The 72,089-nt window shown below is 39.3% G+C and overlaps 1 protein-coding gene across 4 annotated transcripts; it reads left to right on the forward strand.

Moving 5' to 3' along the window:
- The first annotated feature begins 13,726 nt into the window (after positions 1-13,726).
- Positions 13,727-45,451, forward strand: LOC126297391 (vesicle-associated membrane protein 2). 4 transcript variants are annotated; one of them, XM_049988133.1, is made up of 7 exons: positions 13,727-13,907; positions 15,116-15,236; positions 16,748-16,826; positions 26,509-26,588; positions 26,817-26,868; positions 35,055-35,148; positions 44,108-45,451. In XM_049988133.1, coding segments are annotated over exons 1-6 (414 nt in total). In that variant the 5' UTR covers positions 13,727-13,905; the 3' UTR covers positions 35,135-35,148; positions 44,108-45,451. The 4 variants fall into 4 exon arrangements, with proteins under 4 accessions (XP_049844090.1, XP_049844089.1, XP_049844091.1 ...); XM_049988132.1 differs by having other exon boundaries at positions 13,754-13,907; positions 44,105-45,451; XM_049988134.1 differs by having other exon boundaries at positions 13,766-13,907; positions 35,073-35,148; positions 44,105-45,451.
- The last annotated feature ends 26,638 nt before the right edge of the window (positions 45,452-72,089 follow it).

Here is a 72,089-nt window from a genome sequence, read left to right on the forward strand (position 1 = left end):
TCCTGACAACCATTTGAGTTCGACCTGCCTCTAATAGCGGTCAGTCGCAGTTTGATCGGTGAATTAAGCCTTGGCATCATTTGAGTGAGGTGCCCAACCCAGCTGTCTTCGCTCACCCTCACAAAACCATCTGTTGTCTTCCCCTCAAACATATAGTTTTCCATTACACATATATGACGCAAGTGGATTGCAGTTCTGTAGGGTTTTGTGTACTACTGTGGCAAACTGTGGCAAGTAAAGCTGTGATGGCGGGTCGTGACTCGTCCTTGAATAGCTCAGTCGATAAGAGCGTTTCCGGTGAAAGGCCACGTTCCGAGATCGAGTCCCAGTGTGACACACAGTTTCACTATACCAGGAAATTACACTTCTGGCACTTACGCAAGTAGTTGTTCGGCTTAGCATTGGATGACAAAGCAGTCGGATGTCCTCCTGTGGGATATCGTACCAAATTCTGTCCAACTGGCGCGTTAGATCGTCAAAATCCTGAGATGGTTGGAGGGTTCTGCCCATAACGCTGTAACGTTCTCAATTGGAGAGATATCCAGAGACTTCGCTGGCCAAGCTAGGATTTGGCAAGCACGAAGAGAAGCTGCAGAAACTCTTGCCGTACGCGGTCAGACATTATCTTGCTGAAAAGTAAGTCCAGGATCAGATCCCATGAAGAGTAACAAAACGGGTCGTAGAATATTGTCAAAGTACCGCTGTGCTATAAGGGTGCCACAGATGAGAAACAAAGGGATTCTCCTGTGAAAAGAAATGGCACCTCTGACCATCACTCCTGGTTGTCGGGACGTATGGCGAGCGACAGTCTGGTTGGTATCCAGAGCTGCCTCGGGCGTTTCCAGACACGTCCTCGGCCTGGAATTTCACTGACTGGAGTGGAATTGTTTTCAGCAATGAGTCCTGCTTCGAACAGAGCTCCAGTAACCAGCGAAGAAGTGTCTGGAAACGCTCCGGACAATGGTGGGATATCAGCTTGATAATCGCCCGCCATGTAGGCCGCCAACCAGGAGTGATTGTCTGAGGTGTCATTTCTTTTCATAGTAGGACGCCTTTAGTTGTCATCCCCGATACCCTTACAGCACCGCGGCAGGCGAAGATATTCTATGTCCCGTTTTGCTGCTCTCGTAGTAAGCCATCCTGGGCTTACATTTCAGAAAGATAATGCCCGCTCTCACACGGCGAGAGTTTCTGCTACTTGTCTTCGTGTTTGCCAAACGCCACCTTGGCCAGTAAGGTTACCGAATCTCTCCCCAACTGAGAAAGTTTGGAGCATTATGGGCAGGGTCCTCCAACCGTTTTGACGAACTAACACACCTATTGGACAGAATTTGATAAGATAACTGTCAGGAGTACATTCAACAACTCTGTCAATCAAAGCCAAGCCGAATAACTGTTTGCGTAAGGAGCAGAGATGGATCAAAGCGTTATTGACTTGGTCAATTTGTGGAGCTCTTTCTCGAGAATAAATCAGCCTATTTTCCTGAAACTGTAATCGTCGTTTTACCTGTACATGTACATCACACCTACCGATTTTCATACCATTCGGGTAATTCCTTTGTGCCGGAACAAAGGTAGCGTGTGTAAACTAATAAGTGCAAAGAATGCAAAACAAAACAAAATAATTTTCCATAACAAGTCTAAGAACGTTGCGGAGATATTTGGTTGCGCAGATGAATAGAATTGTAAGTGTAAATATCTCCACTGGCCATAAATTCTTTTCTGTCAAGTTTACGTAACTTAAAACCTTGTACACTTTTGAGTAAACAGGATGACGTGCAAGAAACCTGAAGTTTTATAACTATTTCGCGAACAGTAGCGAAGTTTATACATAAAACAACAACTTATTTTTTATTACTACGTTTAATTGCTAGTGGGAGTGTGAGATTCAGAGGCAGAGGGTGAAAATGTTTACAGGTGACAAAAGGAGGAAAAATTGTGGTTATACTAGAGCTGTGGGTTGTTAAGATTAGATCTATTACATTTATATCGAAGTAAAGGTTAAAGTGACACACTGATTACGATTTAAAATAATATATGCAGATAGATATACTCTTAATAATATTGCCGTCAGCCCTGACACGTGGAGTGTGGTGTAGCGGTCAGTAATACTGTGGGTCGCCAGTTCAAAACTGACAACCAGAAATTATTTGTCGTGTAGTAATAATCCTTTCTGGAAGGCTCTTGAAAAATCTTGTGTTCATAATGTCTGTATATTCTGCAATAGTCTGTGTCTGTGTAAATACTGGCGTTCTGGGATTTTCAGTATCTTTACGAATAGCAACACTCTGCGTCTAGGAAGTCAGTTCTGTCCTGACTGTGCGATGGTGAGCGTAATAAACGTGCTTTCAGTCCTAAGTGTTGTGCACATCGGGCATCCTTCAGTGTTTGCTGTAGACGATGCTCAGGATCCTAAGAAATGGCTGAAAGGATTCGACCGAGTCGCCAAATACAACTGGTTGTATCACATGATGTATCTGGCGAATGTGTACTTTTACCTGGACGGCACAGCTCAGCAGTGGTTCGAAAACAGTTGGGACAAATTCCAGGACGAACTTAAGAACACGTTTGGCCACTATCAACAGTGTGTCTGCTTAGCGAAAGATCAATTGAAGAACAGGGCCGAACGACACAGGGAAACGACAGTGTCGTATATACAGAATGTTTTGATCCTATGCCACCTGGCGAATCCTAACATCACAGAAGCCGACATAATCTCACATTTGAAGAAAGGCGTCTCAGAAGACGTATACCGTGCTATTTTGGTACAGGACGTCATAACGATAGAGTAATCAATCATCAAGTGGTGCCAGCTAATCGAGGAAATGCGAAAAAAATAGAAAGAGAAAGAGAGAGAGAGAGCAAGCGAGCAAGAGATACGAAAGTGATATGACAAATTGCCAAATGTAGTCCCTACGGCAGCTGTGGGAGACCACCATGAGCTCACCTTTCTCACACGCCACGTAGTAAGAAAAGAGATACAGCAGTGTATGGCAACCAGAAATGTCTGACCGAGTACACAAGAGCATGAATGTCGACACCATATGTCAAGAGGTAATACAGAATGTCGAAGAAGAGCAGTATCAATCGCACTGCCACCATTAGTCGAACACATCATAAAGAAAGCACCTGGCCAACTCGGACTCACGCCACTGCCATCAAACGACATCCCAGCAACCGACCTCAGACATTTGGAGGAGGAGGGTGACACACTGACTGTTTACATTGTGGACATCCTGGATCTGTTGTACGCTACTGCTCTGCAAAAGGACAGGTGTTTCCTGCCTACGACTGCACACGACATCAACAGACACAACAGTTCTATTCGCAGCAGTCAACTGCGGACGATTACCGTCGACCTGTGTGCCGAAGGTCATCACTATACCGCAGACAAAGTCTCTCACCAATACGCCATAGATATTTCCTGTATCTGTACAGAAGAACCAATCGCTCGCCTTGCGTCGAGTTTAGGAAAACTAAGCGAGGTAACCATCTATGACAATAAGGCCGCCACAGATGCGAATACTCCATAGACGACATTGGCCAAGGTAACAGGAAATCTCATGAATACATAGACGTCACCACTGTCGGCCTACCTATCCAGACGCTCATACACTCAGGGGCCTCCTTTTCTAAAATGTCGGATGCTTATCTTCCTCAACCAAAGAAGAGTATGTTCTGTGATACGAAAGCGAATGTGTTGAAAGCCACAAAAGGGAAATATGCCCAGCTGCTTGGAACATATGTTGCACAGAACATAGGTCTCTGAATTTGTCGTTTTATAGAAGGTAGTCATAATGTTATTCTCGGATGGGACTTCCTGCAGGCATCACAAGCAGTCATAGGCTGTGGAAGATCAAGAGCTCCAGATCGTCGAAGTTATTCCAGCAAAGACGCATCACAAATATTTTTCTGGGCAGTTGTTTGCTATTGACGACGTTGTTATGTCGCTAACATCACCGAGCGAGGTAGCCGTGCGGTCTTAGGCGCCTTGTCACGGTCCCGCGGCTCCCCCCATCGGAGGTTCGAGTCCTCCATCAGGCATGGGTATGTGTCTTGTCCTTAGTCTAAGTTAGTTTGAGTTAGATTAACTAGCGCGTAATCTTAGGGACCGATGACCTCAGCACTTTGGTCCCATAAGAACTTACGACAGATTTCCAAATTTTCCACTATCATCAATGAGAGCAGTTCCAGTCGTGATTCGAGATGACCAGTTAAGCTGTCAATTGCAAAAGACTACTCTGGCTTATAAAAGAAATATACATGTCGGCGATGATCTTAATTATTGTAGGTGATCAAGGAGAACTGTGGATAACTAGTTATCACAAGCAATCACGACTCATCCCTAAAGGTAAAGATCTAGCACTGCTGAAAATCATAGAAGCCTTGGGGAAGGAGGAATCGACCAATGGAGAATTCAAATTAAATAACAGAGTATTGTATAAGAAAAACTATGATCCAGTGTGGTGGAAATGGCTGCTCATTATCCCAGCTCATCTATGACCAGCTATGCTGAAGTATTTACACAATCCTCCAACATCTTGTCACCTGGGATTCTTGAAGATTCTAAACAGAATCAGATGTAAGTATCACTGACAGGATTCTACCAAGAAGTTAGACATTATGTGAGCCACTGTAAGGGAGTCCAACAATGGAAACACATGCCATAATTACCTCCAGGGCAATCCCACTTGCAGCAGTGCCATTCCACCAAACAGGAATCGACCTCTTGGAGAAGTTCCTGAAATCTACAAATAAGAATCGATGGATAATATTATGCAGTGACTACCTGATTCGCTATGCTGTCACAAAAGCTATACCGACTGCTGAAGTCCCCTACATTGCAAGTTCCTTGTGAAAGACACCATTCTGAAACACAGAGTACCCTGTGTGATCATCTCTGATCGTGGATAAGTTTTGCAGTAGACACTAGTATCAGGGGTAATTTGATGTCACAGCACCACACATAGAATGACAACTAACTACCATCCACAGACAAATGACCTCATACGTAGAAAGCTTTAATAAGAAGTTGGCAGATATGCTCTTGATGTACACTGATGTCAAAGAGAGAGACTAGGTTACAGTTCTGCCTGTAGTGACATTTGCATACAACACTGCGAAGCAAGACACTACAGGCTTCAGACCATTCTTTCAACTCAACGGTCGCTAAGGAGCGACAGCAATGGATAGGCTGTGCTTGTTTCAACTGGACGATACTTAGGATTACTACACGAAACACCTCATCACCAAGACCACAGAAGCAACGCAGCTGGCTCGTGTAAGCACTCTCAACACCTATGAAAGTTACTGATAGCACTACAATAACAAGCACTGACCAGTGATGGCAGTGATAAACGTGCTTTCAGTTCTGTTCTGTATGTACATTGATGGCAGTGATAAACATTCCTTCAGTTCTGTTCTATCTCTACATTGATGGCAGTAATGAACATACTTTCTGTTGTTAAGTGTTGCACTTCACTGACGACATCCCCTTGGATTTAGACTTGATTGTGGTTTCGACATGACAATGTAAACAGATGTATATACTCTCAAGCTGACAGGGGTACAAACTGTTTGTATGTTGGTAGATCTTTTGGGGTTTGCAGTCAATCCAATCAGTTGTTCAGATAGAAAATATGATGTAAACATGGAAGTGATTAACTAATTATTGGTAAGTATGAATGGACATTTTGTGTGTGAGTGTGTTTGTGTGTGTGTGTGTGTGTGTGTGTGTGTGTGTGTGTGTGTGATGCAAATTTAATAATGCATGTTGCTGTTAAGGAAAGGGATGACACTCTTGCAGATGTCGTTTTTGTCAGTTGGGCTAGACTCAGGTTGCTTTTTTTGTATTTGTATATATGGAGTTTTTCAAGGATGTCTAGTTTTTTGTCTTTAGGTTGCATGTATAGAATACTGATGGTTGTGTTAATAACTTGGTGTTGCATTTCATGTAGCTGGGTAGCTACTCTCGATGCATGGTACTGTTCAGTTCTTAATACTGCCATACATTCCTTGAATCTAATCTAAAATGATATGGCTGCCTGATCTATGTTAAAACAATCACAGTCCAAACATGCAGCCGGCCAGTGTGGCTGAGCGGTTCTAGGCGCTTCAGTTTGGAACGGCGCGACCGCTACGGTCGCAGGTTCGAATCCTGTCTCACGCATGGATGTGTGTGATGTCCTTAGGTTAGTTAGGTTTAAGTAGTTCTAAGTTCTAGGGGACTGATGACCTCAGATGTTAAGTCCCATAGTGCTCAGAGCCAATTTGAACCAATTTGAACCAAACATTCAACTTTGTATTCACTCATGTAGTATAGAGGGTTCCTTCTGTTGCTGCTATGAGGTAATTTCTGCCCAATCTTCCTTTAGTTGGTGAAAGATGGGTCTACGCCCTTTCATTTGATATGAAATATTGTCCACGAATAGGATTGTGTGGTAAATCTTATTCTTTTTGTGTTTTTGTGCTGTGATTGTTTTACCATTATTGAGTATTTCACTATGTCTAGTGTGGAGCTGCTATAACCATTTACACTGGCTGTTTGTGTTATTTCCAATTCTTACTTGCATTTGACTTCAGAAAGTGATAATCGTATTGCTCTGTGATCAAATACCGGATGCTGCCATTTTGTGAGGTGGAGGGAGACAAGAGGTGTTGTGAATGGTAGTCTATGTTGTAGTAGGTGTCTGATAAATTTATAGTTGGTGACTATTATTCCTTATTCTGATGATCAGGCAAAATAATTCCATGCTGTCTTCTACCTGGTGCTCAATTCTGCACCTTATATTTGAGTGGACTACATTCTAGAGTAGTACACAAATACCCAATAGCTTTCGAGTACAGAATGAGAAATGTGCTACTGGAGTTAAACAAATCAAAATGGAACCCTGTATTAAAGTTATGTAACAAACAGCGCGAAGCTGAAAAAATGTATAAAATAATTTTTAAGGAGAGAAATGGTCGAAATCATTTGTTGAGAAAAATTCTAAAGTTTGGTACATCTGCCAAAGAGTCCATTTACAAGTTTCTTATGCAAGCTTCTCTTGAGCGCTGCTAAAATATTTTAGATCCATCCTAAATCCCTTTAAAAAACAAAATAGATGGAATTCAGACATGTACTTCTATATTTTGTAATCGTGGGTTCAGTCACTATGAGAGCATTGTCAAGACACTCAAGATGGTGACATCTTAGGAAAAAAGGCAGCTTTATTACCGAAAATCGCTGTTGGATAAGATTAGATAGCGAACAAATGATTTAGAATGCATAAGTTTCTACTGTCCTCATCCTACAGTTCACGGGATGACAAAATGAACAAGAGAATAGATATATGTGCGCAAATGGAGGCATAGAGACAGTAACTTTTTCCAAGATCATTTCACAAACGCTGGAAGAAGATAGGTAACAAATAATGCTATGAAGCCCTCTAGTCCTAAACGCTACAGTGGCTTGAGATGTATACATGAGCTGTGTTTTTAAAGAAAGTGCCGTTTTGATATTCTGCCGCTGCAGCAACTCCGTTGACATTTGGTGCATGCATGCTGTGTACCACACTCAGTTGGCAAGCCAGACTCCATTGCGGAATCATTCGTCGTGTTTATGTTTGTTTGTGAGTATCTGAAGTGCCTCTGCTGATTGAGAATCCCTCCATCTGTGAGGTGCATGCTGTGATACGTTTTCTTAGTGCTAAAGGCGTGACAGTGGCTGAAATTCATCGTCAGGTCAGTGAAGTGTATGGAGAAAACATTATGGGTGATAGGATGGTATGGAAATGGGTGAGAGCATTTTAAGATGGCCATAGGAATGTGCATGATGTGGAACGAAGCAGGCGACCTACAAAAATTACTGACGATTTGGTGCAGAAAGTTGATGAATAAAACAGAGAGAACAGATGCTTTACGGTTTCGGCGTTATGTGATGAGTTTCCTAAGTTTCACGAAGTGTACTTTATGAAATTGTTACAGAACGTTTAAATTATACAAACTTATGCTCACGATGGGTGCTGAAAATGCTGACTAAGCTGCACAAAATCAAACATTCAGCAAGTTCTTTGAATCTCCTAGAGTGGTACAGTGAGGGAGGTAATGGGTTTATAAGCGAAATTGACAGGTGACGAAACATGGATGGCTTACGTTACACCTGAATCAAAGCAGCAATCAACAGAATGGCTGCATTCAACATCATCCAGGAAAGTGAATATCAGGCAAACAATTTTGGCCTGGGTGAACTAGGTGTACTATTTTTTTGGGATAGGAAGGGAGTGTTGCTTGTGGATTTTCTTGCCTCATGGTGACACCATAAATTTAACGAATTATTGTGAGGCCTTAAGAAACTGTGATGTGCTACCCAAAACAAAAGGCGTGGCCTACTGAGTAAGGGGATCATTGTGCTTTATGACAGTGCCCAATCACATACAGCCAATCGAATTCAAGAGCTGATTGGATCATTTGCCTGGGAACAACTTGATCACACTCTGTGCTGCCTCAGTCTAGTGGCCAGTGACTATCACATGTTCCTGCATTTGAAGAAGCATCTGGGTGCTCAGTGCCATGATGATGATGAAGATATCGAAACAGCCATGTTGGAATGGTCGTGTCATAAGATGACAGATGTCTGCAAGATTTATATTAAAAATCTGGCTGTACGATATGATAAGTGCTTTAATATTGGTGAGGATTACATAGAGAAGTAGTTTAACAAACAGGTTTTTGATGTAAAAATAAAAATGTTAAGAAAAGTCTACTTCTTTTACTTTTGTTTCAAAATGGTACTTATTTTAAAAAACATGCTGAATAGTAATACCTCAGAAATTTTTATGTAAAAACACAAAGTTTTTTTAAATAATATAAACGTTATTAACATTCTACATCCTTACTCTTCACATCTACATATTTGAGTATTAACATAGTCAACTTGATGATGAGCACATTTCTTCGAGTAAGAGACTAATTTGTTGATACCATCACTGTAGAATGTTTGACTTGGCTGATGGAACCACAATCTCACCTCTACTTGTACTGCTTCATCACTATCAAAGTGTAATCCTCAGAGGTGTTCTATAGGTTTTGAAAACAGATGAAAATCGAGTGAGGCCAAGATGGGGCTGTATGGAGGATAATAAATGACAATGAACCAAAGGTGTCAAATTGTTGCAGATGTTGCAGCTCTCATGTTTGGTTTGACATTGTCATACTGAAGGAGAGAGCGCTCTATGTGTGGAGGAACTCTACGAATTTGTGCTTTCAGTTTTCTGAGTGTCTCTCACACACCAACATAGTTTCATTACACACCACCACATTGCACACTACGATTAAAAGCCCTCTAGCATCAGAGGGTTTCAACTTGTGCCAGTGAAGTCAGAAAATCGACTGCATAATATGCATGACTGTAATACCTCAACTGACATTGAAAACAGAAAAAAAATTGGAGGCATTAATTTTCAGCACGCTATATATGTATGAAACCAACTGTATTAGAGACGTGTTGTGTTGGATGTAGTGACCTCGCATGATGCCACAATGTATGGAATACTTAAATATGTCATGTGACTGTGTTGTCATGAGGTCTGATCTCCACCATCATTATTATGACATGAGGCATTTCCGAGCAGATGGGCTGAATAAATGTGTACCATTTGGAAGGGTAACTGCAGTTCAACAGTGATGCCTATGCATGTTACATTAAAACCCAAAACAGAAAAAAAAATAATGTGAGAATTTGTCAACGTACCTCACTGAAATAAATGAGGATATGTTCTTTTAAGTCACCTAAAGGATGAACTTTTCTTAATAAAAGCATTAAGACCAATTCACATGTGATGGAATGAAATGGTACATCACATCAAAACATTCCACAATCAGTTTCAAACAATGATATCCACACAGGCTGTCAGTATCATGTCACATCACATCACATCACATCACTTCATATCACCATTAAGATTTAAAGTGAAAAAGTTTCAACATTGATCTTGGTGGGTGGAACTGTGTCCTCGTCTGCTAATTCAGAAGTTAAGCTTTCACTCAGGTAATGATAGTGGATTTCGTATTTTATGTATCGCTTATCTTTATTTTATTATTTTGTTTTGTTTTTGTGACAAACTGAAAATGTTCTGTGATAGATTGGATCTATTCTTCAAGTGCTTGTTCTTCCACAACAGAGGTCAGATATCTGAAAGCAAAAAATGATTTAGGTTTTACAGTAACGGAATGGAGTTGTGTTAGTAAGATCATAAATTGATGAACCAATCTGCATTTAATGACTTTTTACTAAGTGAAAAGGTCAGCTCCACTGAAGGAAAGTAATAGAGTTCTTTATGATGTTATCTGATACCTATGGAAAAAATAGCGGATACAGTTAACTGGCTGTATGTCTGTAGGTCGTCTCATACTAAATGTCAATGGTATAGGACACCACATCATGTCACATGATGTCAACACCAGGGTGTATTCACATGTGGTGTCACATCATGTCACATCAATTTGCTTAGCCTAGCACCGAATGGTGAAACTGAGGTTATGAAATACCACCAGTGATACAAAAAGTTGAGGTATTGTACTGCAGTTAAGGAACTAACAATGACAAAATTTATTAATGGCCAAAGCAAACTTCATAAAGGATATTCTGGAGCAATTTTGTATGGTGCACTGATGCGAAGTGAAACAACATTTCAAAACTTCGACATTTATTAGCGAAAATATATACACGCAAATAATTCAAACTATATTTGTAAGTTAATGCATAAAACCTCTTTACCTTATCCATTTACTTTCCCATGTACCAAATAACGTCATAAACAACCGTATTTTTCTCTTCCAATAGAGCTTAAAAAAGGTTATGTAATGAAAACAGTTCCATCAGTTCATGTTCTCATTTACAGATTATTGTGTCACACTTGTTCTGTAATTGTAAAACCAAAACCATTTTCCACTTTCAGATATCTGGCCTCTTATGGAAGAACACTCAATGGAAAAAATATCCAGCTTGGCATGGAGTATTTGCAATCAGGCACAAAAAATTCAAAGTAATAAAATAAAGACTAAAGGCCAATTCACACTGCCTATCATGTCACATCCCATCAAAATATTCCATAATGCATTTCAAATGGTGTCATTCACATTGGCCAACCCATCACATCTTGCTATGTCATGGTACCTTGAAGGTTTCTTGGGAAGAAGGTTTTGTTGGCTGATGTCATCATCCGTTGTTGATCACATCACCCAAAGCTCATTTCCTTCCAATACACAGCCATGTGCTGATCTCCACATTCATTTCATTGGGTTTTTGGCGGTTTGTATTAATTGTTATTCTAAGTCTTTGTTATTTGTTATTTATTGTTTCTATTCATTATTTCTTTTATTAAAATTTATTAAGCTATATGATTGATGAGAGATTAATTGAAGCAGTGAGGCAGCAGTCTGAATTCTATGCCATGAGTGGACTAAATTGCTTACCCCTACAGTATGTGTAATGTGGACTTTTTTTACATACTGGTAATATATTTAATATTTTACAATGAAATGGATTGCAGTATGACTGCAGATTGATGTGAAAAAATTGCTGTGGGCAGAATCACATATATTATGAAGTTGAATCTATTTGCGTGTTGTCGGGCATTTGTAACATTTGATAAATAAATGGACTTAAATCTTCAGACAATGCAACAGTGCCATAATGCTTTTTTTTGCGTGAAGTACACATCAGGTAATGTACTGGAGTTGTTTGTTTAAAAGTTTGTGTGTGGCAGGCTTCTTTATTTTTAAATAGTTCTGAGGATTGTGTATGAAACAATTTTGTAAGCATCAGTGATCAACACTTACTTGGTTTCACTAGCTAATTTCAGTAGTCCAGTATAAATAAGGAATTAGAACGATTAAAGGCCAAATACAAGGTGTAAAGGAAACTTATAAATCTTGAAGGGAAAGGTGCTGAGCAAGATGTAACTAAATTTCATCTTAAACAAAGACATTTTTCGTGAGGTGTTCCTTTTAGTGATTCTGGTTATAATTTGATGTAACAAATGCAAAAAAAGATGGTTCGACTTTCTAAAATATCTACAAAATGCAGATTTCTCTTTCCTGAACTCCTCATGGAGTGTGTGAATTTCCCAGTCTGTGCTATGTAATGACATTTTTCGGACTCAGACTCGTTTTTTGCGTTGTTTCCCAACTGTCTTCCTTTTCTAATATAAAAGCTACCCTTGCTAGCTGCAGACTGCTTGAGTCCAACAAATGTCATTTTCGTACAAATGTGGATTCCAACACCAATGTATATATGTTATCATACTGTGTATGTGCACTTTGTGCATAAAAACTGTTGAGAATGATTTCGTGAGGACCAGAATACTCGCGTCATAACAGTAGAGATTAGGTAACTTAAAAATGACGTGACGCAACTGACAGTGTGAGTACTCTGACGTGATGGCGCCGTGATGGCCTGTGGAAACTGGCCTTAAGAAACCTAAAAGCAAAAAATCCAGTACTATAACATGAGTGGGTGCGGCAAAAACAGGTTATCTTCCGACGACACAGTTTTCTCACCAACACTAACGCCAAAACTTTCCTCCAGAGTATCCTTAATGGCGACGTGACATGACAATGAGGCTTGTGTGAATTCTGTCGTTTGACATAAATTTTGGAATGTTTTGACTTGACTTGACGTAAACATGAGATGAACAAGCTTTATTCATTGCTTCCCGGTTTCGATGGGAATCTTCGCGCTTTTTAGCAGACAACAGGCAGGTGGGGCCCATGTGTATTTGATCGTATAGTGGACCGAGGTTATGCTGTGACCCGATATAGGTGCAATAATGTCTGCTGACTCCAAAGGAAGCACGCTTAAATTTATAGGCGATTACAGACAAAGAAAAGTCACATGGAATGACGCTTCTAAAGATTATTTGTACAAAAATTTCAGGTGTGGTGCTCTGAGCGTCAAGTATTAGGTAAAAGTCTCTGATTATAATACTCTATTGAATAAGATACCGTAAATTTTGACGTAGGAAAACAGAGAAGAATAAGCCAGTAATTTATGAAAAGCATATACGAAAACTGTGGAGGAATATTCCTACTATGGCGACTTAACAGTACAAGAACTGAGGAGCCTGATATCTGAACAAAAGAATGATGGTGTATCTGTAACTCCTCAGAAAACTACTAGAAACATAAATGAAGTGAATATAACCTTCGTTCTGGATGATTCTGAGATCTACAAAATTCCCAAATTTGTCGAGTCTAAAGATGTTGATATGCAAATAATCTTTCATAATTTAAGTTGAATAAACAATTTTTTCCAAATAAAATACGAATGATGCTTTGAACTTTCACTTACCTTCACATAACGACTAAGAACCTTCCTTGAGTATTTCTTAGTTTCAAGATTAAGCTCTGAAACGTTTTTTTCTTTAAATACGGTACGAAATAAGTAGTTTAAATGGTTACGGTATATAAGTCGCCGGTCAGTAGATAACGAAATGTTATTACCACTCGTATCGCTGCAGTATCCCAATCAGAATATCTAAAATCTCACTGTGGCCTCCATCTGAAATTTGCAAACAGAACGTTGTCACTTTGTATTTCTCGTATCTCTGTTGTTTAGATACTTCTTTACCTACAGTCGCTATATTTTTCTGTAATCTTTTCGTCACCTGTTTTACATATTTGAATTCTTTAGCCGATAGAAATTGATACAGAAGCAGTGAACATAAATGTAATCTCTGGCTACACTGTGTCTTTCTGAGCACGCCCTGTCCTTCATAATCGTCTGCTTTCTGTGCTTCTTGTCTGAGTAACTACGTGACGTCATTGCCATCACTCAGTGTGGGAGGAAGTTGTGTGCCTGTCAAGAGCAAACAAGTGTGTTGTTCAGTTTTTGTAATTATTGTTGGCCGTTAACTGTTATTGAAAATGTAAGTCCAAGCACGGTATTTATTTATATGTAGCTTCCTGATTGTAAAAGATCGTAGTTACATTACGAAGTCGGTGGTATGTGAGAGACGTTGCTTCAAGAAGTGAACTGCTTGGCGTAATGCTAATTTTTTGTGGTGCATAAAAGAATATTTATAGTTACGTGTTGCTGCCTAATGTGTGGAAATATTGGAATTGTTATGATGTGTTATTTTTCATTTGGTATTGTAATACAATATGCCTTACTTGACAAATTTGGAGAAAGAGTATTTGTATGTCGAAACGCTCGTATATCTCATTACTTAACCACACTTTGGATTACCATGAACGATGCTGTCTGACTAAATGTCACGTGATATGACTAACTTATAAAAACGGAAAAACCGCCTGTCACCCACCTGTAGGTAAAGAATTCATTTGTGTGTGAAGTATTTGACATTGTAAATTTCTTTGGTACAATGTCAAATTATTCACTCCCCCATTTAGTGAAATTGGAACTGTATGACTTTAATACAGTACAGTGTGTGATACTGGTATAACAGTTTCGTAGAACTGGATGGACCAGAGGTTAAACAGTCTTGGAAGTGATATGTTACGCCTACTGAAGTTAATTCAGTTTTTACGGCTCTGTAGCTGATCGAAATAGAGAAAATTAAACAAACCTTTTAGTTTGTATGTGACTGGAAATTTTTTCATGGTTTGTGCAATGAGTGTCTTCAGAACGTTGATCATAAAATACCGTCTATGTAAGCTATAGTTTGCCATCAAACGAAGTTAAAAGTTAGCTAATAGAGTGTGTTACTCGTAGGGTGTAAAAAATCTAATGCAGTAGAAAGACTGGAGGATATACTTCAGTCAGTTGATTGGTTGAGTATCTGTTCAACTGCATAGAGTGTATTTTTGACATGTTATTCAATACCAAAACCTTGCATTCAAAATGTGGTCGATCTAAACCAATCTAGTTGCAAGTTCTTTTGTTCAAAGGTTCTGAGTTCATACCTCAAATGTGCATGGAATTCACTAAGATACTTTTCATTTCAGAGAACTTTTTAAATTATTATTGTCTTCTAATGTTCATGACACTAATGATCATTTCTGTATTTTCTTTTACTAATTTGCTGTTCTGGGAAGCTATGATGTAACAGCTCCAATAATAATGAGTACATGATCTATCTTTGTTTTTAATTGTGTATACTTTCATTCAATACAGGGCAGATGTTGGACCTTACTCTGGAGGTGTCGAGGGGACATCGGGAACTGGTGGTCCCCACACACCTCAGCAGCAGGCAGCACAGAAACGTCTTCAGCAAACACAGGCTAAAGTTGAGGAGGTAATTTATTTTTGGAATGTGCCATATCAGTCTTCGGAATGTTGCACTAGTGCACCCTCTTGCTCAATAAAATGGGTGGTGAAAGTGATAAAGTTTCAAAGAAAATTGAATTATCAAAAGTGTTGTGTGATTTGCTTAGAATAATGTACTAAAAAGGTGTTGTTTTTAGATTGTATTTAAATTCTGAGAACTTTGCTTCATATAGTTCTTAGAATACTAAAGACAACTGTGCACTTATAGTATAATACAAAGTCTGTGTTGAAAAGACTGGCTACTAGGGAATACTGGTAAACACATGAGCTGCTAAACATATGAGCACTTACATTTCTGGAGTGTCATAAATAGAGTAGGAATGGAGAAGTTATTGAATATCTCTAGTAACACCTGCTGTTGATCTTTTTGGCTTTCAGTTAATAAACGAATAGTAGAGTCCCACTTCCAAATAGGCCTAGTTATATTATTGAGTGGCCATTATGTTGGCTCTACTTTTATGTGTAGTGATCATATTAAGAGCTACCCACTTTCAAAGCAGAATTCACTAAAGGAAGATACTTTGGTGTTGCATGTGGAAGTTACTTATTTACATATTGGCAGCAAAAGCATTTTCCATTAACAGTTTATGTCCAGCAATAGAGCAGAGTTGTTGGCAGTTCATGATCATTATTGTACCTTAACTTAATCAGGAGACTAATAACATTGTTTAATGGAACGAGGCCACATGACGACAATGTTGATGGTGAAATGTCTAAAGAGAAGAGGTCAGGTTTGCCAGTCTCCTTGTTTCTGTTCAGTAGTTGTAAGCTATATTGCAGTATTGTTTCAGCTTTCATCTTCCTCATTGTCACCAATAACACAGATTACACTACAATCATATGCAAGAACCAACTACTGTAATTAAATGGTCAGTGTCTGAAATTGTTGAATGAAAGTTGCTGCTAAGAATCTAGACCTGTCAAGACATCGTAACATAAACAATGGGAAATCCCAGGTGGTAATGACATACACCTTGCTGATGCAAAATGGTATGCGTTACGTGTAGTGCATTTAAATATAGCAGCCAGTGAAGGGAAAATTTCTCCATTTTGGTAGTAATGAAAGTGGAATTTCACATTGAGGCCTGGTGCTAGTGCGAAGCTCATTCCCTTCTGACAGTGCCATCAGTTTTATCAGTAGGTTTCTGCAATTCAAAAAAATTATTTCTCCATATCCCTGCCAAATGTCATACAACTGTTCCTCAGAGACTTCACTCGACTTTGAGGCAGGTTCGACATAAATATTGGAATTGTTAAGGCATGTCTCTCAATTTATGGCCTGACATTTCTTTGTTAGTTTCCGTGCACCTAGTACATAGAAAATTCTATTACATCTCTCTTGCAAAGCTCATTGCATGTGAAATGCCAAATACTTCTAGCATGAGATATTCTTATATTAAAACAAAGAATGTTGATTCCTTTCACACAGATTTCTGATCAGAACTAATGTCTTCTGAAGTACATCTGTGTTTCTTACAGGTAGTGGGGATAATGAGAGTCAACGTTGAAAAAGTATTGGAACGCGACCAGAAATTGTCTGAATTGGATAATCGAGCAGGTAAGGTACTTTAAAATAAGTTTTGTGAGCATTTCCCAGCTTTCATCATTATAAATTAGTTTGTACAGTAAAATAGTGGTAAGAGGTTTTAGTTTCTTGAGTCTGAATTTTGGATTTTGTATTAACATTGATGAGATTGTGATAGAATGTGTTGCCTAGCAAGATTAAATTGATTCTGCATTTGTTGGAGGACCACAAGCTACAACCTGCTGTTTTGATGGATATGTCATTTCAGATGTGAAGTCGTGGACTCTTGTCTTGTAGCAAATAAATGCACCACAAATTGCAAGTTGGGTAGTTTTCGTGTTTACTATTAGTCTGCATTTTATTAAAGGTGCCCATCTTTAACAGTGTAAAATGCATCTTACTCTTTCTTCTGGCATGCTCACAGTGGGAGCTGCTGCTTGCGCTATCAGGTGATCCCAACACAAACTGGCACTGCAAACGCCAGTGTTAAAATTCGCACCTGAATATTGTATCATGTCTGTGAGAGCCCACGATGACTTGGCCATTAACCTCATGGTGCTATTGCAGTGCAGAGTTCATTGCCATTCTTCCACCTGTTCACTGCAGTCGCAAGTTTCTGCCATGCAGCTATGTTACTGAACTCTATGTGTATTCTGGACATGTACTTGAACTGAATGTTTCTCAAATCTTAGAGGAGAAGACTTGGTTTAAAGTTAAAAATTTCACATAAATTCTTGACTGTGGTCCAGAGCTGTTTCCAGCATTAGTTGTAGTTGTGGAGATATTTTACTTTAAGCAACCCATTCATAAAGCTTGTGTTAAATCGCAAAACATAGAGTAATTATTACTGGTAGTAACATACTAACAGCCATTTAATGAGAAAGTAAGAACTAAGAATTTAGATAGTGGATGTATTGAGTATTATTATTTGATGGAGAAATGCAAGGCTGTCTGTTTCCTTTATTGATGCTCTTTTTCATAGGGCCAATTAAGTTTCTGTTGAGCTGTTACAGCAGAAATTTAAGTCAATGTAAAGTAATGATCAATTTTTTTATATATTGATTCACAATGATAAATATTTTGTTTCTGAAACGGTTTTGTAGTTTCTAAATTGTAGTGAAGTAATCTTGGGTCAGTCAAAAGTAAAAATAAAACCGATTGTTATCTAAATCCTCTAATATTCTCTCTCCACTTCTCTAGCACAGTTAAGGCATTTTTTTTAAATGCTGGTAGGCCATTCCGTCATACAATCATGGTCTTCTACAGTGAAATTACGCTCTGCATTGGACTGTGTGCTGATTTAAAACTTGGTGCAAGGAAAGCTATGAGGGCAGGTTGTGTGTTATTGGGTGATTGAGTCGGTAGCACACTTGCCACACTAAGGGCAAAAGTCCCAAGTTTGAGTCCTGTCATGGTGCACAGGTTTACTCAGCTAGAAAGTTTCAAATTGTGGTTTTCCTGTCTCCATATTCATTTTTACTCACTGTCACAGTCTTGGTAGTCGCCGGTACTAATAATTAAGTGCAATGAACAGGCCTTGTAGCTCATAGGGAATTGTGATATTACACAGTTTTTGTTTTGTTTTTGAGGTGATTCTAACTATTTATGAGAGAGAGAGAGAGAGAGAGAGAGAGAGAGAGAGAGAGAGAGAGAGAGAGAGAGAGGGGGGGGGGGGGGGGAAGCTGTGTGTGTTTAGTTTGTTACCTTCTAATCATGGAAACATTGAAGAACAGCAGATGTGATCCTCTTACCTGGCCTGTCAGTATGGTAACAGATGTGAAATAGCATGCATTGGGAGCCCACTTCTTCTCCTGGTCACCAGCCTTACACCCAAAATGAAGTTTGTAGCACTTACTAACAAGACAATTTGCTTTTCATGTAAAGTTAACTCTTAACAAATACAAAAAAAATTGACGTATCTACACAAATACAAGACATCTGAGCATGATTGGCGAGTAATGTTGTTAAACATTTACCATTATCAAGAGATTGATTTCCGGAGTGAGAGTAGTCTTTTGTGAGAATTCCTAATACAAATGAAATGAAAGTGCAGGGTTTCCAAGAGTTTTGCAGGTGATGTCACAAGAAAACTGAGGTAGATACACAGAATCTGATTTCATTTTATATGACAAGATGCACAAGTGCACTTAAGAAATTACTGCCATTATTTGTGATAGAACTGATGTTACACAGTATAATACAAGATCCTGGTCTTTGTCGGATGATGTATGATTAAGACTGTCTGCAGAAGACATTGTGTTATGATGTGAAAAAGTCTTCAAACTTTGGTGCCTCTGTGGAAAGTTTACTGCCGTGTGACACTCTTGATAAATTCCATGGGCTGCTACAACAAATTTTCCCTAATGTCATTACTCAGCAAGGTGTACTGGAACTATCGTATTCATGTGATGTTTAGGTACAGTCACGTTCCAATTCAAAGTAGGGCACAGTGTTACCTTGAAGTGTGACCATGAAAAATGATGGCAGAGAATACAATTAGCATTGTAAATTGAACTGACAGTGAGAATGAGAAAGATGGGCTAATGCCAACAGTGACACCAGCAGAAGGGGCAAGCAAACTGTGGCAAGTAGCATTCGAGTCAGTGGTGTGCAAATTACAGAATATGGGACACAATGCTGAGTGGAGCAGGATTCAAGTATCTGCCCCAAAGCAGAGTAAGTCTAATGCACACAATAAGTATTTCATTGAATATAAGTGTTAGGTACACAGATCAAATCTACAGATTCTGAGTAATTTTGAGAATATTTGTAAGTGTAGACTTTTGTTTCACGTGTTATGGCAGATTGTGGTTCATAAATTTTAAATTTTTGCAGGTGTGTGTGTGTGTGTGTGTGTGTGTGTGTGTGTGTGTGTGTGATTTGGATTCTTGTTGAGGCAGGATACCAAAAATCCATAAAGCCTGTGGATTTCCTGTTTCTAATGATTGCACCGTTACTGTTATTGATTTTCAAACTCAATATATTGAATCCTTGGGGAAGGCAAAATATGGTAGCTATATCAAGGGTTTGGCATAACAAGGTTTTTTTGGGGGGGGGGGGGGGGGGGCTGGGTAGGGAGTAAGTTTACAATCCACAGTTTTTCAATTTCTGTACTGTGATATAGGTGTATGTTTAGTTTTGGAAATAAGAACTCGAGATGGATTGTTATGCATGTTACTTTTTCTTCAGAAATAGACAATAATTTATAAGTTAAAAAAAATCACAATAAAATACTTTAATCCTAAGAAAAATTAAATTCAGTAAAAGAATACGCAGTATTTACATGCCCATTTCCAGAACTCATCGGCTTTACCGGTAATCTGTAATTTTAGTGTGAGCTAAGCTTTTGATCACCTGTGAGTCAATATCATTGTCTGTGATTATGATGGTTGAGAACACATTATCTCTCTCCCCTCACACTTCTCCACGTACACTCTAATGGTGTTGAGAGCTGCTTTGGCCTGCCTGACCGTCATGGGTGGTGCTTCTTTGACCTCCTCTCCTTCCCCTTCATCATTGTTGTCACCTTCTTTCTCATTCGCTGTCTTAATGGATTTAATAATTTCGGCTTCTGTTAGTGATCCTACTAAAGCGACATAGTTGTCCACATCCACAGAATCTTCATAATGAACGTTTTTGGTATTACAGTGAGTCACAACTTTTGTCCATTTAGAATTGAGCTTACTGACTATATGTTTCCTACAAGTATTGTTTTAAAAGAAAAAGTCAGAATTCCCATAAACCAGTGTCGGAATCAAACAGATTTTACGTGCTTGAGTATTAACTCCCCCAGCTGCTCATTTCCATGTGTCCTCAAAACTCCACATGTTCGGAAATAATTGTCGATCATTTGCCCCTTCACGTTTCTCCATGCTTTATCCAGCATTTTCACAGCATCTAAGATGTTGATAGTTATAGGGAAGTCATAATCAGTGACGTTTCATTCGGACCACTTCATGCCTGTTGTTTCCTTTGGCACTCTTGATTATTCATTGATCTAAGTGCTGCAATTTCAACGTAGTTACGTGGTAAAAATTGCTTTGTCATTCATTTTAACACACTGATAGCATTGTGCATACTCCAATTATCCACAAACAACACCTTTATTTTTTAATCGTCAGGAGCCGTTTTTCTATCAGTATCCGTTAATCAGTTGGAAAACGATTCTGACATCATCTATGCTTTCTTGTTCAGTTTACTCAACAGGGAACGTTTTTTGCCCAGAAAAACGTCAGAGTTTCTCAGGTTTCCCAATCACAAGTGGCTTTAGTTTTTCTGTGCTAATGGAACAGTAACACTATCTTCGCTTAGCTTGTTCCTGTAGGTTTGTCTGGAAGACATTGATAAAAAGTCAAAGTTTGTCTGTGTTAAAAACATCTTTATGCTTGGCATCGTGAAGGATCTTTGCAATTCTAACTTTCAAACATAACAAATTTTGTTATGTTCACTGGCACTTTCACCATTCACGTTTTCAAAAACTGTACCGTCTTTTCCTTAAATTTTCTAACCACTTATTACTTGTATTAAATGTATTGTATTTTAAGGTTGCTGCAAAGTAATCTGCATTTTCTTTCAAAAGAAGTCCACCAATTATTGTTCCTCTGTTGTTGGAACCTTTTTTTATCATTCCCGATCTGTCCCTTCATCCGTGGTAATCAGGTGGTCTTCATTTTTGGTTACTGTCAATGGTGTTCTTGCCAGAATCTCAAATTCTGCAGCTATACATTTCTTTTTCTTCACTCCTGCTTTCACTTTGTCAATTGACTTTTGCTTTTTGGCGATTATCAGACAGTTCTGATAAAGCCCGTGCCTCACACTTGCTCTTCACACTCAGTCAAACTGCACTGCCAAAAGTCACACCAGCATGGAGGTCGCGGGAGCTGCAATGGGATGCAGATATCACTGCTGTCAATGCAGGGTGGGGCAAGACTAGGATTCCCTTAATTGTGCAAACTCACTACATGAAAGGCTTAGGTATCTAGTGGTGGTTTCGATTTAGTGTTTTAATCCTCTGATCTTAGATGTGTAGACGTTAAATCTGCCCTTCTTGAGCCTTTCAAAAAACATGGATATAGCAGTGGGTTTTCTTACAAAATATCAGGGTTTTGGGTTTCCAAGGGAAGGGAATGAAGGAAAAATTCGATACAGGCAGGTCTTAGATATATTGAGGTTTGGCAGTACTTGATAACTGCACAGATTCTGAGAGTCAAAACCTTTAAAATAGTGAGCTTAATTACATTATTTGCCTTTGCTACTTAAGATATTGTGTGTCCTTGTTGTGAACTAACATCCGAAGGTTGTGGACATTATTTCTGGTATCCATAGGAGTTTAGAATTTAAAAATATTATATTTTTCAGAGTAATACTTAAACCATTCTTGTCTACAAACTCTGTGTAAACATCTGAGGCTGCTTCTGTGTACCTTAATCCCCACTTTTCCTTTCTGTCATGTACTGAAGTAATATTATACATATTTGTCATTTCTGTATGATTCATTTGCCAGATATAATGTGGCTAAAAAGTATTACAGCTCGTTCATTCACCATTGAGGAAAGATATCCACCAGACTTATCCATGCATTTCTGCTCCTGCATGTTTCTAATGATATCTATCCATCTTCCATGAGCCCATGGTCTCAGTACCTTATGTTGCACATCTCTGTATTGTTTGCAGAGTAACACTTCATATTTTGTATTAAAAGCCCTCATACCATTTCCAGTTTTCCATTGAAACTGTACGTATAGTACGTGACAGTTCAATGTTTATTGTAGTCAACAGATGTGGCACAGTGATGTTTTCTTTTCTTTTTTAATGTGTGGCAAATGTATTGAGTACTGAATTCTGATTTCCCATTGGCAAAATTGTGCTCATTTACCAAATTCACAATAAATTTCGTATTCTTGTGGGTGTTTCAGCTTCAAAGATTTCTCTTTGGTGGACCATTGGGGAATATTAGGTTGATTTACCTGCTCTATCTTAAACATTCACAACATTTGTCCTTGACTAGTGAGTTAGTCAGTAATCAGTAGTATGATTGACTAGCACCATTATGTAGTTTCCATGATAAAGCAAACCCTTTTGTTGTCCATTGGTACTATTGGCCGCATTTTTCAGTTTTACCATATTACTAAAAGCAGACAGAAAGAGCAGTGTGCAGCAAAGTGGTCACACATTCAATCTTGTAGGTGTTCTGAGAAGAAAAACTGCAGTCAGATGACATAAAATGTAATAATTTTCACAGCTAGGGAAATACACACATTGATGATCAAACTTCAACAAGGTTTGCTCTTCAGTTTATACAAATAATGCAGGATGTTTAAAAATGATTTGTAAGCTCTTGGATAAATGTATTCTAGGATACACGGTATGGAAAATTAAATTTTTAAGTTTCTTACACATCTCGTGTTGCCCTAGAAACATCTATGTGGTGGTCAAGTTCAACTTGCACACATTCAAACAAGACCCAGTCAGTGTTTGCAAGTGCAGCAGTGATGTGATATCTACATCCATACTCCGCAAGCCACCTGACTGTGTGTGGCGGAGGGTACCCTCAGTACCTCTATCAGTTCTCCCTTCTATTCCAGTCTCATATTGTACGTGGAAAGAAGGATTGTTGGTATGCTTCTGTGTCGGCTCTAATCTCTCTGATTTTATCCTCATGGTCTCTTCGCGAGATATACGTAGGAGGGAGCAATATACTGCTTGACTCTTCGGTGAAGGTATGTTCTCGGAGCTTTAACAAAATCCCAGTACCGAGCTACTGAGCGTCTCTCCTGCAGAGTCTTCCACTGGAGTTTATCTATCATCTCCGTAATGTTTTCACGATTACTAAATGATCCTGTAACGAAGCGTGTTGCTCTCCGTTGGATCTTCTCTATCTCTTCTATCAACCCTATCTGGTGCGGATCCCACACTGCTGAGCAGTATTCAAGCAGTGGGCGAACAAGCGTACTGTAACCTACTTCCTTGAATCTGCCTGGCATCTGCTTTACCGATGATCAACTTTATATGATCATTCCATTTTAAATCACTCCTAATGCGTACCCCCAGATAATTTATGGAATTAACTGCTTCCAGTTGCTGACCTGCTATTTTGTAGCTAAATGATATCCTGGATTTGTCAGTGTTGCCAGCATATGTGATACAGAAACATTCCATAACATATCCGCGAAGAAGAGTACCAGAAGGGCAGGAGACCTCAGGGGCCCCAAGTGCCAAATCCTCTGGAGCACAATGCCCACTCCACCAATTTGGAAGTCTCTTGTTCAGATAGTGGTGCACTACCTCATTCTAATGAGGTGGAGCTCAATCCTTTTGGAATTTGAAGTTTGGAGTAACAGCTATCAGTTCAGGAAGCAACTAGTTTTGCAACATTTTCAGGTACATTATACCTGTGACAGCTTTTTCAGGAGCAGGTAGAGCCATACACTTAGATATGTGAAACAGCACAGGAGACATAAACCTGTGGAGAATTGTATCTTTCTGTGTCTACTGCAACACGAAGATTTGTTGTGACGACTCACTTGACTTTGTATGTGCAATGTCAGTACATCACTGAACAAGAGTTGGTATGTAATTTCATTTTCCATTTTTCTCAGAACAGTTCATAGTTACATCACATCAAAACCTTTAATGGTTTAAAAAAAGAAAAATTAAAATGTACTGTTTACTTACTATTAATACAGTCGTGGGCATCATATATTTGAAGCTTGGGTTTCAATACCCAATGACTCATTTGTGAACACTCTGTATTAAGAACCAAGAGAAATCAAATATCAATAGACTTTACAACTAAAGGAACGGGTATTACTAACCGTGCAGTATAATGATTGAAAGACCTGGAATTCTTGGTAAATCACCCATCTGATTTTTCTGTTGACATATTAATACATCAGAAAATAAACACTTACCTTGTCGGAACGTGGTTAAATGCATAACGTGGAATTTTTAGTAAAAGCGAAATCAGCAAAGAACAAAATCAGGTCACGCTTCACCTTGACTGCTAAGACAGAAGAAGGTATCCTTTATGTAATCGTGTATAAGGGAAAGATAAGTATGGTGAAGCGGAAATCGGTCATTGGTGCCAGTTCACCATGAAAGCCTTTTCTTCCTCATGAACACTAGAGAAAGATGTGGTTGACTATGTAGTCACTTGTAATGTTGTTGTTGTCACATGAGTTTGTTTCCTTATATTGCTGATTTTTGCTGCAGTGAGTACTCCTTTCATGAAAACCTCTTCTTGCATTACTCTTATTGTTGTGCCAAGTTATGCAACATAGTAAATATGTAAATATTTATTAACTTTAATAACAAAATCGGGCAGTTGTTGCTATCTGCCAGTAATAACTGTATGCAGGTGAAAATCTGTGGCCTATAAAGGTTTTCAGGCGTAGCCCTTCCACAGCTACACTTTTTTCTTTCAGATTGTTGACAAGTAAGGATAAATATGTTCAATGTGACCCGACTGTTGTGTGTTCCAGTTTCTGTGTGAATAGTTTGTGTAGCTTCAATGAATTTGAAGCTTACACTAGGATTTTGGCATTGAAGTTAATTATGAACTAGAAGAAAAAGGTTGCTGTGAAAGAATTACTTCTGGAAATGTTATCAGCAACAGATATGTTTCAAAGTTCTCTCTAAAACATGAAGAAAATTATGAACTAGATTGTCTTTATCACATTTTTAGACACTCATCATTAACTGGTTATTTATGTTAGTTACAGAAGAATAAGATAGTTGTTAACTGCAAGAGCTATTACTGGTACTTACAGAATATGTTAAGTGAAAGACATTGTATGAGCGTTGTCAAATAGGTTTATGGTGGTTTTTTGTTTACTATTGTACACCAAATTGGTGTTTGGTACTGTGCCCTGTGTGGTGTCATTACCATGTAAGAACATGTCTTTAATTTAAAACTAAGTAGTTGGCATTGCAAATTGAGCAAATACTTGTAGTGCAAGATGTCGCTGCAGTTACAGCAAGATCATGATGATGACAGCTGTAGGATGTACTGCCTGCTTGTCAAACCAGGCAGCTTTCTTTGAACAGTGGTGTTTGCGTTTCATTAATATAACTTGTTCTTATTCCTTCTCTTCTTACACACATTTTTGCAGTCATTTGGTTCTCAAAAGTAGTAACTAAGCTTATGGGAATAAACTTGCCTTTATGAAAGTAATGTACAGTATTTTGAAAATTGTATTTTGCAAGCACTAGAAGTAGAGGAAAAGTTTTGACTTGTATTTCTACTTCTCTTTATTTCTTTGAGTTATGTTAGAAACTAATTGGATGACTATGACTTGGCATAGTGATGGAAAATTGTGTTTATATTCACATCGTGATGCAGTAGTTATGACTTTCACCAGTCATACTCATTTACCTTTGCTATTGCAAAACTTATTTCCCCATATTATCCAATCCAATGTTCTGCTCTCTTCAATTAAAGTACTGTCAAAAAACCATAATCTTCCTTAGCTATGTACAGAAGCTTTTAATGCAGCAGATATAAGAAATAGTGATGAGATATTTATATTTAAGTAAGAAGAGTTTCTGACTATGTGCAGTGAAGTTGTGATATTGTAAAAGAATGCTCTAATGATCTTATTCACATTTGCTAATTAATCTAGGTTTTGTTTAGAAATTAATTCTTTCCTTCCAAGAATTGATTTTCCTGCAAGTGAAATTTGTCTAATATGTAATTCATTTTGCTTTTTCTGAGTAGATGCTCTGAGACATGGTGCATCACAATTTGAGCAACAGGCTGGAAAGTTGAAACGAAAGTATTGGTGGAAGAACATAAAGGTAATTTCTGACTAATTTAATGTCATTCTTGTCCATTAGGTTTAAGGAAAAATGTAATGTTGTGTTCAGTATTTAATATGTTCTGTTGTAGTTCAACATTTTTCGTAGTTGATGCACCTGTTTCAACATGCTTGTTGTAATTCTACTGAAAAATAGTAATAATGTTTGTTTGTTAAGTAGTTCTTTATCTACAGAATAAAAGAAATGACTAATTTGTCTTGGTTTCAGATGATGATCATCATTGGTATCGTTTGTACAGTTGTCCTTATTATAATAATAGGTATGTATATCAATAACGTGTTAGAATATGAAGTTCTATATTCTGAGATAAGCATATCAGTACATTTCAGTGTGCCATAGTGATAAAATTACCATCACTCTTAATAAGTCTTTACTGTCAACTGGCTAATGATATATCCTAACTTTTCCCCTCTTCCTGCAATTTTCATTCCATGTATCCTTGACATACTAATTCTTATTGACATGGTCGTGTTAACAGATAATTATTTATGAAATCTTTTTACTTTGATGTTTCTGGTGTCATAGTTCATATTTGCATAACCTCTATCACATTGTGAATGATGAGTCTCAATTGTGATTTGGTTTCTTACTTCCAAATGAACTAGTTTGTAGGGAATTAAACCTGCATCTAGAGGAAAAATAATAAATCTTCAAGCAGTCAATATAAATGCAACCTATTAATATATTCTGTCGGCATTGGTTGATGAATACCATATGCAGGACATTGGAACTGAAGTTGAAACATGGTGTAAAAGAAATGGTTTGCAGATTAGTAATGTCTTCTTTATGCGCTCCTTGCGTGTAAAGAATAGAAATCCAAATACTGTTAGTAATATAAATTGTTGAGATAAATTCCGCTAGTTACAGAACTGTGAAAAGAAAATTGGATTTTTAAGAACAAACTTCTATTTCCTATAAAGAAATGCTAACACAGCGTTCTTGTTACACCTGTTATGGAACAGCACAAAATATATAATACAGAAAATATAGATAAGCTGTAATCAGTTCCAGTCCAAGCCATGTCATCATAAATTGTAGAACACATTAAGTGAATAGCCCAGGGTCCAGCAAATATGCCAATCTGTAGAACAGCAGTGAAAAAAAAAAAAACAGTCCAGTTGAAATCCATAAAGCAGCCAGGTCATAAAAGTACAGTATAAGTGGGGATAGACATTAGCACGGCTGGATTCGCCGAGTGTTCCAGCAGCTGGGATTTATTTCCAGCTTATGTCATTGGTCAGGCCCAAGTGATGGCTCTTTGGCATTTCTTGCTAGCCGCCAGAGGAATCATTGATAGCAGACATCGCAGGATATCAACTTCACTATCTATTATTACTATAGCAGTGAAACATGAACTCTCATATTCATAAAAACTCCAGTTAACAAGTGCATAAATAACAGGTTAGTTGGATTGCTTGAAACTAGCTATATTAGTTTCTAATGAAATGTTTATATTTCAATCATTATCATAATTATCCTACGTGTTCTTCAATGCTGTCCAGCCATTTCCCATCAGATCATTGTCTCAGCCTTCCATTCTCCTTTGGAAACTGGCAAAGAGCCTCTTCCTCATTTTCCGTTCTTCACCTAGCTCCCCACACTGTCCATCGTCATTTTATTTTCATTACAGTGGTAATTAAATATTCAGTTATAGTCTGTACCTTGTTCCATTTGTATATTTTATCATCTCTTCTGTTAATTTCCAACATATATCTATGGATTGTTTGCTGAAGAATCCTCTGATTTTTAGATAGCTTTTGCATTAAGAGTCTGTCAGCATTTTAAGAAAAAATTCTAGTAGATATTGGTTCTACACTTTCCATTTCAGACACATTGGAATTTAATTTCTTGAGTATGCTTCTGCACTTTCTATTTACAGTGAAACTCGTACTTTACATTTTCATGTGGTCCAGACCTAAAAAATGTAAAATTGAGGAAAATGTTAAAACCCCCAAAATACGAGCAAAAATGTGTGTACTTGGTATACATGATTAAGGATCGCAATCCTCTCCAATACTTTGTATAAAATCTTTCAGAGTGAAGGAAATTAAATGTACAATACAATGTTTGTGCAGTAATTTGTGGTAATGGATTTCATCAGTTCTTAACATTTTGCTGTCCGCATGTCTCGTACAAATGTATTTACTTGGCACCGGCAACGCTAATTCAGATTGCTTGGCTTGTCCCAGCTGCTAATCACCTTTCCATTGGTGACAAGCTTCAAACACATGGAGTTCTGCGTGCTTTAATTTTTCTGGAAATCCTCTATTTTTCCATATCATTCGACAAACACGAATTTTCTTTTCAAGTAACTTCTCTGCAAGTTCTACAGTTACCCATGTAGAGGTGCTGACACTTTCCATAAGAAGGTGTGAGTAGTTCCATAACTCTTTTTGCTGAAGGCTGTCAAGTGCTGGAATGTATCTTGAATGAGGAAATGTGTCCCGTACTAGAGTCTCACAGCGTCCGAATGTGTGTGCCATATTTTGTAGTTTTCGACAGATTATAAACTTTAAAATATAACTGTTCATGTCACAGTACCATTCCTTCATCAATAGAGATGTTCTGACTTAGATTAAATGTGTCTTTAAACTTTTGGAAAAATAATAAATTATAGATTTAACTTTGAAAAGCTGTCAGCGTTATCTGGTTTATTGTTGTTGTCGTCGGAAAAATGTGGAAAACATAATCTTTGTCTGAATCGGTTGCGGAACATCATTTTGCAAAATGTCAATGTGTGTATCAACGGATTCGTTAACCACTCTTTTTTTTTTTTTCCATAAGGATAGCAAGCCCAAACCATTATCAAAGTTCAGGTCTCTTAACGTCAACAAAAATTTAGCATTTTTTTATCTAGTTTCCTTCTGTTGCAATTTTGACTGTAGTACTTATTGGTTCCGTTGCCAGTATATTCAAATAGATCGTTTCCAATAGGTAATTCTATGATATCCTTTATGCTCTGTGTATGTTTGGAAAATATGTTTGAACCCAAAGATGAGTCAAATTTATTATTGGTCCTCGGTAAATCAGCCTGACCACCAAAGGATTTGCTGAATTCTTCTTGGACGTGTTTCACTATCTTCTTCTGACGATTTTACTTCACTTCCATTTTTTTGATATCCAATGTCTTCTTCCCAATTGGCCAAGTTATCTGGAACTTCAGTCAAGATGTCTGCGCATTCATCGTAAATAATCGTATTCTCTCTTTCGTTTGCCATTATGAAAGGACAGAGTGAGAGAGTGAGAGAGTGAGAGAGTGAGAGAGTGAGAGAGTGAGAGAGTGAGAGAGTGAGAGAGTGAGAGAGTGAGAGAGTGAGAGAGTGAGAGAGTGAGAGAGTGAGAGAGTGAGAGAGTGAGAGAGTGAGAGAGTGAGAGAGTGAGAGAGTGAGAGAGTGTGAGTGAGTGTTGAGAGACCTTGTTGACATGTGTAACTTACCTCAACAAAACAACAGAATGCAGAAGATACTAAAGTGCTGTCGCCATCCACTGTGCGATGGTATGCTCACTACACCACTGTGGTGTTGCCACACGGTAGAATGTTAAGAAATCGCTGCAAAGGAAACTCAACAAAAAATTGGAATTTGTATGTGTGTGCAGGCTAATCAAGCTATTTCCTGACATACTGCGACCAAAAATTATACATTCAAAACGCGTGTTTTTTTTTTTTTTTAGAGGTTGTCCTTTGTGCCCACCCAGAAAAAAGAAAACATTGGTGAATATGTTGAATTAAACCAAAACAATCACAGTAGCTAAGTGGTTGAACCATAAGCATTAATGTAGACATATGATTGATGACAAATTTTGTCACCATTGCTGTTTAATGCTTTTCTTACAAGCTGCACTTTACTCACCCCTGTTAAGATGTTACTTTACACTTGACGAGAGAAACAGATGTGTGAAGAAATGGGTTTATTTCCCGAGTTTACATTACAAGCTTATTAGAAGTCATCTCAGGGAATTTCTGTATGCTATGTAAAATGTAAATTTGAAAGAAAACTTAGTTGCTACAGTTTTGCTTCATACCTCTACCACTGCTGTCAATTTTGACAGTCTACAGTGTGGGGGGGTGTGGTGCAAGTCTATACGTGAAGTGTATGCTGTTGTTGCAACTGTTTTGTGTCAGATTTGAACACTAAAGTCTTTAAAATGTGCTATCGCAAAACCCTTGGTCTATTTCCATGTGACTTGTCATAGCACATCATGTGCATGAAAAGTGTATTCTCAGCACTCTACAAAATGCTGTCACCTCTTCCTGCACTCCAGGTGTCAAAGGGCCACTTCCCCTCTCCACACATACAGTACCTGAGCTCATGTTTTGTGTGTTAGTATGGTGTGGTGGCTGTGCTAGCTATTGTGACCTGATAAGTTGCCAGCCAATAAAAGTTCACTAGCTGGAAATAGCAGACATTTCCTCAATTATGACTGAGCATATTTTTTGAGACTCAGAAACTCAGTGTTTGAATTTAAAAAGTTGACAGTTCACATTGTCGCTGAATACAGTACATCACAAGTACATGCAAAAAGATGAGACTGAGTTATAAGTGGCACAAGAAAAAGTTGTGGCCGGGCTTCTTTGTCACGTATTGGCTCAGTATGGAACACTTCGCATAGACTGTCTTGCTTTTCCATTACCGCTGAAACCTAGCAGTAGTTAAATCATAATAGTGTGGTGAAGCTAAAGTGCAAGCGCTCACTCACTCACTCACACACACCACACGCACTCATGCAGTGTCAATGATCTTTCGAATTTTTACTATTGATATGCAAGTTTAAAATTTAGTTGGATAGTACGTGATTTTTGTGCCTACTTACAAAGTTGCTCTATATAGTTCTTTCGCCCTGTTGAAACTTACCTGCACCAGAGGCAAGCACTTACAACACTAACTTACATCGGGCAGTGCCTTCTTTCTTGAGGGCAGTTACTCTAGATTTTGTTGACAGTGTGTTTAAAAACTCTCACAATTTTAGGCTTTTAGACAAGTTTGCATTCTTCTAATGAATTACAACCCCTTGTTTCTTTCTATGTAGCTGGTGATAATTTTCATAAATATGTTGTTAACTTGTGTAATAAACATTTAAAGGAAATTAAGATTGTTTAGAAAATTTCCTGTTGTTCGTTACTGTGCCTTCTGCCTCCAAATTTATGAAATGTGCTGTCTATGGATCATAAGCTTCAGTTTTCTCTTCATGCTTCCATTGTTTAATTTTTTCCACATACCAAATGTTCATTTTATCTTCAAAATCCTCTCTAAGATTTCTGAATAGCTTTTGTTTACCCAGAATGAGATTTTCTCTCTGCAGCGAGTATATTTGATTTTTCTGTCTTCTTACCTCCAGCCTCTTTTTTGGTGTCAAAGTTTACTTGTGAAATAACCTTCTATTTGATGTGTTGTTAACAAATTATGGAGGAGGGAAAATGAAAATTGGTAAGTACAAGAAGCATTGCGGAAGTCAGAGAGAGAGAGAGAGAGAGAGAGAGAGAGAGAGAGAGAGAACATTAACTTAAGATGAACAATTAGGAGTCTGGTAAATACCACACATGTAGAGTACAACTTCATATTTTCACTTGGAGATTTTGGAATGCAACTTGTCACCAAGACACATCAGGTTATTTCCTTTGTAACATTAAGAGGAGGCAGTCAGTATTTTTGGAATGTTGGTGATATGAACATCTCAGACTCTCAAACCGTGCAGAATCGGTTGTTTATCTGATGTTGTCAGGTGGGATCTGTGACCTCTTCGAGAGGGAGTTTCATTGCTGGATGTGTTTCCAACAAGTATTTCTTGAAAGAGATAACATTCTCCAAGCACTCTCCGTTATGTGGATGCATCTTTCCAAATAGCTTAACTAAAATGTCTCAGTGCGCTTCCATGAGAAGATTGCTAAGGAATATTTTTTAACAGCATTCTGCATAAAAGGTCAATAAAAACACCCCCTTCCCACCTAGAGATAGGCATTTCTGTGTAGTAGGTTGACTGTGTCTTTCTGATATTTAGGATGGTGAAGAAACCACTTGCACAGGAAAAAAGTTAATTCCATTCTCATCTACATTGATTGCTGTCTGCTGCTGTGTTGAATAAAAATCAGGGACATTCCAATAGCAGAATTTTTATTTTATTTATTAGGTAAATTGATAGACATTGTTTTTTATCGCCAGTTAAGACACCGAATGTTGTTTGTTGACAGGGCCTCACTACAGTTAAGTAACTTTAGAGTAAAATGAACAATGTTTAATGTAGAAAAAACTGCCCAATGTAATAGTGACAGGTTTGCTTAATATTATTTCATATCATTACTTTGAATGATTAAATAAAGATGGACTGTGACTCTTTCTACATATTTATGTATTTTGATGCAGATTAATAGATTTTGCTCGTATTTTTGTTAGAATACACATAAAAACCACAAAAATTCAGGAATGGTTGGAAACATTCATTGACGATCAATGTGAAGGAAATAAGTGCTGTTCACTTTAAGTACAAATTTAATTTTAAAATATTACTAGTAATGCTCTCCAATATTTACATGGTTTTCAAGATTCTTAGTTGCTGTACCTATCAGCTGTAATAATTGAGAGATTTTGCAGAAAATCTTTAATTTTGTTTTCACCTACTGACAACAGACATGGTATATGTACATATATAGGCTTTATATGTTTCTTCGGACATGTCTGACCTGCTGCGATAATCTGAATAGCAATCATATACAAAATGGCAAACATAGTACATCATAAAATTGTTTGTACTCCTCAGGTATACAAGAAGTGTCTTCTTTTATCTCTTAAGTTAGCAAGCATATTTTATTGGAACCTAGTGTTGGATATGGTAGATTTGTGAGTTATCTGGGTGGAGGCGAGGTTGGTTGAGCCATTCGAAAAGCTTGTATCAACGTGCTAGCAGTGAGGACCCAGACACTGTGAATGTCTCTCTTCCCAGTTTCTTTCTGATAGGAAGTCTTTTTTTATATATGATTTGCTGAGGCTTTTAAAGTGAGAAATACTTGATTTTATTACTTCGCCTGAGGAGAAATTTACTTTTGCTGTACTTCACAATTATCCTTGATATCTGATGTATATTATAGATTTGGCTGTGCCTCTTTAGCAACAGTTGTACAAGACCAAAATCCATACCACAAGGAGTGAAAGAATAACCAACTAAAAAGCCCTAGTAATTAGTATAAAAGTCGTTCTTCACTCGTACACGCATAATCTCTTGTTACTTCCCACAATGAATATCTTTTTTTCAGAATTGACATCACTTTCTTCCACCACTAACAGTCAGTCTGCCTTTTCATAACAATATGCATCAAATGGCAGTAATTTTCTTCTCAATGACTAAGGCAAGAAAACAGTTGAGATCAAACTAAATAAGACCACTGTCTTCAGTATTGTAACTGGTACAGTCAGCAACTGACTCCTTTTCTTTGTGGAGTTGCGAAAAGAGTATATAAATGTCTCCAGTTCATTAGTTAAAACCCAGGATAGTTCATCAAAATATGTTAGGTTAGTCTCTGTAAGTATTATTGTGACAATTCGAGCAATTTCTCCAAAAATTGAGGCCCTTCCTGCACTGACTAATCCATATGTGCTGTCCAGTATGAGAGACCGCATCCTCTTCAGTGAGTCTCAGAGCACTAAATTAATTTTTGTAGTGTCTGTTTGGTGTTTGACCCTACTTTCATCATAAAGTGAGTTACTGCTGTATGTGAATTTGGTGAATTGACAGTGTGACAGTTACAACACAACCATCAAAATTTGTGGTTATTATACTGTGCAGACACAATGTGAAATGGGTTTTCACTGTCAGAAACATTTTGCATGGGATCAGTGAACAGACCGAAGTGGAAAACATAGTTATGACTACAGGAAAATAAATTGTAGGTGAGCATGGCAGTTGCCCAGGTGAATGCGTGGTAGACGATGATGTTTGTTGCTGGATTCCAAAAGAAAAGAAATTACTGAGGTGGTAGCTGCATGGTAGTTGGGTATACAAGGTAAAATGAATTGGAGCAGTATGAATACATACAGCCGAAGACTCCAGTGCAGTGAAAAGTAGAAGGGAAAAGTAAGGTTAGAGCAGTAAGCAAAAGACAAATGGCATAACTATAATGATGGTAGCCTAAAAAAAGAATTACACAAGTAATTTATACAAAACTTATATTTGTTTCTAATACTAAGACTGTATGAAATTCTTTATTGCTTCTGCAAATTATTTTTTTTTTCCCTCCAAGTTGCTTTATCCAGTTAGCCATGTTTTATTCGTAGTGCTAAACTACTAGTAAGTGTTTCTACAACAAACTTTGTTGAATAAACTTCAAAATCTAAGTGACAAATAATTAGTAAAAATATTCCACTAATAAAGTCTCAATGCGCCCCTGTATGGAGTACTATTTTAGAAAATATTTCTAGTTAAGTTTGTAACTGATTGATGGTTATCTAATCTCAGCTTCTATATGGAGTTCAGTTTCCGGAGGAGGAGAGTCAGCTGCTGTCACAACTGCTGCCCCACAGAACCCATCACAATAAAGTCATCGTGTCATGTATGTATCACTGCAAATAAAATTTCTAATTAATTTTGTATGTATAGTCAGTAACCATGTTAATTATTCTTAGTGTGGCTACTAGTGAATTCGCTATTTGTCGGTGCCTTTATCATTTTTTTACTAAAATAAATAGAAATCTAAGTGAGATAACAATAATGAACTTGCAGGAGTTACTGGCTCCTGATTTTAATTTATGAATGTGTTGATAGCAATTTTAAAGTTTGGTTTACTCTGTGTAATTATTGAAGTAAGTTTGCTTGGGCTTGTCTAAATCAGTGCTCAAGACTAGTTCAGTGCAGCTTTCCATGCTTGTCTACTCTGTGCAAGCATCTTCCTATCTGTATAAATACTGCAATCAATCCCACTTCAACTTGTTTACTGTATTCAGGACTTTGTCTCCCTCTAAAATTTTTATCCCCTTCACTTCCTTTCATTACCAAACTGACAGTTCTTTGATGCCTCAGGATGTGTCCTATATCTTCTTTCAGTCAAGTTGTGCCAGAATTTTTTTCCCTATTCCATTCGGTACCTTGTCATTTATTATCTGATCTGCCCGTCTAATCTGTAGCATTCTTCTGTTTCTGGAGAACTGCTGACAGCGTTATCTGTGCTTAATGTGTCACACGTGACCATGGATGGAAGGGCTTCCAAGATGTACAGAATAAATCTAAGGAAAGCAAAGGTCATACTAAGTAGCAACATCCAAAATAATGGAGGGACAACACCTTGAATGTTAGAAAGGAGCAACTGAACAGGGGTATTGTGGAAAGTGCAGAATCATATGAGGCAAGTGAGAGGACACTGACAAAGGAAATGGAAGAAAGCTTGTCACAATAGAAAAGTTATTTTAAACATTCTGTTGAGCACTGTAATTGTTGAGGAAAGGGATGACAACACTAAGCAAGTGATTGAAATAAATTAAACAAGTAGTATAACAGATATGACTATGACTGAACTGGAAGAATTCGTGAAATTGTAAATGTTTTGCTTTTCATTTGTTTTCTTCCAAAAACTGATTTTTGTCTTCCTCTCTCAATTTAACAGGTTTATAACCCAAATGCCACTTTTCCTAAATTTATCGTCTACCATAGAATTAGTGTAGGTGGTATGTTTTTCAGTATGTTGCAGATTTTCCATTGTTGATTTGGTAAATTAGACCATAGTTGGTCTAAGTGTTTCATGTATGTTTTAGTAACTATTGCATTTGTTTTGTTTATATTGTCCTTCTGTACTACAGGGAATAAGCGACTTCCTGCTTCGGCTTAACAACTCCTTATATTTCTCATGGCATTTCATTACTTTCTAAGGCAATCTGTCATTTATTTGCTCTAAATGTTCTCTCCCCCCCCCCCCCCCCCCTCTCCTCCTTTATGTCCACAGTGCTGCATTTTATAAGTTGCAGCCTAAACATAAACCCCACCCCCTACAAACAGTAAAACACAACCTTTACATTTGCTGCAGGAGTTTCATTTGAGGCGTGCCATGGACTGATCAAGTTGTTGAAAGCCCCTTGAAGAATTATTGAGCTATGCTGCCTCTATAGCTGCCCATCATTGTGAAAGTGTTGGACGTGCAAATTTTTGTGCATAAACTGATGTGATCATGTCCCATGTTGGGTGATCCCGGTGGCCAGGTCCTTTGCTTGAATTGTCCAGACTGTTCTTCAAACCAATTGCAAACAGTTGTGGCCCGGTGACATGGCGCGTAGTCATCCGTAAGCATTCCATTGTTGTTGTTTGCGAACATGAAGTCTACAAATCGGTGTGAATTGTCTCCTAGTAGCCGACCATAGCCATTTCCAATCAGTGATCGGTTCAGTTAGACCAGAGGACCTGGTCCAGTCCATGTAAAAACAGCCCACACCGTTATGGAGCCACCACCAGCTTGCACACTACCACCAGCTCTTACCAACTGAAATTGGGACTCCTCTGACCAGGCTGTTGTTATCTAGTCATGTAGGGATTAACCAATATGGTCACAAGCCTAGGAGAGGTGCTGCAGGTGATGCTGTGCTTGTAGCAAGGGCTCTCGTGTTGGTTGTCTGCTGCCGTAGGCAGCTAGCACCAAATTTTGTCTCTCTGTGCTAACAGATACGTTTTTAATATATCCCACATTGATTTATGTGGTTATTTCACGCAATGTTACTCGTCTGTTAGCACTGACAACTCCATGCAAATGCCACTGCTCTGTCATTAAGTGAAGGCTGTCTGCCCCTGGGTTGTCCGTGGTTAGAGCTAATGTTTGAAGTTTTGTATCCGTGGCACAATCGTGACACTGCGGCTCTTGGAATACTGAATTCCAAAACAATTTTTGAAATGGAACATCTCGTGCGTCTAGCTCCAACTACCATTCTGCATTTAAAGTCTGTTACTTCCTGCCATGAGGCCATAATCCCATAGAAAACTTTTTCATATGAATTACCTGTGTACAAATGATGACTGACAATTCACTGCCCTTTCATACATTGGGTGTCTAATACTAGCTCTGAAAGGGTGTGGAGTATCCACATGGTCCGCACATCCGCAGTGTGCGAGTGAAAGTGTGAATACGCTTTGTGAATGATTGCAGAAGTTGTCATAGATTACTGATGCTAATGACAGAAGTGTGAGTGCATGTTCATGCTCATTTGCACATGGGCGATGAGCTTGACTTAGCACCAGACTTGGGTGAAATTTATACAAATGATGAATAATAAATACAGATATCAATTATTCTTTATTCGTGAATAACAAATACTCAAAACGTTGTTCAGTTACATGAATAAACACACTTGTTTCAGCCTCGAATAAAAAGTCTTAGAATAATAGGTAAATTTGAAATCCAGCTCCAGTTACTTGTCATTTATTAAACTAATGAACTTTTTGTATGTTTTAAATTAGTTTAGAGAACAACTGCTTCTTTTTTGAAATGCCTGATCAGAAACAGTATTCGATTTACAGAGATTTAATATTGTAACCCTAAACAAAATACATTTAGCTCATGTGGTGCACTCCTGAATTCATCCACTTAGATACGACTTTCAGCTCACAATGTTCATCAAACACTTCAGAACTCTTCAATTCCACTGTAGTATTCAGCAAATAATTAGTTGTCATTCCACTTCACTTGTCAAATCACATTCCTAGTAAAATCTTTTCACATCATAATGTCACTCAAAACTCTTGAGCAGATTTCTTTGGCGTTTCTTCAGCTGTTACATGTCTGAAGTTGTTTTTAGGCCTCCTTCGGTCATAGAGAGTGATAGAGGTGAACTAATTTTTAAATTGTGGGTCAGACTATGCTTCATTATTTGCTGTTGGTGTTGAAAGGCAAAATTCTTCCAATTCTCTCTTGACACTTCAACAATACAAAAGTTGCAAGCAAGTGTGCTGCAACATTATGAAACCTTCCAGATACTTGAACCTAGTGTCTCTTCCAAAATTTTTGAATCTCGAAGCTGTATGTAACTGCATAAACAGATGTCTGATTGAAAAACTATTCCATGTTCTAATGACAAGCTTTCTCAGAGTTAATCCTAAAACACTGTGGATGGCTTTTGACATCCAGTGGCATTCCTTAAACATTTTAGGATACTTTAGATTGAAATAATGGTTGTGGTAATCATTAGGACCCACTGAGTTCTTGCTTGGTTCTGTTACTTTATAGCATAGCAAAGACAAATTGTGTAATTATATCAAGGAGACAGGAATATCTGATAGTGTTTGCAATCCAAAAAGTTGTTGAAGAGTGAGAGTTTTGTACAGTGTTAACAGTGGGACAGGAAGACACATTGGCAGATGCAGAGGAAGTGGAATGGAGCCAAGTCAGTAGTGTAAGGGCTGTTATACATGAAACAGCCAGGGTGCAGCAGGCAATGAAACAATGACTTGCATTGTTGGCTGTGCACTGGCCGGCTGTGATTTCATGGCTCCACACTACAAGTCATCACCAGGCTGTCACGTGAAGAACATATGTTACTGTCCTCAGTTTCTGTGCACTTGTCTAAGCAGCCAGACCAGCCTTGGATCCTGAAACAGATTGCACAATGAGTTTAGACAGCTTGTAGGATCTGGAGAATTTCCAGCTCTGGAGGGACTTACCATATGTCTTCAAATTCATAGGCATCTGACAAATAATTTTGTTATTCTCTAGAACATTCATTGAGCAATAGGAAAATTCTTGATTCTCCGTTTATTTGCCAGAGTGCCAAAAGTGCATTCCATAAACTGCATAGTCGAGAGATTTAGTTGAAGGTTCCTTTATTGTTCATTAAACTCTTTTTCTCCATAACGGTGCACTAAATTTTCAGTCATGCCAAATGCCTCGTCTCCGATAGTGGTAAACAGCATGTGTTCATAAATTTTTATTAATGAGATTTTCATGCAAAATTGATTGCTTAAAACTAGATGAGCCACTATAGTTTCCGTATGCTCCAACATCTGTGTAAGGCCCTGTGCCTAGAAGAATTTTTATGTTCCATTTATTATGCTGCAAATAGAGTACAGCTCTGCTCAACTGGGAAGGTTGGTTTCACTACTGGAATGCTATACTAGGCATGGTGGTGTGCTCTTAACTTCCTCCCACCTCCAAACAGACTTACGCAGCCAGTTAGAGGGGAATCTACATTTCAACATGTGCTCTAAAATATGGAGCAACTTGACTTGGTATTATCATCATTGCTGTAGGTGAAAGAAGTGATAAGTAACAGAGAGAATTGTAGGACCAACAAGGGATCGAACCCTAAGCCTTAGTTTTGTAGTCTGGAACTTATTGCACTGAGCCACTAAGGCACATTTCTGGATGAACTATTAATAAGTTACTTATCAAACAAACTGTGCTGTGCTGTGGGTGAAAGTTCTAATTTTGTATAAGAAGTGCACAAAGAAAATAGTAGTTGTTTGTCATTCAAATTGCAGACAATTTATTGGCAAATAAATTTGTATAATGATCTATGTATTTGAATAATTATCTAGTTAGAAATCTGTTCAAATAATACCCATCTCTCTTCACTACTACATCTTGTGCTTCATTTCTTTTTCTGTTCGTGTTATCAAATATAGTGAGCCCTACTGGTTCATTTGCTTGATTTACTCACAAAAGCCTGTGGAGTAACGGGTTTGGAAGTTTAGTTAATTATAAACAACGGTGACGGTTGTAGTCTGTTGTCACACTCCTCAGCGTAAATCTTCTTCATTTATTCTGTTCAAAATATGTCCGTCAGCACAGTTTTAGCAGCTTACTGAAAGTGAGCATTAATTCATCAGCTACTTCGTGGAAATATGCAGTTCCACAACTGCAACAGTGATCTGGAATAACATTCGATATTCAGTTATCACTTTAATTTTCCTTATTCTGTAGTAACACTTGGTGAATCTAATGTATGCAGCATACACCTTCTCCATACAAAAATGGAAAATTGACAGCTAAAAGACATTCTAATTCAACATGCATCTGAACTCCAGGAGCACTGTTAGTGCCACTACATTGTGTTGAAGCTGTACAGGTGGAGTCTGTTTCCTTAGCCACGAGGCACGGACACAAGGCTGTTCCCCGTCACTCCACGAGTAAGAACTGTGTGATACTGAGTGAGTGAACTGCCAGCCACACGTTTCCACATGCGTGTTCATAGCAAGTGAAATAGACTAAAGCTATGTGTGCAAATTAGCTGTGCAGACGCAGTGCTCTCCCCAATGCTATCACCATTTGTAATTGTGCATACCTATCCCATAACTTCTGTCACCTCAGTGTATGTCTGAGTCACTGTGCCCTTGTACCTGGGATAATCCTTACAAAAGTTTCCTGTCTCCCCTCCCCTCTTCCACTGCTGTATCTCATTGGTCAGTTCGTGGGGTGATATATTCAAAACAGACCTGGGAGCAGTTGTCCGTCAAATTTCATTGAATTCTGATGAAATTTTCAACCAACATGAAGAAAACTTTTATGTAGTTGTTATAATATTCAGTGATTTATGTAAGGAAAGAGTTATAAAGAGGATCGCTTTTGATTCGTTGTAGGTTATGAATTCCTACAAGCTTGTCTCCAGACAAGCCACTCCACATCCCCTTCACACTTGTGGCGATGTACTTGTGGAAAAACAGATGTCCAACTACTACCTTGCATAGTCAACGTTAGGTGCTTGGCTAGAATCAGCATATGGAGTTTGCTGTGAGTTATGGTATAGCTCATCATGACAGAACATTACTACAGAAACTTCATTTCCAGTATAGAATAGACACAACACAAGAGTAAATGAAGGGGTCACAGTTGAATTGGGTCTTCCATGAAACATTACTGTGCCTCTCTTCTTGGAACACTCCCCCTTGGTGTTTTAACAGTAAAATTCTGTGTGACACACCATCATTCCATTGTGGCTGCCACTGGAATTTGATGAGAATTTCCATCTTCACACTTGACTGAATAATCATGTGACAAAATGTGCCACACTTCTTTCGAATCTTCTGTCTTCTCTGTTAATACCACCTCATGGTAAGAATTTCTGAGTGACAAGAAACACTAAAGACTTATGTAAATAAGGCATTGTAAATTACCTCATTCGTCAGTGAATTAAAATTTCCTAAAGTTCTTCCAGTGGTTCTTTGGAGTTGCATCTGCTCTCCTAACAACAATATCTTGTAATTGCTTTAGGTTACTCCAGATAATTTACAGTTGTTGCTGTTTCCATTGTCTGATCACAAGTTACATATATAACAACAGTTTGTTGTGTCTAGTTACAGACAATGCAACACACATGTGTGTTGAGGACCACTTGCTATTCTCTGATCAAAGCATTAGTCTTCTGCACTACTTCAAACATTTTATTATTTACTGGCAATGTGCCTTCCAAACTATAACAGCATCATTCACAAACCACCTCATTTTTTCTAGCATCACTCACCAGCTTAGTTACACATGTCATTAACAGCAGCAAACCTTTGAACACTTCAGATTTCCTATGTGAAAAATCAAATTAAAACAATGTGGAAATTGCAGCACCCAGAAACAATGACCTAAATCAGTGAACAGGGATGATATGTGAAACAATGTATCAGATACTAGTGTGTGTTGATAGCACTGCTCTTTGTCACAAAACTACAAAGGTTGGAGTTAAGCCTAAGTCAGCCAGTGAACACCTGTAAAATGAAGTGGGGACGTGAAAGCAAGTGCCAGTATTCCTCATAATTCTCTGAGGGCACAATATCAACATTTCAGTAACTTAGGATTAAGCAGCATGATTGCTCTGCTAGAAGTGAATTTGTTGTACTATGACTGGCCATGCTGTAATACACTGAGACAGCACAAGTTAACTTCCATCATATCCAGTCTTTGGTCAGTACATGAGCAGTGCAATGAATGTGGAACTACTTACCAATGGCTTGGTACCACCTGCTGAGAGTTGGATGGGTGGTTTGCATGCTTTTGCACTTGCCGAGATGGTCCAGAAACCATAACCTTCTGATTTAAGTGGACACATTAGTGCCATCGCTGATGTCCAAGCATACAACATATTTCCAATCAGCACAATTCCAGATTCAGCCTTACTTCCAATAATGGTCACATATGTGTTAGATGGTGCCATGTTGAGAGCAATCTGGCAGTCTACATTATTGATTAATAGTGGTCAATGTCAAGTGTAACTGTTTCAGGTCATATTGAATGCAGCTTGTAGGTTAGATACTCTATTGTTGAGACCTCTGCTAAATCAGGGAAGTTCTGCCATTTTCTCAGGCAACTCCACAGAACACATTCCACTAGTACAATGCCCACACATGTGGGTGCCTTAGCTGGCAGCTGAATTTGTCATCATGCCCAACAAACGTTTCTTGGATGTGGATAGTCATTAGCTCATCTGTCCTCAGCCAACTACTACAGATATTTTGAAGACTTTCAACAATTTATCCATTGCAACATATCCAGGACCTCTTTGTTGCTCATCTCAAAACTCGTGTTAGTTTGTAATTCTGATAATGAGAAAGTGTTAGAACAGAATGGCTCCACATATTTACGTGTAGTTAGTATGTAAGGTGCAGAATGTCTCGGTAAAATATGGTTTCAGATCATAGTAAATAATCTTACGACACACACTTTGAAGTTAAGCCTGCATCTAAGCAATAATGTTGTTGGCCTTCTTTTTCACAAGGAAGTATGAAATAATGCCTCCCTAAATTGTGTATGAATTAGAGCACCATTGCAATAAATGGAAAAGTAATAACTGGACACTGTAACAGGTTGTTCAGTTGCAATTTAGTCAGGTCATACAACATACTAGTCGCACCTCCTCCAAAGCAGTGATTGGAAACAAAAGAAATCCATTCACTTACAAAAACATAACAGCACACCAATAGTGCATCCACACACATCCTCGGTGCAGTGCAACATGAACAAAGGTACTGTCATGCAAGGACATAGCTGGTGGTGATTTGCAAACTGTAAGGGTTACTTAATTACTCAGAGCAGAGAACCTGATTCTAATTAGCATGGTCAAAGTAAAATGTTCAAAGAAATTGTTTTAACTGAATTTTAGTCGTCAGTCAGCTTGATCGATTGTAATTGAGTGCTTAGATCATGAACAAGTTGTCTGCAGTTAAACAATACTGACATACTACCACTTCAGATATTGTGCAGTAGCTGCAGTCGGCACCTGTGGCCTCATAATAGAGAACAAGCTGTCACCCAATGTTTTTGGATCAAATTAGACGTTTTTAACAGACCAATGAACACTTTCAGTACACTCGTCACATTATTCAATCCAGGAAACTAGTGCAAAACTGTTATTGGCTGATGGAATAGAACCTACTTTACCTTGGCTCCCACTGTGCTCTGTGGTCACCAACAATCATGGGAACTTAAATGCAGCAGTGCATGCTTGACTGCTCATTTACCTTCACTTTACTGTGATCACTAAATATTAAAGTTTCTGCTGTTGCAGGTTGACAATTATTACACATGTCCTGATGCTTTTCCTCTTTCTTTCCAGAAGACCTGTTTGAAAGCCGACCTGGGATGGAATCAAATTGCTGGATGAACTGGATGTTGTGGATGCGCCGACACACACACACACACACACACACACACACACACACACACACACACACACACACACACACACACAGTATCCACTGTTAATATATTTAAAATATTAAATTGGTTGTTGCTGATGCTTAGTGAAACGAAAGTGTACTGCTTTATCACTGAAAACTGAACATTTTGTCATCCATGCCAATTATGTTCATTAGCTCCGTGTTTTCCATGACACTCCAGCATGATTAACACAGGTTATACTGTGACATAAGTTGCTGCTTTTTGTGGATACCCACACAATGCCATGGCACTCCTCCAGTTGCTGTGCTCTGAAAATCTTGATGTCCATTTTTCTATTTGGAAAGTGCACTTAATACTTCCATATACATATATTTATGTATTATATTTTCTCTGGGTATAGTATGCTAATTTCGTAGCAAGTTTTGTAACAGTCTCTCGTGTAACAGTGGTGGTGTACTCTCTCATACACATGCGTAAATATTTGATTATCTTATAGTTCTTTATGGGAGTATTCATAAAGTCACTGAAGTTGCTTTTTTATAAAAAAAATGTTTATATATAGAAGTAGAATTAAATATTATTTTGCAAATTTTATATGTGTGTGTATGAATGGATGATCACACTTTTAAACATGGGGTGGGAGGAAATGTATGTTTCTAAACGTGTTTTTTCCTTTGGAAGTACTGAAACTTACTTAACCTTTGGCTTTATAATTTGGATGTTTCAGTTTATATAAGGGGCTTTTGTTGTCAATATTAAATGTGAAACTTCAAAGTTCCTAAACTCAGATTTCCAGAATCATTGAATTAAATGGATATAAAAGCTGTGATACAATAGTTAAAAATATTTGTATTACCATCTTTGATACTACTCATTTAATTTACTATATATTTTAAGAGGGATTTTGTACGTTCCACAAAAAGTTTTCAAAATGTGGGCTGTTATCATGTTGTTTGCCTTTACATTCACAGGGCATAGTGCTCTTGGCATTTTGTAGGGAACATATCCTATTTCTTGCAGCTAATTGTACTGGCTCTGATGTTGGCTTTTCCACTTATTTTTTTAAACAATGGCTTCAGAATGAAACATTACTGAGCCAAATATGAAGCCACACAAAAATATGCTGCTTGCAGTTGGTTGCTTTTTTGTTTCACAGAAAAAGTTTACAGAGTATTTATGAGAGACCGCAAGAGCACAAGATGTATGTATTTAACAAGACATATTTGTATTAATGTTTACAATTCCGTTATTGTTGGAATAAAGTATTTACGTATTTATGAAATTCGTTTTTCTTGTATTAATCAATATGTATTAACGAATCCCCTTAATATTACATAATATCTCCAGAAAAATAAATAAAAATGGCAAATTGCATTGTTGACAAGTGAAGCCCCAGTAAAAATTTTATTGGGGGGGGGGGGGGGGGGGGGGAGATTTGAAAACGTAAAGTGAATTAGGAAGAAATGAAATTCAGCAAAGTGAAAAATTGGTTCCTAAAACACAAAAGAATGCAAACAGTGAAAGTGAAGCCAAGCAGTTTCATCCATAGCATTTGCTAGCAGCGGCAAAAAACCTGTTACCTTGAAATTATCTATAAAAAAAAAAGCCATCCACCTCTGACCTGTTGTCAGTGAAAGTGAAAGAATCTGATAAAACAGTCCTCAAAACTGCAGCATGCTTAACACAGTCCTTCATGTAAAAGCTGCTGTAGGTGATGACCACCCAAATGTGACATGACGTTTTTTGTTGATAGTATTGTCAATATAGTTAACAATCTGAGACTCCTTGTAGACTTCAAGCAGTTAGTTACTTCTAGCTTTGAAATCGAAAGCTGATATATTTCAACATGAATGTTAAGGTACACTGGGCCACCCATGGCTGCGTCAGAATAACACACTGCTATTCAGCTATGTTTTACTAATAAGGTCTGTGCTAACTTGTAGTCAACAGTTTTGTAGATGTATGTATCCGAAAAAAGTTTTCATAGAGATTAGCTGTACTGGAAACAAGAGGGTGATCATCAGGTATGTATAAACAAATGGTATATGCCTCCATTCAAGTAAAACATATTTCACTTGGTGAAATTGCATATTTAATTTCAAATAAATGTGTACAAGAATGATCAGGAGAGGTATAGGGGGCGGGCATGCAGGTCAGTTGCCGTAATAAAAATCTATCCATGGCATGACTTATTCAGAGTAAAAGGGATTCAATTCCTAAGCTTGCCATCTGTTTGAAGGTGCTCCCATAGTTCCCAGTGGAATGTGGGATGACAGGTTAGGAGCATTTTCGCAAATTGCAAGCCAGAAACAGAGTGAGTGCAGTGTGTCTACCATGGGACTCGGCAATCAACATTCAGGTTCCCACATGACTCCTCCCTACACTAGAGGTCAAAACTTGCAACTGACACTTTCGCAGGGTGTCTTTGTGTCGGCACACAAAAAGATTCATCACATACAGGAGCAGGCTTCCCTCCCTGTTGCTCCTGCACCCCTATTCCAGGAGCAACACGCCCTCAACCATCGGGGACGTCCATCCCCACTTCTAAGCTGGAGAAACATACAACTTCTTCAGCTGCTCTTGCTAGGAAGGTGTCCCTTGGGTCACTCCTTTCCCAGGTTTCTGCTAGTGGGAAAGATGATACCCGCCAGTGGCTGAAGAGCCCAAAATCAGATGGTCACAGGGCTTCTCGCTCACCCTCAGTCCCGGAGACTGAATCAGTGTCGTCCTCCCAGCCAAGGAACAGCAAGAGAAATTCAAAAAGAAGGTCCCAAAGACCAAGGAATTGCAGTGGCACCCACACCACCACTACCTCCAAGCTCTGCGGATGAGGTAGGGATTCTGGCGTCCGCTGAGGACCTAGATCTTGCTGGACCCTCAAACAAGACGGATATAGAATGAGATTTTCACTCTGCAGTGCACACTCTGCAGGAGTGCTAGTCCTGCATGGTTTGCAAGGGAGCTTCTGTAAAGTTTGGAAGGTAGGATACGAGGTACTGGCAGAAGTAAAGCTGTGAGGACGGGGTGTGAGTCGTGCTTGGGTAGCTCAGATGGTAGAGCACTTGCCTACGAAAGCCAAAGGTCCAGAGTTAGTCTCGGTCCGGCACTCAGTTTTACTCTGCCAGGAAGTTTCAAAATGGATATAGACTGCTCAGGCTAAAGGTCAGTGACAGCAGGTGACCCTGAGGCGTAAACTGCCTCATGGTTTGTTCCATGCCTTCCCAGTCTCAAAATGACGCCATCCTTCAGTGGAATTGCAGTGGTTTTTTCCACCACCTGGCTGAACTACGGCAACTGTTATGCTTCACACCTGCTTTCTGCATTGCTCTCCAGGAAACGTGATTCACGGCAATGCGGACCCCTGCCCTTCGTGGCTATAAGGGATACTACAGGAACCATAAGGACTGTGAGTGAGTGTCAGGTGGAGTTTGTGTTTATGTCCTAAACTCAGTCTGTAGTGAAACTATGCCCCGTCAAACCTCTCTTAAAGCTGTGGCTGTCAGAATAAGGACCACCAAGGAAAGAACCGCCTGCAATGTATATTGCCTCCAGATGGTGCAGTACCCCTTAATGTATTACCGTATTTACTCGAATCTAAGCTGCACCTGAAATTTGAGACTCGAAATTCAAGGGGAGGGAAAAGTTTTAGACCACACCTCCAAATCGAAACAGTTGGTCCATTGTAACGCGACACACAATTTAGGTTGAATGGATGAAGGTACAGCTACAGTAATTTGGTTCGAGTCGTAAGCTTAACATTTAAGCTTTACCAACTAGCCATTGCTGTGTCAGGCGCTCAGTCTGTATTTATACGGGTACCCTTCCCTTGTCTGGTTTGCATCGATTGCTTATTTGGCTTTAATCTGATAGGTGCCGTTCTCTTTGTTATAGGTGTTTACGTCACTCTAAGCTGAAAATGTATTATTGTACTTTGTCATGCCTTGTTTGTCACATTCTGATAAAGAGTGATTACAACATGTCGCCACTCGAGGCATGGCTTGCTTTTATGTGTGCTACCGCCACTTACAATAAAAAGAAGAGAGGAATTGTCTCATAAGTGAAACAATGACAAGAGACGGTTATTTGTTGTTACTTACACTGCTGCTTTCTTTGATAATGATCAACAAGAACCAAATAATAGACTGTGTATGATAGATGTTCTGAACGAGAGTTTAGCGAAAATTTTTCTCCGATTGAAAATCCTTGCAGACGCCTCTTTAGTACATAAAATTCTGCACAGAAATTAGAGCCATTTTAGATTTAAAAATCAGTTGCCGTGGTTCATTTCTGACTGTGTTACTATTCAGCATAAGAATAATACGAATATAAACATGACATGATACGTATATTCTTCTGCGCTTGCTGTTGTCTCACTCTAGTTTCGTAGTTTATTAGGCAGACAGGATTTCAATGAGATAGCAGCAAACACGAAAGAATACATAGCATAATGTTTACCTCCTTCTACCTTTTCTTTTAATTTATTTACTGGTGCAGAGGTTTTGGCGCCAGTATTTATCTTCGAGTCTGCACAAGCATGCCTGTGTAGCGCTACATATATTTGACGGCAGAACTTAGTTGTGGTGGCACCTACCAGTATTTTTCAGAACTTCCGTTTACTCTGCACTCGATTCTAAGCCGCAGGCGGTTTTTTGGATTACAAAAAGCGGAAAAAAAGTGCGGCTTAGATTCAAGTAAATACAGTAGCTGCACTGATTGGTCAGCTCCCTTAACCTTTCCTATTTTTGGGCGATTTTAAGGCCCATAACACCTTGTGGGGTGCACCGTGCTTACTGGCAGAGGCAGAGATGTTGAAACTTTACTGTCACTGTTCAAACTCTGCCCCTTAAATACTGTGGCTGCCACACATTTCAGTCTGGCTCGGGGTAGTTACTCAGCCATTGGGAGAGATATGTCTCGACCATTGGGTGCCGCGTGTCACCTTCCCAAGTCTGAGCAAAGATAGTGTTTTCAGGTACCAGACCCCAACAGGTGTTCTCGGTGTTAACACAAATAGCGTGTTATCTACTGACTCAAATGCGATTGCCAAGCACTTTACTGAGTACTATGCTCGAGCCTCTGTGTCGGAGAATTATCCCCCATCCTTTCGCACTCTCAAACAAGCTGGAAGAGTAAGGTCCTCTCATTTACCACATACCGCAGTGAATCCTATAACACACCATTTACAGAGTGAGAGCTCCTCAGTGCTCTTGCACATAGCCCCAACACAATTCCTGGACCAGATTGGATCCACAGTCTGATGATTAAACATTTCTCACCTGCCTACAAGCGACATTTCCTTGTCATATTCAACCGGATCTGGTGCGATGCCATCTTTCCATCACAATGGCAGAGCACCATCATTCCAGTGCTCAAACCCGGTAAAAACTCACTGGATGTGGATAACTGTCGGCCCATCAGCCTCACGAATGTTCTTCGTAAGCTGCTGCAACATATGGTGTGTTGGTGGTTGGGTCAGGTCCTGGAGTCACGTGGCCTACTGACTCCATGGCTGGCCGCCAGGGTCGCTCTACTACTGATAAGCTTGTGTCTGTAGAGTCTGCCATCTGAACTGCCTTCGCCAGATGCCAATACCTGGTTATCATCTTTTCTGATTTACGAAAAGCGTATGACACAACCTAGCGACATCATATCCTTGCCACATTATATGAGTGGGGTCTCTGAGACTCGCTCTCGAATTTTATCCAGAATTTCCTTTTGCTTTGTACTTTCGTGTCCAAGTTGGTGCCTCCCATAGTTCCCCCCCCCCCCCCCCCCCCCCCCCCCATGTCCAGGAGAATGGGGTCCAGCAGGGCTCTGTATTGTGTGTGTGTGTGTGTGTGTGTGTGTGTGTGTGTGTGTGTGTGTGTGTGTGTGTGTGTGTGTGTGTGTGTCTATTTTTAGTGGCCATTAATAGCCTAGCAGCAGCTGTGGTCCGTCCATCTCACCTCCATATGCAGACAACTTTTGCATTTCATACTGTTCCACTAGTACTGGTGTCACTGAGTGGTGCCTACAGGGAGCCATACACAAGGTGCAGCCATGGGCTCTAGCCCACGGTTACCAGTTTTCAGCCGTAAAGTTGTGTGTTATGCACTTCTGTCAGTGTCGTACCGTTCGTCCAGAACCAGAACTTTACCTTAATGATGATCCACTCACTGTAGTGGAGACATATCAATTCTTAGGACTGGTTTTTGTTGACCAATTGACTTCGCTTCCTCACTTTTGTCTGCTTAAGTGGAAGTCCTGGCAGCACCTCAATATCCTCCGCTGCCTCATCAACACCAACTGGGGTGCAGATCGTTCTACGTTGCTGCAGCCCTACAGAGCCTTTGTTCAATCCCGCCTTGACTATGGCATTCTGGTTTATGGTTCGGCGGCAACCTTAACGTTGTGTTTACTCGATCCAGTGCACCACTGTGGCGTTCGCCTAGTGACAGGAGCTTTTAGGATGAGTCCGGTGACCAGTGTCCTTGTTGAAGACGGATTGCGTCCATTGCGAGCTGGGCATGCACAACTGCTGGCCAGTTACGTAGCAGACGTCATAGTTCTCCTGCGCATCTGAATCACTGTCTCCTTTTCACACCCATGGCGGTTCCTGTCCCACATTGGTGGCCCAGGCTTCCAATTGCAGTTCATGTGTGATCCCTTCTTTCTGAACTGGAGTCCTTGCCTTTACCACCTATATTTGAGGTCCATTGACACCTGCGAGGTGTACACCTAGGCCGCAGCTTCGCCTGGACCTTTCACGTGGCCCTAAGGACTCCTTTAACCCCACGGCTCTCCGCTGCCACTTCCTCTCGATTCTTGACAAGTACTGAGGCCACAATGTGGATTACACCAATGGCGCAATGGTTGATGCTCATGTCGGCTTTGCGTATGCCCATGGAGGACATGTTGAACAGCATTCCTTGCCTGATGGCTGCAGTGTTTTCACTGCAGAGCTGGTGGCTATATCTCATGCTCTTGAGCACATCCGTTCATGCCCTGGGGAGGCATTTCTTCTGTGTACTGACTCCTTGAGCAGCCTACAAGCTCTCGACCAGTACTACCCTTGTCATCCTTAGATAGCGACCATCCAGGGGCCCATCTATGCCCTCGAAAGGTCCGGCCATTCAGTGGTATTTGTTTGGATATCAGGTCACATCAGAATCACAGGCAATGAACTTGCCAAGAGGCTATGCGGAAACCGCTTATGGAGATTGGCTTCAGTTATAGGGCCTTCTCGCAGGAACTCCGTGGTTCTCTGCCAGATCCACATCACTTGGGTGACACACGGCTATCTCCTGCTCCGTGATGACCCACCTCAGTGTCGGTGCGACACCCAGCTGACAGTGGCCCATATCTTGGTGAGCTGTCCTTCTTTGCTGCCCTGCCACGGACTCTTCATTTACCATTCTCATTGCCATTAATTTTACCTGACAATGCGTCATCAGATAATTTAGTTTTTAAGTTTTGTATGCGACGCTGGGTTCTATCATTCTATATAAGTTTTAGCGCATGTCCTTCGTCCCTTTGTGTTCTTCACACTAATGCTTTTAGGGTGGATGTTTTAATGTGTCGCAGAGTGGCTGGATTTTCCTTTTTATTCTGGTGGTCAGCCAGCCACGGTCATCAGCTCTCTTGTTTTTACCTCTTCTACCTGTTTCTTGCTTCTCTCTATGGGTTTCTTTTCCTATTTTTGTCCATAGTGGTTTTGGTTGTCATCCTGTCATTCTTCTGGGTCTTCATTTTTCTTGTTATTGTGTTGTACGTCTTCTTTCTTTTCTTCTTTCCGTTGTGTAATACTTTACTGGGAACAAGGGACTGATGACCTCGCTGTTTGGTCCCTCCCCCTCCCCCCCCCCCCCTCCCTCTCTTTAAACCAACCCCTCCACCCTCTCTAGTCCTTCATTCATCTAGGAACATTCACACAGTGCTTAATCTGCTCACAGGTGCTCAAAGTGCTGAAAACCCTGACAAATAAGTTAAACTGTAATTACAGATTTTCAAAGAAATTTGTGCAGCAAGCAGTGCAACTACACATCTTAAAGTTCACGTCTACTATTGGTGTTCTGTAGGAACTAGAATTTTAGTTGTTGAAGGCCAAGCTATTCAAAATAGAGAAGCAGTTACTCTGCAAACTAAAACTTAAGTTCTATGTACAATATTTTTGATATATGTGGTGTTGGTCCAACAGAGAATAGTTTGCTGTGATTTGCAGATACCAGTGTACATTCTTAGTTTCATAGAGGGTGCATTCATAAACTCACTGCCACCAGAATCTCTCTGTTACCTGTCCATACCAAACTCAGTCAAACTCAGAAGTTTCTTAACATGGTGATATGACAAAATTGGGTATCTGTCTGTACTCCAAGATACAAGAAACTGTAATGATTTTAGATATGGACACTAAGATCTGCGGTTCATATACAGTGGGGTGAGGCTCGGACACACAGCTCTGCAAGTAAATTATAAACAATGGTAAGAATCCCTTCTACTGTTCTAAACATGATTCTCGCATGACACCCATTAAAATAACAAACAAAAAAATCGGTTGCCAAGAACTTGGTGGAAAAATTAGTCCACTGTGCCGCTAAGTAACAGTTCTCACCATCCCACATTTCTCTTCAGTTGAATACATGTGCTGCTTCACATTCATAAAGTTCACCTAAATACCTCAATAACATACTTTTGCTTTGCTATTCACATTGACAATGCGTCACCTCACTTCATACTCATTTCTTAAATTTAAACGTTTCCTTTGGTCAGGGTTTACATAAATAATTCTTACAATTAAACATAAAACTTATGGGAGGGATCATGCCTCTACTGGCCCTTCACTTGTTGTTGTGACTTGGGTCTGAGGCTCCAGTAAAATTTGCTTGGTGACATACCAAGTCACAGTAATGATTTCATTATAGGCTCCATATGGCAGTCCCAAGAATAATTAGAGCCAGGCAGTGTTACGGTTAACCAGTATCCTTGATAGTGGCAGTAATTAATATGGACAGTAGTGGTATCCATACTGGTCTGCCCTTTTTGTGATGAATGATTGTGTCAGTTGATTGCAGGAGATGGTCATCAGTAAGGTTGAGTGGCATTGATCAACTGTCGAGAATGTACCTCCGAGGGTAGTTCAGATAACTATGAGGTGTCCACGATTGAAGTTCATTTCAAAATGCTGTAGAAAGAGAACCACTGCTCAGAATGACATCAAATTTGAACAGCATATTATTAATGTCACGGAACGAAAAGATTTAACAAAAATCTTACAATATATGCCACTGTATGGCATCTTAATCTAAATTGGGTTAGCCACAAATGACAGATGAATTGGAATATGATGGTGATGAGTTGCACATTACACCATCCATACTGTTCATTATGCATGACTGCACAAGTTCAGTAGTTAACAGTTGTGGAATTGTTAGTTAGTCAACATATCCACCCTGCAAAGTTCGTACTACAGTGGATGGCAAAAATCAGTATTTTTCTTCTGGAGCCAAATATCACAAAAAAGCAAGACATCAGTTCCTAACTGTTGTGAGACTGACACAAGACATCTTCAATATGCTGTTCACCATTTTCTGCTACAAGTTGAAATTGAGAAACAGCATGTTCAACAACAGATTGTAGTGTCTTGGGGTCATGTTCAGAATGCATTGCACTGTGTGTGCCTTCAGTTTAGCTGCGCCTGAACACAGCAACCTTTCAGGGGGAGGAGGGGTTGGAGAAGGTGTGTTGCCAGCTTGAAATTGCAGAAAGTACTGGCTCTTCGGTTTTACTGTAGTGTGTTGGTTGTAAAAGGTCATTCGATTTCAGTGACATACATAATCTGAAACTCTTATTTGACAGACCTAGTTTTTTCAGAGCTTTTGGCTGTTGTGAAAGAAAATTAAGTATGAAGCTAGTGTCTGAGGCGCAACTTTTGGTTGGTGCTAGGCTTAGACCAAGATAAATTACCGAGTTAAAAGTTTGGATGTAGAAGATGAAACAGGTATAAAGCGATGGTTTTGTTAAGGCACTGTGTATACATGAGGTGTGAAGGTTTGTTCTCATGCCATAAACTGGAAACAGTGGCAGATATATTCACAACAATTAAACACAAGTCACATTAATTCATTACAAAAAGAGTTGACAGTAAAGGTGCAGTATTTTTAGCAACAAGGTGGCAGAACTGGTCATTTTTGCAATTACACATAAAAGGAGTTTATCCCCAGTGGTGACACAAGGATTGCTTATCAGCGCAGTGGCACATGGAGGACACACGGGCAGCAGGCAGTATGAAGAGCAAGACAGTTATCTGCACAAGAACATTGCAGTGAGCTAGCAGGTGAGTTCACAATGGTATGATCTATGCTAGTAGAGGGTCACATAAGACATCCATGGATGGGTTGAAAGCACATTAATGTATCAAAACAACAAATAATGAAATATTACACACTACGTATAAGGCCATAAATACAGAAAATGATGATCACAGACAATATAGCAAGTGCCACACTCAATAAAACAGTCATTACATCACATAGGTATCAGACTGGGATTGTATAGAGATATCCTCAACAAATCAACTGTGGCTTAGTGGCCTATACCACTATGTTAATCCTTTCTAATGTTGTCGTTGTCGTCTTAAGTCCTGAGACTGGTTTGATGCAGATCTCCATGCTACTCTATCCTGTGCAATATTCTTCATCTCCCAGTACTTACTGCAACCTACATCCTTCTGAATCTGCTTAGTGTATTCATCTCTTGGTCTCCCTCTACGATTTTTACCCTCCATGCTGCCCTCCAATGCTAAATTTGTGATCCCTTGATGCCTCAGAACATGTCCTACCAACTGGTCCCTTCTTCTTGTCAAGTTGTGCCACAAACTCCTCTTCTCCCCAATTCTATTCAATACCTCCTCATTAGTTATGTGATCTACCCATCTAATCTTCAGCATTCTTCTGGAGCACCACATTTCGAAAGCTTCTATTCTCTTCTTGTCCAAACTATTTATCGTCAATGTTTCACTTCCATACATGGCTACACTCCATACAAATATTTTCAGAAATGACTTCCTGCAACGTAAATCTGTACTCGATGTTAACAAATTTCTCTTCTTCAGAAACGGTTTCCTTCCCATTGCCAATCTACCTGTTATATCCTGTCTACTTCGACCATCATCAGTTATTTTACTCCCTAAAAAGGAAAACTCCTTTACTACATTAAGTGTCTCATTTCCTAATCTAATACCCTCAACATCACCCGACTTAATTCGACTACTTCCATTATCCTCGTTTTGATTTTGTTGATGTTCATCTTATATCCTCATTTAAAGACACTGTTCATTCCGTTCAACTTCTCTTCCAAGTCCTTTGCTGTCTCTGACAGAATTACAATGTCATCGGCGAACCTAGACGTTTTTATTTTTTCTCCATTGATTTTAATACCTACTCCGAATTTTTCTTTTGTTTCCTTTACTGCTTGCTCAATATACAGATTGAATAACATCTGGGACAGGCTACAACCCTGTCTCACTCCCTTCCCAACTGCTGCTTCCCTTTCATGGCCCTCGACTCTTATAACTGCCATCTGGTTTCTGTACATATTGTAAATAGCCTTTCACTCCCTGTATTTTAGCCCTGCCACCTTCATAATTTGAAAGAGAGTATTCCAGTTCACATTGCCAAAAGCTTTCTCTAAGTCTACAAATTCTAGAAACGTAGGTTTGCCTTTCCTTAATCTATCTTCTAAGATAAGTCGTAGGGTCAGTATTGCCTCAAGTGTTTCAATATTTCTATGGAATCCAAACTGATCTTCCCCGAGGTTGGCTTCTACCAGTTTTTCCATTCGTCTGTAAAGAATTCGCGTTAGTATTTTGCAGCTGTGACTTATTAAACTGATAGTTCGGTAATTTTCACATCTGTCGACACCTGCTTTCTTTGCGATTGGAATTATTATATTCTTCTTGAAGTCTGATGGTATTTCGCCTGTCTCGTACATCTTGCTCACCAGATGGTAGAGTTTTGTCAGGACTGGCTCTCCCAAGGCCGTCAGTGGTTCCAATGGAATGTTGTCTACTCCCGGGGCCTTGTTTCGACTCAGGTCTTTCAGTGCTCTGTCAAACTCTTCACGTAGTATTGTACCTCCCATTTCATCTTCATCTACATCCTCTTCCATTTCCATAATATTGTCCTCAAGTACATCGCCCTTGTATAGACCCTCTATGTACTCTTTCAACATTTCTGCTTTTCCTTCTTTGCTTAGAACTGGGTTTCAATCTGAGCTCTTGATATTCATACAAGTGGCTCTCTTTTCTCCAAAGGCCTCACTAATTTTCCTGTAGGCATTATCTATCTTAGCCCTAGTGAGATATGCCTCTATATCCGTACATTTGTCCTTTAGCCATCCCTGCTTGGCCATTGTGCATTTTCTCTCGATCTCATTTTTGAGACGTTTGTATTGCTTTTTGCCTGCTTCATTTACCACGTATTTACATATTCTCCTTTCATCCCTTAAATTCAATATTTCTTCTGTCACCCAAGGATTTTTACTAGCCCTGCTGCCTTCACTACTTCATCCCTCAGAGCTACCCATTCTTCTTCTACTGTATTTCTTTCCCCCATTCCTGTCAATTGTTCCCTTATGCTCTCCCTGAAATTCTCTACAACCTCTGGTTCTGTCAGTTTATCTAGGTGCCATCTCCTTAAATTTCCACCTTTTTGCAGTTCCTTCAGTTTTTATCTACAGTTCATAACCAATAGATTGTGGTCAGAGTCCACATCTGCCCCTGGAAATGTCTTACAATTTAAAACCTGGTTCCTAAATCTCTGTCTTACCATTATATAATCTATCTGATACCTTCTAGCATCTCCAGAATTCTTCCATGTATACAACCTTCTTTTATGATTCTTGAACCAAGTGTTAGCTATGGTTAAGTTATGATCTGTGCAAAATTCTACCAGACGACTTCGTCTTTCATTTCTCTCCCCCAATCCATATTCACCCACTATGTTTCCTTCTCTCCCTTTTCCTACTCTCGAATTCCAGTCACCCATGACTATTAAATTTTCGTCACCCTTCACTACCTTAATAATTTCTTTTATCTCATCATACATTTCATCAATTTCTTCATCATCTGCAGAGCTAGGAGGCATATAAACTTGTACTACTGTAGTAGGCGTGGGATTCGTGTCTATCTTTGCCACAACAATGCGTTCACTATGCTGTTGGTAGTAGCTTACCCGCACTCCTACTTTTTTTATTCATTATTAAACCTACTCCTGCATTACCCCTATTTGATATTGTATTTATAATCCTGTACTCATCTGACCAAAAGTCTTGTTCCTCCTGCCACCGAACGTCACTAATTCCCACTATATCTAACTTTAACCTATCAATTTCCCTTTTTGAATTTTCTAACCTACCTGCCCGATTAAGGGATCTGACATTCCATGCTCCGATCCGTTGAACGCCAGTTTTCTTTCTTCGATAATGACGTCCTCTTGAGTAGTCCCCGCCCGGAGATCCGAATAGGGAACTATTTTACCTCCGAAATATTTTACCCAAGAGGACGTCATCATCATTTAACCATACAGTAAAGCTGCATGCCCTCGGGAATAATTACGGCTGTAGTTTCCCCTTGCTTTCAGCCGTTCGCAGTACCAGCACAGCAAGGCCGTTTCAGTTAGTGTTGCAAGGCCAGATCAGTCAATCATCCAGACTGTTGCCCCTGCAACTACTGGAAAGGCTGCTGCCCCTGTTCAGGAACCACATGTTTGTCTGGTCTCTCAGCAGATACCCCTCCGTTGTGGTTGCACCTACGGTACGGCCATCTGTATCGCTGAAGCACGCAAGTTTGCCCACCAACGGCAAGGTCCATGGTTCATGGGGGTAGGTTTCCAGTGTATTGCCTATTAATAATAGAGGTGTAAGCGACTCTTCCATTCAGGTGATAAGCCAAGAGCCTAACTTCATAATTATAATGATTCTGTTACAGTAATAAAGCTGTTCAGTTGGAGACTTACTCTCAGTTCATCTTCTACACTAAAAATAACTTGCAAAACTTGCATGTTTGGGGGTTTGATTAGGACAATAGAAACTGCGTCATGTCATGATTTGTGGTATAGGATACCATCATTAGATGTCTGTTATTGCTGATAGTGTTAGGTTGGCATGGCCATTTGTTCTAGTAATTGGATGAAACACCTAATGATAGCATGTCGTTACAAGCTCCTTTTGTGTTTTGCGCATACATTACGTGGGACTTAAAACTCAAGTGATAAGCCAGTGTCTGTATTCTTCGGGATGTCTGTGTAACCACCTAAAAAGCATTAAAACCGACAAAAAAACCACCCAGTCTTATTTCGTTATTAACACTTACATTTACCTCCTTAGCCGAATATTCAAATATTGTGCTGAAAAATCTCGGCTCGACTCTCCACCCCCATCTCACTCCTGCACGTAGACACTGACTGGTGTACCCAAGAAGCGCAACCTCAAGTCCAACGTCACCTCCAGTCTGATTGTGAAATACAATGTATGTATGTTGCAACCCATGTCGGCTTACGACTTATAAACTCGGCAGATGTGGGGTCTAGGCTTCAATACTTGCCTGAGTACTTTAACTACATTGATCAACGCAATTAAAGAACCACATTTTTGAAAGCATATAACTGTCTCCCATTACGACATACAAGTTTGAAATTTGCTTCAAAGGTGCCCACAATCTTCGTCTGTACTAGTGCAAAAGCGTGGTGCCCTGTGACCCCATCTTAGGTTTGACGACACTTCAAACAGCAAAGTGTCAACACGCCCCCCCCCCCCCCCCCAAAAAAAAAAAAAAAAAATTATGCGAAGTTGAAGCCAAATGCTACCCGATGTCGTGTCGTTTCACACGATGAGAAGGTAGTCAGCCCACCCGCTATTAAGCATATTGAACCACCTTCATTTGACGCCTCTCCGAGAAAGGTTAAAACGGCGACACCCAGTGTCGAAATCACGCGGTTATGTTATGTGCAGCTGGGAAAAGATTTCACACTCATTGCTGCTCAGAATCAGTATATGGCATAAAGGGCAACACATGAAACCAGCCGTCTCCTTGAGGCGTTAATTCCCGCACATTTCGCGGTCGAGAATGACAGTTATCAGTGTGATGAGCAACGAGATGATGACCTTGACAACCGTTGACGCTACTGACAACCCCAGAGGTTTCAACCCAATCTTAAGGAAATTGTGAGACTGCGTCCCCTTTGAACGTGACTTCACCCACTTTAAAGTGCAGTACGACCGCAATTTTTGCTCTCGTGTACAGGTTGGAACCACTAGGGACCGTTCAAAACCATTCAACTATATTTGTGGTATGAAGCAGCAAAGGGTGCTTATGATTTTCCAGTTCATAAGAAAATTGCATTATTTTAATATTGAGTGTCGCTGTTCGGACCTCCATCGAAGCACCTTCAAAATAAAGGGTGAAATGAGCGATAAGAGTGTGTTTGACAATCTTCCCATCGTGTGACATGTCCACAGTGACGTTGGGCAACCCGAGATCTACGGTATTTCGGAACCGGAGGAAAAACTTGATAGTGCGCCCTTCCCCGCCACCCCCCCCCCCCTTTTCAAGCATATGTGATAGAATGTAAAAAATTTAAAAAAGAATGGATTTTTCAAAGATGTGTTCGAGGAAATATAAGACTTGTTATTTGGTCTTAAGTGTGCGAAAGTGAAGTGCCATGCCTCTTTGTACAGCATTCTATTGCACGTCACTGTGTGGAATTCAAACGTTTATATTTTGTAATGGAAACCATCAACCCTATAATCTGGGCAATGGAAATTAAAATGCTCTGTGGTGCCTCTCCTGTTCCCAATCGATCGGTTCGACATTACACTCCTCCTTTTCTTAAAAGATAAAAAATAAAAAACCTTCACAATTTAACACTGGATCAGATTATTTGTAACCGGAGAATAAGAACTATTCAGGAAATTTCCACTGCTTATTGCCTGTTAGCTAATAACTTTCTCTTTTGTGTGACATAAAATTAAATATAGGAAACAAAAAACCAGTAAGACAAGGTTGACAGTACATATTTCTTCAATCCTTAGGTGCCAGCATTTTTGTCTCTCTAATCTTGCTTCAACTTTACACGGTGTGCTTTCCTTTCTGCGAAAAATCTATTACCTCACCAAAGTTCGTCAAACGTTTTGTTACATGAAAAATCAAAATGTCGTCCTCAAATACTGAAAAAACCGTAAATACGAATAGTACCCACGACATTTCTCGATTTGATTACGGTATGTATATTTTGCTACTGGCTGCTATTTGGTCCCTCCCTCAAATCAATCAACCAAACGTCTGCTAGATAAAACCAAATAGCACTAATTTGCAACACACGCTAATAAGCGAGACTATTTTGGCACAAATTGTCATTTTTATCTACCTCATTTACGTAAATAACACGACAGAATATAATTCACGAAGTGTCAATATCAAATGCCTATTAGGCCTACTACAAACAGCAAGTTTTATGTAAGAAATAGTCTCACATTTCATTCATAAGCTACAGTTGCTCTCAAGCGTGAGATCTAAAAGTAGTAGCACGAAGGTTTTATATAAATCTGGAGTCGTCATATTCTTCCATATAACTTGTGTAATGCCCCCGTTTCTTCTCTTTCCTCGTTCTAACAAACTATCTTGTCATCACTAACTGTGTAACTATTCCTGCCATTGTCAAAATATGTTCTCTGGTCTCTTCGCTAACTCTGGCAGAATAACTGGTTCAGTTATCCGGCGTTTATTCTCCGGATAGGTGTTATTACGTGTTCGTCCAATGCGGTTTCCGCACTATTTCGAGAATAGAACTTAATCTTCTGCTAACCTGGGACTGGCCCTTAGTAGTGCAGTGGTCTGGCAAAAATTTTCTGTCAAAATTTCATTTTCTTGGATACACCGAGAAGATTACATATTAATCTTTTTTACATGTTATTCCTGTTAGTCGTTTATTTCGACTCTGGTATTCTGAATTGCACTAGTAATCATAAGGGCGCTGATCATTCACACACCACATACACAAAAAGCGATTGGCATTCACTAGCTCGGGTTTGTTCGGCTCGGCTCCTACAGGCCCGTCCCCTTTCGTTTGCGGTAAAGTTTTTTTTGTTCCTAGATGCAACGAGGATTCCCTGGCACAGACTATGCACTCATTGAAATAGCGACTTCTGATTCGTTCAGAAATAAACTTCGTATGTTTTCAAAAACCAAAAGTGATGCGTTTGAAAATAATATGAATAATTGATAGACCAACATGCGCTGGATGCAGTGGCGGCATTAGGCGTCGACGACCGCTGACGGCCTCGCGTCTGTGGTTGGCCTCCAAAAAGTCGTGGAAGCTGTTAAAATTTCAGCTACTTAGTAGTCCGTCTCTATTTTCATACGAATGTAGTAGTATTTATGTAGGGCAGTCTGGCAACATTATGACAGTTGAGCCCCATTACAAGACGTATCTAAGTGTACACCTATGTGGCAGCACGCCACGGAGATGTTTTGTTGTAAAGTCGTTCATAGAGACTAAAAAAATTTTGTAAAATAAATTATTAAATTATATACTTAGAGACGAGGATGATCGCAATATTAAAGAAAATTGCATTTTAAACGGAAAATACACTTACTTTTCTTTACACTATATTCACAGCCCGCTTGGTATGCACAGTTTTTCAGAACTGACCCTTCGATCCAACATCAAGCAAATGCAACAATGCACTGTGGAAGAGACAATACAGGCAGGAGCATTGTCTTGGCCAGTAATGCCGGCTCTCTGAAACCAACCCTACCAAGTGACAGGTTCTAGGCGCTACTGTCTGGAACCCCGCGACCGCTGCGCTCACAGGTTCGAATCCTGCCTCGGGCATGGATGTGTGTGATGTCCTTAGGTTAGTTAGGTTTAAGTAGTTCTAAGTTGTAGGGAACTGATGACCTCAGCAGTTAAGTCCCATAGTGCTCAGAGCCAGCCTACCAAGTGACACTTTTTTAAAGTTATTGAACTGGTGCAGGTGAACAACTCTTTTATCTCTGAAGGTGTGGTTGTACCAATTTCAACCATACATACTAAATGAACCCCTTCCTTTGGTAAGTCAGTATACAAATACATTTCTTGGCGTGTTTATTTGGCTGCTATCATACGTGACTTTTTAAAAAAAAATATTCTGCCATGTATGAAAATCGCACAGCCTGTACACTCTGTACTACGACACTGAACACTTAAGTACCCTACTGTACTTATCAACGTGCTTAGCACAAAATGTTTTTTAGATCATCATGTTTGGAAAACTCTTAAGAGACAGAGATATAGACATAGGGGGAAAATGGGAATTCGGTGCATCAAAAAGAAAAAGAAAGGTTGAGACGATTATATGCAACCGAGCTATGAGTTCGAGTATGATGAAATTTCTTACGAAAATTTCAGGTGTGAAAGGCTTCTGATCCTTTTATCCAAGTCTCTTTAGTTTCTGAAACAGAACCAGCGTCAGGGTCGAAAGAATCTGTTACCCTTTCTGATACAGCATCAGAGTTGGGTAAAACTGCTCTGATCAGAGACTGTGAGCTGAATAAAGACTTTAAAAGTGATAATCAAGAGCAAACCGTTCATATAAGAGTGTCATTTATATAATTAAATCCGAGGAAGTGGGTATTCCCAGTAACAGATTCGGAGCGTCATGATTTAATTCAAAATTGTTCCCAACAAAAACTTGAGAAACCTGATGAAAGTTACCCCAAAGATTCAAATAAAAGAAATTTTACTAAATTTCGTTTTACTAGAAAACTGAGTAACGGCGAAAAGCAACATCGCAGATAGTTAGCTTACTCCATATCTCAAGCCAAAGTTTATTGCTTTGTGTTCCGGCGTAACGGCAAGCGTCGGCACGGCGGTCAGGAATGTTAAAGCAAGAGTGGGCTGTTGAGACGTCAGCCAGTAGTATGTTGACCGACCCCTCCCTAGGAAGACAGCGAGACAGGAGCGCCTTGCGCATGGCCGCGGCCCGGTTAAAGAAGAGCAGTTCTACGATCAGTACATCAGTGAAGAGACTTCCCATTTGTCTGTCGCCCATTGCTTGCGACACACCATCTGTATAAATACAAAGTTAAGTACTGTGATTTATTTTCTGTAGATAAAATTCATTAATACGGTTTGCTGGAATTGTTGTCTAGCGATCCGAGAAAGCAGGTTACCTAGGCATCCTACATTAGACGAGTGGGCAGGACACAACACTTTCGATGTCGATTTTTTTTTCACATTTGAAGAGACAGATGGTAAAAGAAGGATGTTGTGACTGGAAAGATCTGAGCTGGATATTGCGAAGGCGTGAACAACGTCAAGGACACATGGAATGAATGATTAGATGGATGGACCTCTGTAAAGGAATAAAACGCGGAAAAACAATAGATAAGGAAAACGAGAGACTGATTAGGGAATCACAAAAGTACTGGTATAACTTGTTTGAATGGATTGATCGATATTATCAAATACTTTGTTCCACGCAATATGGTGTTTAGAGGGCACCGAGAATTCCTTAACCTGAACGATAGCGGAAAGAATGGAAATTTTATAGACCTATTTGAATTCTTATCCAAATATGATCTAACACTAAAAGAGCACTTGCAACGTATTAACGAAAAGCAACTTTGTCAGCATTATCTGACATAAAAAATGAAATAATTACATTTATGTCCAAATCTGTTGCCAACAAAATTATAAACAGAGTCAAACAAGCAAAATATTAAGCCTCCATGCTCGATTGTACCAGAGATTCGAGCCATGTGGAGCAAATGTCAATAATATTAAGATTTTGTAATTTCTCAACCGGAGAGATAGAGGAACATTTCGTTGGGTTCATTGCCGTCGCAGAAACAACGGGAGAGTATTTAGCAAACGCCATTTCAAAGGAACTAGAAAATAATGGCTTAGGCATCCAAAACTGTCGAGGACAGAAATATGATAATAATGCCAATATGGTTGGCATTAATAAAGGTGTTAGAACAAGAATACTCAATATTAACCCACGAGCTTTGTTCACGCTGTGCAGATGCCGTTGGAATTTGCTTTTGCTAGATACCGCTAACACTTCTACAACAGCTAAAACGTTTTTCGAGTTCATGAATAAAGTTATGTGCTTTTTACAAAATCAAGCAAGCGTTGGGATCTTATATAAACTAAACTGAAACAGACACTGAAACCTCTGTCTCAAACGCGATGGGAAAGTAGAATTACAGTTGTAAAATCAATATTTTTGCAATTTGATAATTTCATCGAGAGTGTGAGAGACCTGAAAAATAGAACTGATGATTCCGAAACTCTTAGCTACTGAGAACCAGTATAGAAGGAAATGTTAACTTTTGAGTTTATTGTTGCAACACACGTGTGATATGAGATTTTGCTACGGGTTAACAATATAAGTAAACTATGGCAATCGGTCCAAGTGAACTTGCAAGTTGCTATTGATACTTTACTTTCATCTCGTGACTGTATTCATGAATTCCGTAACACAGGATTTGAAATAAGCGTTGCAGAAGCTCGATTGTTTGCATAAAAAATAGTTACGAAATTGAGTCTCAGTTTAAAAAAAATAATAGCACAGAAAAAGCGAAAGTTCGGTTATGAACAAACTGATGAACCTATACGATCTTCTGAAATGCAGTACTGAGTTAGCTTTTTGAACACAATGATTGACGCTGTAATAGCGGGCAATGAATGTCTGTTCAAAGTGCTCAACGTATATTTTGAACAATTTGGTTTTATTTACTATATGAATTATTTGAAATCGATATCCAAGGACGACTTTTGCAAACATTGTAATGATTTAGGTACATTTCAAGAAGGCGAAAATACGGACCTTCAGCCTTTCTAACTTTATGAGGAACTCCGACTTTCAAAATTCAACCTGCAGGACTCTATCAAAGACGCAAAACAACTTAATCAGTACATATTAGACAGTAATTTGGACGAAATATTTCCAAATCTTTACATAACAATCAGAATCATGCTCTCTGCTCCGGTCAGTACAGCTTCTGCCGACAGAAGTTTCTCAAAGTTAAAATTGATTAAAACAAACTTAAGAAGCACAATGTGCCAAGAAAGACTATCTGCATTCTCAGTACTATCAGCTGAAGCGGAAACTGCGGCTGGTATTACCTACGACGTAAACTTAAAAAAATTCAGTGAGGCGAAAAGCCGGAAGTTTCGTTTATTTTAATGTGTATTTGTTTAATGTAATTTTTGTCATTGCAATAATTCTTGTATATTATAATAGTAAAATTTGTGCATAGTTATTATCAATGTATAATTAAGCTCGTTTAATTTAACATTTTCTTTCTGACTCGAAAGTGAAAGGGACCTCGCAAAGCTAATACGGCGTCGACGTTCAGTTTTCGCGTAGTGCCGCCACTGGCTGGATGCTAGGCGCTTTGTAAACCAGGTTCTTTTCTTCAGTGTCGCATGAACGTCTGAGCTCTGGTCTTTATATTGTCGCGTGTGTCGACACCTTGGTGTTTGAAGCGTTGTCGAGCCCAAGGGTGACGTTGTAGGGCGCCATTTCTTTCACTATGACAGCTGGAGGCTGAAGGCGCCTTTTGGGCAATTTGAAACATATACGTCGCAATGGAAGACAGCTATTGAGTTTCGAAAAAGTTGTTCTTGAATTGTTTTGCACAGTGTAGGAAGAAATTACGTTACAGTACAGATGATACGATTTTCTCCGAGGAGAAGTAGCACGCCCAGTCTTAGGACAAATCGGCTTGAACTTTCAAGATAGATCATGTACAGTGAACAGGCAGGACAATCCTTTTTAGTGTAGAGGAGGAACAAAGCAAGAAGATGCAAGAAGAAAGAAGAAGGAGAAGAAGAATTAGGAAGATCATCCGCCATCCCGCATCGCAGAACAACGAGACTGCTGCAAACAGCTTGCTGCAGTAAACTACGGATGGCACGTTCGCAGCAGGTGCGCCAGCCAAGGTGAGTGTTGCTGACACCTGAATCAGCGGCACGAGGGTGCTGTCTGCACAGAGTTCCGAAGTTACATCTTCGTAAGACATTAACTTGAAGACATTAACTTGAACGTCAACGTAGTGAGTGAATCTCAACATAGCGTCGAAAACAGATCTATGGCTCTGAGAGTGGATATAAAATCCCCTTATAGGAATCTGGGAGGTAGTGAGGCCTTCGCCCATCAAATAGCCTTGTCTGATGCATTTAAGTTAATCCCGAGAGCTTTCGGTGGGAACAGAGGTGAAATTAGAGAGTTTGTTGACGACTGCGATATAGTATTCGAACTAACTGCAAGCCATAGTCATTGTGTGTTATTAATATTTGTTACACTTAGGATCATAGAGCAGCACGAAGTAAGCTACTCATACGTGGTTTGACCATAACTTGGGCAAATGTGCAGGGAATTCTATAGGAGAACCATGAGCCAAAACGAACTTTAACTTACTATGCACCTCTATTATTCTCAAGTAGACAGGTAGACAGAGTAGGGCCGTAAGTATGGGTGCGTGACCAAGTCGCATTGACACATCGAAGCACCAATTCCGGAAAGCTGCCCAGGAAATAATGAGAGAATCGGACATTTCGGGGAACCAAGCTCCACGTGGAAGCTGGTGTGAGCAGCATTCGTACAGGAAATCAAGGATGAAAGAATTCAAACAGTTGTGAGAACAAGAGGAGAGGATTTAACGTTAGCTCAGGTGGTGTATCTAGCATTAATAGAAGCAGCCTCAATTGCGTCTTGTAAAGTTCAGTGAATCCAGCAGCCCAAGAGATTATTGCTCCAAATGTGAAACAGGAGTCCATCATGCAAGGAACTGCACTACGGAGAGACAAATCAGGAGAATAGACGCCATACAGTCGAGCTGTAGTAGAGCAGAGAAACAGACACACAATACTCAGTCACCGCCAAGATTAGATGAAACACTATGCGGACGTCATCACTGGGAAATTGGAAGCATTCAACCGACTATGTATCGTCGATGGAGTTTTAAGGGCTTTCAGAACTGTGCTATTATACGAGACTCATGATACGTTTGTAAAGAACCAGGAAACTTAGACAGACTGTGTAATGCCAATGCAAGTACCAAGACACAGAAACCGGGAAATAAAAGGATGACATGAGTATGAAGTCGATCTGTGCCACATAACTTTGCTCAGTAGGGTGCAAGGGCAAGAATGATTTTGTTGAAACGTGATGCCCGCAGGGAATCATTAGAATAGCGAGTTTCGTAATAGATAGTTCCGCTCAGGTTAGTGTAATAAAAAGAGTCAGCATTAAAGAGTATGATGAGCAGTAGCTCTGAGGATAGAATAGAAAGAATCGCGAAAGAAACAACAGAGATGTGCAGAGCTGCAATGTCAATGTTGATAATTGGCAACGACGTGTGCGTGGAACCCAAGTTCCATACAGTAGAGGATGTCCTATTTGAAGGAATTACAGGCAGAGGAGGCTTCTGCCAGAGTTTGGGGTACCGCATTTTATTTATTTATTTATTTATTGTTCCGTGGGACCACATTAAGGAGAAGTCTCCATGGTCATGGAACGAGTCAATACATGAAATTATAACACGATATTAGAAACAAATAAAATGAAATATCAAAAAACATATTCACGTGACAAGTCGTAAGCTTAAATAAAGAAAATCAACAATGTAACACTGGAATTTGCTTAATTTTTTAGCTCTTCCAGGAGCTCCTCGACAGAATAGAAAGAGTGATCCATGAGGAAACTCTTCAGTTTAGACTTAAAAGAGTTTGGGCTGCTGCTAAGATTTTTGAGTTCTTGTCGTAGTTTATTGAAAATGGATGCAGCAGAATACTGCACGCCTTTCTGCACAAGAGTCAAGGAAGTGCATTCCACATGCAGATTGGAATTCTGCCTAGTATTAACTGAGTGAAAGCTGCTAACTCTTGGGAATAGGCTAATATTGCTAACAACAAACGACATTAAAGAAAATATATACTGTGAGGGAAATGTCAGAAATCCCAGACTATTGAATAGAGGTCGACAAGAGGTTCTCGAACTTACAACACATATAGCTCGAACAGACCGTTTTTGAGCCAAAAATACCCTTTTTGAATCAGAAGAATTACCCCAAAAAATAATACCACACGACATAAGCGTATGAAAATATGCGAAGTAGACTACTTTTCGTGTTGAAGTGTTACTTATTTCAGATATTGTTCTAATGGTAAATAAAACAGCATTTAGTTTCTGAACAAGATCCTGAACATGGGCTTTCCACAACAGCTTACTATCTATCCGAACGCCTAGGAACTTGAACTGTTCCGTCTCGCTTACAATATGCCCATTCTGTCTGATCAAAACATCGGTTCTTGTTGAATTGTGAGTTAGAAACTGTAAAAACTGAGTCTTACTGTGATTTAACATCAAATTATTTTCCACAAGCCATGAACTTATTTCATGAACTACATTATTTGATACTGTTTCAATATTACACACAAGATCCTTCACTATCAAGCTGGTGTCATCAGCAAACAGAAATATTTTTGAATCACCTGTAATACTAGACGGCATATCATTTATATAAATAAGAAACAGCAGTGGCCCCAGCACCAACCCTTGGGGAACGTCCCACTTAACAGTGCCCCATTGGGACTGAACATCACTACCACTCTCAATATTGCGGAAAATTACCTTCTGCTTTCTGTTCTTAAAGTAAGAGGCGAACCAATTGTAAGCTACTACCCTTACTCGATAATGGTCCAACTTCTGCAGTAATATTTTGTGGTCAACAGAGTCAAAAACCTTCGTGAAATCAAATAAAACACCTAGCGTTCGCAACCTTTTATTTAATCCGTCCAAAACTTCACAGAGAAAAGAGAATATAGCATTTTCAGTTGTTAAATAATTTCTAAAACCAAACTGAACATTTGACAGCAAATTATGTGAATTTAAATCCTCCAGTAACCTTGTATATACAACCTTCTCGATAACTTTAGCAAACACCGATGGCATATAAATAGGTCTAAAATTGTCAACATTATCAATGTCTTCCTTTTTATAAAGTGGCTTCACTGCCGAGTACTTTAATCGGTCAGGAAACAGACCACTCCTAAAGGAAAAGTTACAGATATGGCTAAGTACTGGGCTAAAATACATAGAACAATACTTTAGTATTCTGTTAGATACCCCGTCATATCCATGAGAGTTCTTGGTCTTTAGTGATTTAATTATTAACTCAATCTCCCTCTTGTCAGTATCATGGAGGAGCATTTCAGGTAACAGTCTCGGAACACTTTTTTCTAAGAGCACTAAATGATTCCCTGTTGAGACTTTGTTTCTATTTAGTTCACCTGCTATATTCAGAAAGTGATTATTAAATACTGTACATATATGCGACTTATCAGTAACACAGACATTCCCACTACGCGCTCATTCTGTATAGTCGACCCGTCTCTGCAGACAAGCCACTTCCGTTACGACTGACCATATGGTTTTAATTTTATCCTGAGACTTAGCTATTCTATCTGCATACCACATACTTTCTGCCTTCCTAATAACATTTTTAAGCACCTTACAATACTGTTTGTAATGGGCTGCTGCATTTAGATTTTGACTGTTGCTAACGTTTTTATATAATTGCCACTTTGTTCTACAAGATATTCTTATCCCTCTAGTCAGCCACCCAGGCTGCCTGTTTGTGCTAGTACCCTGTTTTGAACGTTCTAACGGAAAGCAACTTTCAAAGAGCACGAGAAAAGTCTTGAGAAACGCATTATATTTATCGTTGATAAGGTTTACAAAGGTCTCTACAGCAACTGGGTCAGCTTTCCTAAATAGCTGAAGACTATATTTGACACGTGTTGCAGCACAAAAATCTATTAGAGTTAAAATTTGTGCATCATGATCTGAAAGGTCATTCACCTTTTTGCTAACAGAATGCCCTTCTAGTAATGAGGAATGAACAAAAATGTTGTCTATGGTTGTTCTACTGTTCCCTTTCACTCTCGTTGGAAATAATACGGTTTGCATAAGATTATATGAATTAAGGAGGTCTACCAGCATCCTCTTCCGTGCACAGTCACTTATACAATTAATATTGAAGTCACCACATATAACTAACTTTTTGTATTTCCTATAAAGTGAACCAAGAACCTCCTCTAGTTTTAGCGAAAATGTTATGAAATCGGAGTCTAGGGATCTATAAATAACAACAGTTAGAAGTTTAGCTCCGTTAAATTTAACCACACCTGCACAACATTCAAACACCTTTTCAGTGCAGTACTTTGAAACATCAATTGACTCAAATGGGATGCCGTTTTTCACATACATGGCTACTCCCCCACTCCGCAAAGAGGTCCTCGAAAAGCTGCCGGCCAACCTGCATCCTGGTAAAGGAAGCCTCTGAAAAATCTCCTTATTTAAGAAGTGTTCAGATATACCAATAATTTCAGAGTCAACACCTATAAGCAGTTCACTAACTTTATCTCTAATACCTTGTATATTTTGATGAAATATACTAATTCCCTCATGACTCAGATACCTAAGCCTTGTCGAAAGTGGTTCCTTTGATAGAGAGACTTCCCTTAAGAAGGAATACCTATCAGCTGTCTTCAATCTAAACAAGGTGCAGCTCTAACACCCACTACTGCAGGAATTTTTCCATGAGTGATCCAACCCACCCCACCTATGCTGTCACCTATAAGCTTTGCCAACCTCCCCTTCCCATACCTGTTGAGGTGCAGGCCATGTCTAGTGAAACCCGTCCTGCTGATAGACTCATCTAAGGAAAACAACGAACCAACTTGGGCGGCAGAAGGAAAGGAAAGAGAGTCTGTGTCACTTTATAAGAATAGGCCAGTGAGAGGAAAAGATTTTAAGGATTGGGTGGAGACCACAAATCTGACGGAAGGAATAATGGAGAATCAGCAGTTGCAAACAGACGTGTATTTACCTGCAGCATTGATGACCGTGCAGAGAGGCACTTGTGTCTCGGATATTTTGCATACCATGGAACAAGAAATTAAACTGGACTGCCCCAAGGTGATGAGAGACCCTAAGCCTGTCATAGGAGGCGAGAAATACTGCACCCGTAGTGTAGTTTCGGTGCATCAATAGAAAAAGTCACAAGTTATCAGGTTAAAGGGAATGGTTCGAATGGATCATTTAAATGAAGAAGAAAGGGCTGCGATTATTATGTCACAAGGTATTTCACTTGTCTCGAGCTAGGTTAACATATAACGAGATGGTGAAGCACGAAATTTAGTTAGAACGAGGGGCACAAGGAAAAGTGATAAATATCCGGCTTTACTGACTACCAGAGGTGCAAACGAGATAGATGCAATGTCAAGGGAAGATATTACGCTGAGCAAAGGTAGTTGTAATTTTCTGTTATTAATGATTTCAAAGAAGATGGATGCTTTAGGGAAGCGTAAGTGGAGTATAGTCGCGGACTATCGGATGCTAAATGACAGTTGCATTAGCACTGCATTTCTCCTACCCAATACTGATAAGATTTTAGATAGCTTAGGAAAAGCCAAGTAGTTCATCACTTTAGACTGTGTTAAGGGTTACCATCAGATACCATTCAATGAGGATCACAGAGAAAAAACAGCCTTCTCTACTCCAGAAGGACCTTACAAGTACAAGAGGTTGCCAATTGTAATAATAGATACTGAAGGCACTTTTCATAGACTGATGAACATATTTCTAACCGGACTTCAAGGACGCAAAATGTTCATGTATTTAGATGATGTGGTTGTGTTCGCAGCTATGTTAGAAGAACATAATGCCAGACTTGGAGAGGTATTTCAGAGGTTCTGGTTGCACAACATAAAATTGCAGGTTGACGAGTGTGAGTTGCTACGGAGGAAAGTAACTTATTAGGGCACATAATTAGGACAGAAATTTTAAAACCCGACCTACAGAAGGTAAACGCTATAAAACAATATCAGAGA

Source organism: Schistocerca gregaria, chromosome X (genome assembly GCF_023897955.1).
Source record: "Schistocerca gregaria isolate iqSchGreg1 chromosome X, iqSchGreg1.2, whole genome shotgun sequence".
NCBI lineage: Eukaryota > Metazoa > Arthropoda > Insecta > Orthoptera > Acrididae > Schistocerca > Schistocerca gregaria.

What these genes read in the sequence shown, in the direction of transcription:
- LOC126297391 (XM_049988133.1), top strand. An exon ending in CACAGGCTAAAGTTGAGGAG is followed by an intron (nt 15,237 to 16,747) that starts GTAATTTATTTT and finishes TGTTTCTTACAG; the next exon opens with GTAGTGGGGATAATGAGAGT. An exon ending in TGAATTGGATAATCGAGCAG is followed by an intron (nt 16,827 to 26,508) that starts GTAAGGTACTTT and finishes TTTTCTGAGTAG; the next exon opens with ATGCTCTGAGACATGGTGCA.